Source organism: Camellia sinensis, chromosome 8 (genome assembly GCF_055761805.1).
Source record: "Camellia sinensis isolate YWXY chromosome 8, ASM5576180v1, whole genome shotgun sequence".
Taxonomy (NCBI): Eukaryota; Viridiplantae; Streptophyta; class Magnoliopsida; order Ericales; family Theaceae; genus Camellia; species Camellia sinensis.
The window spans coordinates 11,421,280-11,493,368 of record NC_138968.1 but is presented as its reverse complement, the minus strand read 5'-3'; the positions used below and the strand labels follow the sequence as shown (position 1 = coordinate 11,493,368).

Genomic DNA, 72,089 nt, shown 5'->3' with positions numbered 1-72,089 from the left:
TGATTTACTGTTTATTCTGGACTCTTTAAGAGATAAAGATAAACTCCCTAAGAGCTTTATCCTTATCTTGATTAAGTCCCCTTTTTGCCTTAGGACTCTTGTCCCTTATCTCGGATTCCGATATCTTCGGAGATGACCTCGGCTTCTCCGAGATTACCTCGGCTTAACTACCAGGGCACGTGGCACCTCGGCTGACACGTCGGCGTCACCATGCCACGTGTTGGTATTCAGAAAATACATCCCCACAACTGGCCCCTAGGTTCTATTACCTCGGCATTCTGAGGTGATGGAACCTATTCCGAAATTTTGTCACTTCTTTTCTGAGTAATGGCTTAAAAACTACTTTAGCCAAGATTATCTACTTTCAGCCGACGTGTTCTCTTCGGAGAACAAGGCTTCGGTCGTACTCTCCCACGCGCATGAGCTGTCATGCATATCTAACTGTTTCTTTTCACGTGCTTTGTTTTGATTGGAGCGTGTCTGTGACGCGCCTGAAGCTGTCTGTTCATTTCGTCTGCGCCGTCTGACGCGTGTGTTGCTCTAGGCGCAATAATTGCCCCTTTTTTTGCCGCCGTTTCAAATTTTTGACAAAACTTTTCTTTTGCCTCTATTTTTTCTTCACTTTTTCGTCTTCTTGCTCTTTCTCTCTCTGAAAGTTCATTCTTCTTTGAATCTGCCATCGCTTCAATTTCTCTTCTGGAACTGCGCTTAATCCCTCATTCTTGCAAAGCCTTCTTTGCTGTTGTAATCAATTTCTGGGTTCGGCGAGCACTGCCTCGGCTTCATTTGTCCTGGTAAGACCCTCTTCTTTAAGTCTTCCATTCTCTTTATGTGCTTTTGTCTGTCTGTTGCCATTACTGATCTTTGTTCGAGGTCTTGAATTTATTTGTATCTTGAATTTGTGGCTATGCCTTGAACTTCTATGTTTTTTCATCATTCTCTTTGCCGCTGTTCTTGATTTGTTTCTGTATCTCTATTGTTTCTGAGAACTATACCTCTGTTCTTGAATCTGAAACTTCGTCTTTGTTTTCTCTTTTTTGTATCTGCCCCAGATCTGTGCCCTCGATTTTTATCTTCATACTTCATAGATTTGGGATTTGTCTGTAGAACCCTTAATCTTTAGGGAAACCTGAAAAACGCCCATCTTCTGAAACATATTCCTCTTAGTTTAAGCCGACATAATGGGTATGTGGAGGCATAGGGTAAATACCCCAACAAAACTTGAATACTTTAGGCAAGAATTTTCTATCCCAGCCGACGTTCATCTTAAGCTGGCTGGGGATAATGATACCATCGTGCCCACAGACCATACAATGCCTTTTCCAATAGTTGCTTTTACCGAATGTGGACTTCGGCTTCCACTTGATCCCCTTTTTCGTCAAGTTCTCCATTTCTATAAGCTGAACCCTATGCAACTTACTATCAATTCCTATAGGGTAATTAACGGTATTATAGCCTTGGCTAGGCAAGAAAACCTTAGAATCACCCTAGCCGACCTTCAATACTGTTATACCATGTGCTCTTTTGATCTGAAGGATAGGGGTTTTGTCTATTACCTTAAGCCGAGATCCACTCAGTACAAAATTATAGCCGACCTCCCAGACTCCAACAAGGGGGCTGGAGATGATTTTCTCATTGCTTCTGGAAATTGGGAATTTGGCCGAGATGAAGATGTCCACCTCTACCCTCTTCCTCGAACAATCACAGAGGGCAAGAGTAAGAGCCCTGAGTCAACACTTAGTTGTTTTTATTTAAGACTTTAATACTTTTTGTTTCTGACGTCTGTTTCTTTGCAGATCTTCATCAGCCACCGAAAAATTTTCGTCAATCCTTCTTCCCAGGAACAGATCTGAAAACACTTCTTGGCCTTCCAATCCATAAACGAAAAGCCCCAGTATTACTAAACTTCATTCCTACATACAAATCCACCTTACCCGACGTCCCAAGAAAAAGGAAGAAGAGTCTCTCTCCACCTACAGCCACAACCTTAACTGCTTCTACATCCCGAACAGATCAAGAGTCCACATCTGACCCAGCCGATCTTCCATCAACTTCGGCCCCCTACTTAATACCAGTTTTTGAACGTAAACGCCGACGAAAGCTCATAAAGACTGCCGAAATGGTTCGTCCAAGGCCTGTCGTTCAAGACCTTCTTGCCGATCTTCCAACTGACGCCGAAGCCGCACCAACGCAATCAATGCTTCCACCCAAACCAAAGAGAGTAAAAAAGGCTCAGCCTAAGGCCAAGGCTACAGATGCCGAGGCTGAGGATGCTTTGCCGATTTCTAAACTAGCAGAAAGCAAAAAATCAGCCTCTACTTCAACCAAGAGATCTGCTGAAGGCCAACCCTCAGGGTCTACACAATCAAAGCGACCAAGATCATCGTCTGCGACGACCTCGGCTTCGAAGAAGCCCGACGTCCCCTGGGCCCCTGATCTATCCCTGGAGGATAGGCCCATCATGGCTAGTGAAAGTGCTGACGACATTAATGTTGCTGTCGCCCTTAGCACTGCTCTTCTTCTACCAAATGACTTGGAGCGAAATAGCAAGCTTAGTGAGTATGAAAATTATGCTCTTATGCTCCAACACTCCGCTCAAGTAAGTATTTCTGTTTGTACTTGTGATTTTTTCTTCTGTTCTTCACTGAGAGTACTGTCTCACATTTCTGTTTTTCTGCAGGCCATTCAGCATGCCCACTCATTTGCCATGCAATCCTTTGAAAATCGTCAAAGGTTGGTTGATATGAAAAAGGAAGCATCTTCTATGAAGAGAGAGATCAAGTCTCTTGAAGCAAAAATGAAAAAATTGGAGGATCAAGCCGAGGCTGCAACTAAAGTTTAAACTTTAGCTCTTGAGAAGGCCGAGGCTGCTGAAGCCGTTAAAAAAGTAGCTGAGGCCGAGAAAAGAGAGGCTGAGGCTAGGAAGGCCCAAGCGGAGAAAGAACTCCAGCAGGCACTGGCCACAAAAGAGGCCGAGGTCAAAGAGGCCGATGAAAAGGCCTATGCTCAAGGTATGGCCGACGTCGCAGAAGACTACAAGCTTCAAGTCAGGCAGGCATGCAACAGGGGATTTTCCCTTGGTTGGATGTCCTTGATAAAGAAGCTTGATCTTCCTGCTGACTCGCCATTGCGTCAGGCCGACGCTATTCCGTTACCATTTCCTCCACCTCCTCCTGAAGGTGAATCAGAGTCTGAGGCCGAGGCCGTGGATGAAGATGAAGAAAAAGATGATGGTGAGGCTTTGGTGAGAAAACCCAAGGGTGCTGCCGAAGCCAAGTCCCCTCCTCCTGCTGAGCAGGTTATGGACTTAACTCAAGATGAGGGGGGTGATGATGCTGAGGAAGTGCCCAGGGAGTCTGTTCAAGGGTATCTACCATCTGACCTCCTTCTGACTGAAAGAAGTCTTGACACAACATTGGCAGAGATAGATGCCGAAATACAAGCGGAGAAAGTGGCCGAGGAGATTCCGCCTGAATCGTCCGAGGTCCCCGTTCCTGCAGTGGCTGATACTGAAGAATCTTGAAAATGTTTTTTTTTTTTTTTTTTTTTTAATGTGTAACTGCAACAGTTCCTCCTCTGGATGTTTTAGTCTTGTGATATTCTGTTGACTGCTTCTGCATAGTCTTGTACTTAGAAAATTTTTGCATATTTCCTCATGTTGCCTCCTTTGTGCAATCTCCTCGGGGTTTCATACCTCGGGTATAACCATAAAAACTTTTATTTCGGCAAGATACTGTCCTGCAATCTTTTCATAAATTTCAACAAGTATAGAACATATATTTCGGAATGTAAACTTTTGCAAGCTTCTTCTTAAGTTTCAACAAGTATTAAATGGTAATCTTAGTCCTACCTACTTGTAAATTGCTACAAATTTCAACAAGTAGTGAAAAAAATATACTTAGCCTTTATTTTAACCTGTAACTTTCTGTATACCTCAGTGGGTGATCATATGTTGGCTTAACATAAACTTGTAAATTGCTGCAAAATGCAACAAGTGTTAAGCATCTTCCCTAGGGTTTAAACAACCCATATATTGCTATGAGAACTTAAGCAATAACCTCGGCCTATCTTCGACTTGTAAATTGCTACAAATTTCAACAAGTGAAGATAAGGAATCAGCTTAATTCCAACTTGTAAATTGCTACAAATTTCAACAAGTGAATTAAGGAATAACATCGGCTTAACTTCAACTTGTAAATTGCTACAAATTTCAACAAGTGAAGATAAGGAATCAGCTTAATTCCAACTTGTAAATTGCTACAAATTTCAACAAGTGAATTAAGGAATAACATCGGCTTAACTTCAACTTGTAAATTGCTACAAATTTCAACAAGTGAAGATAAGGAATCAGCTTAATTCCAACTTGTAAATTGCTACAAATTTCAACAAGTGGATTAAGGAATAGCATCGGCTTAGCTTTGCCTGAGTTTGATATGTCTTCAATAAACATCCATGCATAACTTTATCAATCGAACATGTTGAAAGGATTCTGAAAAGACTTTATTGATAATATCGGCCAAACAATGATGTTTATCTAATGATAGAAAAATTTCAAATTACAAGTATTCCAAGGTCTGGGCAATGCTTTGCCCTCATTGTCCTCAAGCCGATATGCTCCATTGCCTAATACTGAAGTGACTCTGTAGGGTCCTTCCCAGTTTGGGCCAAGCTTGCCCTCCCTGGGATCCTTCTTGTTCCCGACGACTTTTCTTAGGACTAGGTCGCCAACTTGAAAATCTCTTGGGTTAACCTTCTTGTTGTAAGCTCTGGCAAGCTGTTGCTGGTATGCTGCGAGCTGAATTGCAGCTTTCTCTCTTCGTTCCTCCAATAAATCCAGGTCTCGGGCTAAGAGTATGTCGTTGGTGCCATTCTCTACTCCCTGGGTTCTGATCCCTGGGATGCCGATCTCTAATGGGATGACTACTTCTGTGCCATAGGCCATGGCAAAGGGGGATTCTCCTGTTGATCTTCTCGGCGTAGTCCGATATGCCCAAAGTACGTTAGGCAACTCGTCCACCCACTTTCCTTTTGCTGCCTGCAGCCTCTTCTTTATTCCATCCAGGATTACTTTGTTGGATGCTTCTGTTTGCCCATTGCTTTGAGGAAAACTTGGTGTTGAGAAATAATTCTTGATCTTGAATTTTGCACAAAAGTTTTTGATGAGTTTGCTGTCGAACTGTGTCCCGTTGTCGGCAACAATTGCTCTTGGAATCCCAAATCTGGTGATTATGTTTCTCCAAATAAAATTCTTGACATCCACATCTCGGATTTTGGCAAGAGGTTCTGCCTCTATCCATTTTGTGAAGTAATCTGTTGCTACCAGCAAGTATTTTCTTTGCCCAGTTGCTTGGGGAAGTTGTCCAACCAGATCCATGCCCCATTGGGCAAACGACCAAGGGCTGGATACTAGGTTTAGGTCGGCAGCTGGTTGATGTATCAAAGGTGCAAACCTTTGACATTGTTCACACTTCTTTACATAGGCTTCGGCGTCCTTTTGCATGTAGGGCCACCAATACCCCTGGGTAATGGCCCTGTGGGCTAACGATCTGCCCCCTGCATGACTTCCACAAATTCCTTCATGAATCTCGTAAAGGAAATCTTCAACCTGCAAAGGATGTACGCACCTTAAAAGTGGTCCAGTGAAGGACCTCCTGTAGAGATGGCCTTCCGCTGTTAGACTGAATCTGGCCGATTTCAGTCTAATTTTATGTGCTTCTTTATGGTCTTCTGGCAGCTTCCCCTCTTTTAGGAATGCAATGATTGCATCCATCCAACTTGGTCCAAGGCCCACGCACATTGCTTCTTGTTCAATGCTCTGTTTATCTATGCTCGGGGCCGACATGTAGTCGATCATAATTGTCCTTGTTTTTCCAGTTTGAATTGAACTGGCCAGGTTGGCTAGCGCGTCGGCGTGGGTGTTGTCATCTCGGCTAACTTGGAGTAATCTGCAGTTCTGGAATAGGGCTGCCAGTCGGATGACTTCCTTTGCATATGCCGACATTCTTTCGTCTCTGGCTGCAAATTCTCCTGTTGACTGGTTAACAATCAGTTGTGAATCACAAAAAATAATTACCTCGTCTGCCTCTGCTGCTGCTGCTAGCTTTAGCCCTGCAATTAATGCTTCATATTCTGCTTCATTATTGGAGGCTTTGAACCCCAGACGGATGGACTGTTCTACGATTTCTCCATCTGGAGATATCAGCAGTACTCCTGCTCCTGCACCCTGGCGGTTTGAACTTCCATCGACGAATAGTCTGAATGAATCGCCGATGTAGATGCTGCATGGTCTGAGCTTTTCTTTCTCTTGCTTTTTTGTCTTTGACTGGGATTCTTTTTGCTTGTCGGGGCAATGTTCCTCTTGGCTCGACGGAGCCCGAGGTGTGATGGCTTCAGGTGTGAGTTCTGCGACGAAGTCGGCCAAAACTTGGCCCTTTATTGTTGTTCTTGGCCTAAATTCTAGGTCAAACTGGCCTAGTGTTACTGCCCATTTTGCTATTCTTCCTGTTAAGTCTCCTTGATGTAATAAGGACTTCAGTGGGTGCTCTGTTAGAACCACAATCTTGTGTGCCTGAAAGTAATGGCTCAATTTCTTTGAGGCCATTACCAAGGCTAGCATTAATTTTTCCAGTGGTAGGTACCTTGTTTCTGCGTTAGCCAGAGTCTTGCTTACATAATAGACAGCCTTCTGTTCCCCTTTTTCCTCTCGGATTAGTACTGCACTGACTGCGTGTTCAGAGACTGCTAAGTACAAAAACAATTCCTCCCCTGGGATTGGGTTAGAAAGGACCGGGGTTGTGGTCAAGTACTTTTTTAGGTCGGTTAAGGCAGCTTCACATTCTTCCGTCCACAGGAAGTCTGTGGCTTTTTTCACTGATGAATCGGTTTAGGGCTGCGGCCCTTCCAGTGAGCACTTGAACTTGCTTTGCCGATGTTGGACTCTGTAGTTCCAGGATGGCCTTGATTTGGTCTGGGCTGGCCTCAATGCCTTTTCTTGTTACCAGATATCCTAGAAATTTACCTGACCCAACTCCGAAGGCACACTTTGAGGCGTTGAGTCGGAGCCGATATCTTTTGAGTATGTCAAAGACCTCTTTTAGGTCGGCAAGATGACCCTCTGATTTCTTGGTCTTTACGACCATGTCATCGATGTAAACTTCTATCGTTTTACCAATTAGATGTTTAAACATCTTTGTCACTAACCTCTGATAGGTTGCTCCTGCGTTTTTCAGCCCAAAAGGCATTACCTTGTAACAGTACAGGCCTTTCGGGGTGATGAACGCGGTTTTCTCCTCATCTGGTGGGTACATAGCAATCTGGTGGTACCCTCTATATGCATCTAAAAAACTCATCCTTTCATGTCCCGAGGTGGCGTCTACCAGTTGGTCGATTTTGGGCAGAGGGAAGCTGTCTTTCGGGCAAGCTTTGTTGAGGCTGGTGAAGTCTACACAAACCCTCCACTTGCCATTCTTTTTTTTTACTACTACTGTGTTGGACAGCCACGTTGGGTACTGGACTTCTCGGATGGCCCTGGCTTCAAGGAGTCTGTCTACCTCTTCCTCGACTGCTTCGACGTGCACTAACGTCGGCCTTCTGGCTCGTTGAATCACAGGTTTTGCCGATCTGTCGACATTCAGACTGTGGCAAGTGACCTCGGGGTCAATGCCAGGCATTTCATAAGGTGTCCAAGCGAACGCCTCTATGTTTGCCCTTAAAAAATCTTCCAGTTCTTTTTCTTCTTCTTTAGCTAAGCCTGAGCCGAGAAGAAAAAATCGTTCTTCGTCGCCCTCCTGGACGAGGATTTTCTTTAGCGCCTCTTCGCTTTTCTCGGCTGGTTCTTTCCCGACGTCTTCTAGGACTTCCATGTCCTCATCTTCAACTTCTACTTTCTTTGGCTCCCGTATACTACAGGTGGACTTTATTGCTGCCATGGAGCAATTTTTGGCTTGTAGTTGATCCCCTCTGACTTCTTCAATCCCATGCTCTGTTGGGAACCGGAGTAGTTGATGCAACGTCGAGGGAACTGCCCCCATTGCATGCAACCACGGTCTTCCCAGGATGATGTTGTATGGTGAGGGTGTGTCAATTACCAGGAACTCCGTCCTGATCTTTTTAGTGCTGGCTTGTACCTCCAAGCTTGTTGTACCCAGTGGCCATGTCGGCGTTCCATTAAAGCCGACCATCGGGCCGCTGGATTGTTCTAGGTCATCGGGGTGAAGGCCTAGCTCTTTGTAACATCTGACGTACATGATGTCACAGGAGCTGCCTTGGTCTATTAGGATGCGTTTTACTTGGCACTCCCCAACCTGGAGGGATACTACCAAGGCATCATTATGCGGATGTTGGACCAGTTCTAGGTCGGTTTCAGTAAAGGCTATCATCGGCCCTTGGCATTCTTCTGGCCGATGTCTCTTTTCCCCGACTTGATAGATATGCTGTAAATGTCTTACCCTCTGGGTTTCTCCTCTGACTTCGTTTTCGTTGACCCTTGAGTGGATCACATTAACCACCCTTGTTTCTCCTGCTTGTGGTAGCTGTGCTGGGGGAGGTGGTGCCGCTGGTGCTTGAGGCAACCTTGCCTGTTCTTCCCTTGTTCTGGCCTCATCGACCAGGTCCCTCAGAAGGCCTTGTCTTACTAGGTCTTCCAAGTGTGCTTTTAAGGCTCTGCAACCTTGAGTTGGATGCCCTTCTTCATTGTGGTAGGCACAACGTCTACCAACGTTCCTTCCCATGAATTCCCCTGGTGCTCTTGCTGGAGCCCTGAAATAAGGTTGATTTCGAATCCGATCCAAGATTTTATGGATTGGGATCCGGAATACTATGGTTACCGCCTGTTTATTTCTTAATTCTATTTCTTGTTTGGTCGGCCCATTGTTGACTCGGCCTCGCTTTGGCGAGCCGTTTCCCTTTTCTTGTTTCACCTCTTTGTTTCCCGATGTATCTTCTTCGGCCCTGGCGTATTTCTCAATTCTTGCCATGAGTTCTTCCATGCTTTTTGGCAATGTTTTTGCCAAAGACTTCCGTAGAGGGCAGTCATCTTTCAGGCCGTTCTTAAAGGATACGACTGCTACTTCCTGGTTGCATTCGGGTATTCGGTTGAACACCTCGTAGTACCTCTTCGCATAGGCCCTGAGGCCTTCTTCCTTGGTGATTCGTAGAGCCATCAAAGCATCAACCCTCAGGGGTTGCAGCTTGTTGGTCACGAATCTGGCCACAAACATCTCGGCCAAGCCTTCTCATGTCTTTATGCTTCCTTTTGGTAACTTGTGGAACCAATCAGATGCAATTTCTCCAAAGGATGAGGGGAATACTTTGCAGAGCAACGGCTCGTTCCCGCTATATAACGCCATTGAATTCAGGTATAGCCCAACGTGAAAGTTTGGATCTGACTTACCATCATAGATTTGAAACCTCGGCATACTGAATCTTTTGGGCGGTTCGAATTTGTCCAGTTCCACCGAGAAGGCTGTCTTCGGTTTTACTGGGGAGTTTACCTCGGCTTCTGCATTCTGCTGCCTCCTCTTGAGGTAGTCCCTTAAGTCTTCTTTGCTCCTCCCTGGAGCTCGGCTGTCTTTGGATTTTAGTCTTTTTGGTACACTGCTTTCGGCCTCGTGGTGGGGTCGTTTGGATCTTTCTTCATGGGTTGTGTCAAAATGGAGTACTTGCCCCTGAACATGTCGATGTTCTTTGGGGTCTGGATTCTTCATGTGGTGTGTCCTTCGGGACTCTTCTTGCCTCGGCTTTTCTCGTCCGACTTCCCTGGAAGGTCGGTGAGAATGCCTTCCGCTTCTGGTATGCTGAGGGACTTCGGGGATTGTTTTTCTTCCGTCCTTCTGAGTGTTGTTCGCCGGCATCGGCGTATCTTGCAGCGGGTATGGTGGCTGCATAACATTATTCTGCATCATGAAGTTGACGACTGACTGGAGGTCCGCCAACTTGTTTGCTAGTTCTTTTACTTCCTCATCCCTCCGTAGGCACCTGTCCCTCCATACCTGGAAGTTATCTTCATTGTAGTATTTTCCTTGGTTTGCTTTTTTTGACGTGTCGCCTTCTGGGATGACGTCGTTCTCTCTGTGACCCTGGTCACGGGCTCCTGCATTGTGGTTATCTCCTTCGATGTCAAGGTCAATTGGTCTGCCACTCCCAGTGGGAGCGTCATCCCCAATATTTTCCTGCTGTCCGCTACTGGCCATCTATTCTTCCTTCGTTCCCACAGACGGCACCAAATTGTGTGGGTGAAAATCTGACCACACTGCCCGTTTAGTGATCAGCTGGAAAGCACAAGCAGAATAGATGGCTTAAGCAACCTGAAACAGAAAGAAAAAAGCTCCGGCGGTGGTTCTTCCACCCGGGGGCACTCCGACGATCAAGTCAGTATATCTCTCAAAGATAATCAAGTACTAAACTGAATACTCAAAGTATATATTACATACCTTAGACCCACGGGGGCGCCTCTCTTTTATAATATACTCAATCCAAGTCCCACTAGAAGTATGACTTCTATGAACTATGATTTACTGTTTATTCTGGACTCTTTAAGAGATAAAGATAAACTCCCTAAGAGCTTTATCCTTATCTTGATTAAGTCCCCTTTTTGCCTTAGGACTCTTGTCCCTTATCTCGGATTCCGATATCTTCGGAGATGACCTCGGCTTCTCCGAGATTACCTCGGCTTAACTACCAGGGCACGTGGCACCTCGGCTGACACGTCGGCGTCACCATGCCACGTGTTGGTATTCAGAAAATACATCCCCACATCCACACTTGACATTTTCAAGTGAGTCTCCTATCATTTTTAATTATTTAATAACCTTAAAATATTACGTGATATTTTTATCAAAGGATAATTACTTGTAGTGGAATAAGGAAAAAAACTGTTAAAACATGGAGAGTGCAAATTGTTCTGTGATAGGGTGCAATTCAAATCGTGTGAAGGTGAAAGTTGTTTTGAGTTGAACCTTCCATGTTTGTGTATATTTTGTTGCATCTGTCTTACTGTAAAGTAAATCCCTTTTTTATGAATTTGAACATATTTTAAATAGATGGAGAGAAACCCACAGATTTTTAATAAATAGGAAAAAAATTGAACAGATGCAACAAAATTTGAACAGATAGTTAAAAAATTTAATCAAATAGATATAAATTGGGACATTTATACACAAGTCTTAATTTATGAACTTATACTCTATTAAGTTCTAACTAAGATTTTTTAGACCTTTAAGTCCTATTAAATTTTAATAATCGAAATTGCCCTTCAAATAATGATTGATCATCATTTATGATTATCTATAAAGGAACATGATGATTTGACATTTATTTTGATTTTTAAAACTTTAAAACATTAACTTTCAAATTGAAAAAAAAAATTATGTGTACAAAAAAAATTGAATTATTTTTTTATGTAAAATTAAAAATTTTGTATCTATAAAGGAGCATGATGATAGAACATTGATGTGCAAAACTAGAAAGAAAGAAAGAAAAAAAAATACTTTAAAAATGAAAAACTGATAATATTCTCAGTTTTAAAACTGAAAAAAATTTATAATGTTTTCAATTTTATTGGATAGTTGAATCAAACCAATAAGTACAAAGGCAAAAACATTTAATCTCATGTTTTATTTTTTTTCACCAATTAGTGAAACAAGAAATGCAAAATTGTTAATATTCTTAGTTTTAAAAATTAAGAAAAATTGATAATATTCTCAGTTTTACTAAATATGATTTATTGATTTAAAAAATCTTAAATAGAACTTGAGTTACTATAACATTTGTAAATATAACTTTTAAGTAATTAACTCTTATAAATTTGAACAGATAATTTTTTTTTGAATAGATAGATATGTATTTGAACATATAGTCAATGAAAAGTCAACAGATAAATTAAGGAGAAATTAGAAACAAAATGTCTTTCAAAACGAACAAAATGATTTCTCACTAAATTATTTCATAAAAGGTGGACTTCTTACTAATAAAAAATATTTACTGAACCTAATACCTTATACTTTTCTTAGATTAGATTTATCACTAATTTTTTTTATAATAAATTCTCATTAACTAAAAATATAACATAACTAATATCACATAATATTTCGAGTGATTGATAAGTTTTTCCCTGTCAATTACTAGGTGGAAATGGAATTTTCATTTGGCGTGTTAAGCAGGAAAGTGAGTTAGGGACTTTTATATGTTGATGGCTTGCCTAGTTTGGTGTGTCCCTTTACTTTATAGTCATTGAGATTGTCCACACACTTAGGCCAAGCTTGGCATCTACTAAATAATATAAAAAATTAAAAAATTACTATCCTATTTAAGTCACATCATCTTATTTAAATCACATCACCTCTCTAACCCATCACATCAAACCCAACCCATATAAGCCAATAAGTCAAAAAGTACACTTTTTTAAAACATCTCAAACCAACCCTTACACTTTCAAGTGGGTCTCCTATCATTTTTAATTATTTGATAATCTCAAAATATTATGTGATATTTTCATCAAAGGGGTATTACTTGCGAGTGGACCAAGGAAAAAATTATTAAAACATGAAGAGTGCAAATTATTATGGGATGCAATTCGAATCGTGTGAGGGTGTAAGTTGTTTTGAGTTGAACCCTCCATATTAGTGTATATTTTTTTGTCCTCCTTTTATGAATAACTGATGTAACAGACAAATTTTATGAATAAGATAAATGTTGATAACCCACTAGTACTATTAGTGAGAATATTAATCATCTTTTGTTCACATGGAGTTTTTAAGTTTGATTTATTTATATAACAAATTGATCTTAAACAAGTAATTAATGAGTCAAACATGAATTGAGCTTGAGTAAATTTCTTTTATAGTTCTAAGTGCACGGGATTTTTGTTACTATTGGATTTAGAAAAATAAGATATATACAACCTTACCAACATGCAAAAGAGCTATATTTTGTATCTTCTCTACATCATAATGTATACATAGGCCAACGTTACATGCTTATTAATTAAAGGCATTAATTAGATATTAGAAATAAACTAAACAATGTCAAACCCCATGTTAATATTGACAAGTACCCATCTGTTTGTGTTTGTATTTTTGTTTTCTATTTTCGAAAAAACTTTTCATTATTTTGTTAAAAAAAAAAAAAAAAAAACCCGAAAACAGAAGCAAACACCCCTAAACTTTGTTTGTTATAATTAGAAAAGAAAAGAAAAAGCAATATAATAGAAGTACACACAGCATTTGAAATGCCATATTGAATTACCCCATATATGGCCTCTCTGTGCCCACAAGAGGGCTCTTACAATATTAGTATTCTAGAAACTAATACTAAACATATATATATATATATATATATAGATTGTCTCCTCTCCTCATACATGATCAAAATCTCTTAGTTGGGGCAGTGTTTATTATTTAGTTGGGGGCACAGAGGTAGGATAAGGAAAGGGAATCAAGGGTTCTTGCTGCCGCTGCTGCCCGGTTTCCCCTTCCTGGGATAATGCTTAGGATTGGGTCCTGTATAATCATAATCCAACACTGTATCCACCACCAAAAGCTTCCTTGGATTCATACCCTTTAACTTAAAAAAAAAAATAAAAAAAAAAATACTCTTATTAGCAAAACATGCAGCTTTTTCGTTCAATTTGGATATATATATATATATGAACAGAAAATTGCAAAAAAACAAAACTGTAAAAGAAATCATAGTTCATCTTGAATTTCTTTCTCTAGTTCATCATTGTGTGATGTTACTGTCACTTTTCTTCTAACACATGGTGCATTATCAAATTATGTGATGTTAATTTTAGCCATGTTGATTTGAATTTTTTGTAATTTTGTGTATGGTTAAAAAAATTAAAAAAATTGCAACTAAAAATTTGAAAAATTATTATTCTTACCTATTGTTTTAGTTTTTTTCTTCAATTTCCCCTCTAAGATTTTATTTTTGCCCTATCGGGAAATTTACTTCTCTCAATTATCAAACAGGAAAAAAAAAAAAAAAAAAAACTCGTATATGTTTCTAAATATGTTTCTAAACTCTTATATGATTCTATCCCTACCTACCTTGTGATGCAAGTACACGGGGTTGACATTGTCGTGGAGGCCTTCAGCTATGCCTAGAGCAAAATGAGAAAAAAGAAAAATAGTTATATTAACTTCATGATATAGTAAAACAATTGGAAATGAATCAAAGGTGAGATTGAGAGCTAGTTATAGCTCACCTGAAGACAAGCAAATGAGTAGGAAAAGCAAAACTGGAAGAGAGGTCTTGAACCTAAGAGCCATAGGTGACCAATTGGTACTCTTATTAGAATATCATTAGCTCTGGTTCAAGGTTGAAAGGGGTGGGAAGGGGAGAGAGGCTGCTTTTATGCATATTTTGAGTGGTAGATGAGTAAATATTCAATATAATAGTGATATTACGTGACAATATTAATAACTAGTGATGGTATCATTAACTGATGATGGGTTTCACATTGCGATAATGTAGGTTAGGGGAGACAAATAATGTTAACCTAATCCCATTTACGATATTTTATTGGCCGATAATATTACGTAAAATAATATTACTGTTACATTTAATATTTATTTGTAATGGAGAAAGTGAAGTGCCCATAAGAGTTGTTGTGATGGTGCACCCCACCCAATTGGTACACAATGATGATGAGGTGCATTACCTAAGAGCCACAACCTCTAGGTCAACTATACTATATATGTATGTGTTACATCAACATAAAAGTATTAGATGTATAGTTCAGCTCTCGTCTGAAAGCATTGTTTGTTAGTTTAATTCAATAGTTGGCCTTATTTATTTCATTAGACTTTGACTTAAAAAATACTTTAACAATAAACGTATCTTGTACTATCTTATAAGTCTATCATGAACGTTATCCGTAATCAATGTGAATAGCAATAACAAAGTAATAGTGTGCATGTGGACACCCTAATCAATTCCTTGCATGGCTCATATTGGGTTTTTGGTTACTCTCACCTTTTTATAAGTCAACCTACTTTTCTTCTCTCCCACTAATATAAACCATAAACCTGTGGGAGATATTCTTCGTTCATTATCAATCAATTTTCTAGTATTGTAATCTCCCTTCCCTTAATTTCAGTGGCAATTAATTAGTTTCTAAGATCATGTAAGACTATCAGTAGTGCTGTGTGGAAGTGCTACTATTGTGGAAGTAATTCATATTATGTGACATTTGAAGGGTAGATGCATCATGCCACAGTGAGACCAAGCGGTAGCGGTAATTGATGGATGAGACGTTGTTTTATTAGGTGTGATTTTTTAGATCAAGTCTAAATACAACGGGTTAGCTAATGAATGAAACGCTCTCTATCACTCAAAACATGATTCATGATTTCGAGTCTAATTGCATTGCATAGTAGTGAAACTAAGGGATTGGATGAGTCGCTTTTAGCTAATGTAACAAAGATACCAATTATTGTTCCATAAACTCTTCCTGCTTTATTTAGGATGAGTCGCTCTTATATCAGATATGATTTGAGTCTAGCTGCATTGCACAATAGGAATGAAGTGCTCTCTTATCAGACATAATTTCTAAATTCGAATCTAGCTGCATCACACAGTAGTAAGACTAATAAATAGACATAATAGATGAGTCATAGTATTAATCTTCTTGTATCCAACCATAAGGGGAATAAGAGTCCCTTCCATGGCACCATTTTGTAGACTAATTATTTCCTGTGGTCCCAAACAACTCCTTAATTGAGTGTGCCTTTGATCCTCATACTTTGGCTTTGTTCACTTACGCTGTGTTTGGTTGGGGGATTTGGGAAGGGAAATGGAAAGGGAAATGGAAATGAAAGGAAAAGGAGAAAGAATTAATAGAATTCCAAATCCCAACTATGTTTGGTTGTGTTGGTTATAAAATAGAATTGATGTCCTAAAAAGTATCCTATTTCTTTATTTATTTCTCACCCCCTTTCTTTTCCCATATATTTTTTATTATAACCAAACATAAATAGGATTACATTTCTCATTCCTTTTCCAAATCCCACCTCAAAAACTCCAACCAAACACAGCATTAATAAATAGGGTAGAGGGACACAAAAATTGGCAGTGTGGCCTACAAATAAATCAATGTGCATAAAAACTTCTGAGGGTTGAATTTATAATGGTGGGATTAGTGGGAGCACTAAGCAAAAAAGGAGACAATAGAACACTAATGAACTCCGAATCACTAATTTTGTTTTAATCATTTACTAAGACAGAAAAATTAAAATAAATTAAAGACTAATTAATCTACTAAACCTTTGTATTCCATAATGGTTCTAGGCTGTCGGGAAACAAAATAACAAGGGTGATAATTCTTTGTTATGATTTTCTCATAATGATATTCTTTCTTTTTTAAAAAACAACAAGATACGTAAATAAAATACATAATTTAACTGTTCAAGTTTAAAATTGAAGTATAATGGCATTAAAATATGGTATATTGTTTTTAAGCAAATACCTTAAAAAATGAGGTTGTTTTATTTTGCTTAGACCATTAAATTATTAATGTGCAATGAAGAAATAAAAGAGAAAAATACTTTAAGAAAACCTCAATACAATAATAAAAAATAAATAAATGAGTAAATTATACTGAGTTACTCTTAACAATTACTAATGTTTCTGAAATGACAATCACCTCACATATATTTTAGTTGCTGATTACAAATTTCTCTTCCAAGTTTTAAGAGACACAAATGCCATTGGTCATCAAATCAAAAAGAGAAAAAAAAAAAAAAAAAAAAATCCTTGTAATTTACATAAAACTCAGAAAATGTCAATATAACCAATAAAATAAAATAAAAACAAACAAACAAACACATGAAGGGACTTCCAATTTGCCATCTGATATGTGTGCATAGTTATTGGGCATGCATGTACTATTCTGCACATTTTTATCATTTATTATGTATTTGAATATAGAACAATTGACATTTTTAGATTTTGTTTGGATGAAAAATTTGAAAATAGATTTTGTGAAGAAAAAAAATGATAAAAAGTAAAATAAGTGACTTCTGTTTTAGTTTTTATTTTTTTTCTTTATTTTTTTTCTTTTTCATCATAATTAATCTTCTTTTTAAAATTCTTAATCAAAAGACTTTTTAGTGGAGGGGGAGTTGTGAATGCGTGGCATAAGATTATCACTATTTGGTGGGGTGGAGAATGTAGAGAAAAGAATAAGAAAATAAGTGCACTCTGGGATGGGTAGCAGTTCAAGTCACAATTATATATATATAGCAACCATTCAATGTGCTACTTTCTTTTCAATTCCTTTTGCTCATTATTATTATTATTTTTTCTCTCTCTCTCACACATGCATTGTATGTGAAATATTCTTGGGTGCAGATAGGATACATCTGGCATGATACCTTCAACCAATCATAAACACCATGGCCTCTTATGTTGTCTCTCATCATCCAACACATAAATGTAACCCCCACTCTCTCAACTAATGGAAAAAGAGAAAAGTACCACATAGCACATACCCTATCTGCACTCAAAAATTTCTCATTGTATGGTTATTCTTTGAATATTGATTAAAATACGATTTATCTCCAATAATTTTAGAAATTACATTCCATTTTTTAAAATTTTTAATTTCATAACAAAAAGTTTTTTTTTATTATCAAGTCAACTAATATTTTTTAATGATGTCGAAAATTTATTTCAATTAATAATTCAAATAATTTTATCATCGTATAGAAGAGTAAGTAAGAATTTTACTTTTTAAATTAATTTTGTTAAATAAAAAATTTAGACAACGGAGTTTTTTTAATTTTTCAAACTATAGAGAGCAATCCATATTTTAAACAAACTCTAAGGATGTATCTTTTTAAATTTTTTTTTAATAATTGGATTTTTAGCTTAATTTTTGCACATTTTGACTAATTTCAAGGCCTTGAAATAAACAACCAAGTAAAATTCTAGTGATTCTTAATATGACTCAAATTTAAAATGTTAAATTTTATTCCCTTCCATTTCTCACTCGGAAAAATTCTTAGGCGCAAAGAGGGTACAATGTGGCATGTCACATGGTGCCTTCAACCAATCACAAATATCATGGCCTCTTATGTTATTTTTCCGTCACTTAACACATAAATGAAACCTCTACTCTCTTAACTAATAAGAGAAGATAAAGGTACTACATAGCACCTATTCTATCTGCACTCAAAAATTTCTCACTCTAGAGACATTAGGCAGGTGGCCATCCTTCTTCCTACCTCTTCATTCTCTGTATGGAATACCACTCGCTCCAAATTTTAGATGCCTGCTGCCAAAATTCTTAGAAACACAAAAGTCTCGAGAGGTAGGCCTACCCTATCACACATTTTTTTTCGCCAATGATATATCCTCTTTGGAGAAGCTAGTGAGCAGAACTGCTATATCATCCACAACATCCTTCATGAGTTACGGTGGTATTACATACACTAATTAGTATATTAACTAGTGTACTAACATTAATTATGATATTATTATTGACCCCACTCATTAATCACATTACAAATATCAAAAAAAATTTAAATTATGCTACATCATCAAGTAATATATTAATTAGTGCATATAGTATTTCCACGAGTTATGTCTTCTGTCTAGTCAAAAAATCAGTTAGTACAAGTCCAAAGTCATTTTTTCCAACAATGTGCCCTTGTATTATCAAACCATTCTCTCCAATACTCTCCAAATCCCCAAAGCATCCTCGGGAAAATATCTTGGTTGCCCTATCTTCCATGATCGCCCCACTACAAGTTCCTTCAACTTCCTCCTTGAAAAACTTAACTCAAAACTTCCTCCAAGTTATTGTCTATCGCGAGTCGAACCACCCTCATCAAAGCAGTCAATAGAGCAATCCCTGCGTATGTCATGCAGTACAATTTCCTTCCCAAATCCATCACTAATGTCATGGACAAGCAAAATAGGAATTTTTTGCGGGGGTCAACTTAGGAAAAACAAAAAATTCATCCTGTTAGCTGGGATTCGGTTACAAAACCTAAAAGGCATGGTGGAACTTGGCATTCGCCAAGCTAGCCTTATCAATAGTGTAGCAATGGCCAAGCTAAATTAGAGACTTCCCACCAAGGAAAACTCCCGTTGGCCAAAGTTTTAATTGCCAAATTCTCTAACATACCCTCAACATCATGGAGAAGCATAGAGAAAGGGAAGGACATTTTTTAAAAGGCTCAAGAATTTCAGTTAGAAATGGAGAAAGCACCTCATTTTGGTTTTGACAATTGGACAGGCCTTGGACCACTTCGAAACCTGGTTATTGGACCCATACCATTGCATGAATACTCCTTTACGGTTAAAGATTGCTGGGCCCATAACTCATGGAACTTGGAGTGCCTTTCCACAACCCTCCCCCCTGATGTCTTGCCTACTCTCCAAGGGATCACTCTACAACGGTTCAACCCGATAAATGTTGTGTCATTTGGGACAAAACCAGTTATGGTAATTTTTCTAGGGGCTCTACTTATGCCCTCTCAAAATCGTTCCCCACCTGGATAATTGGAATTCGGTTTGGAAGGTGAACACGATCCCCTAGCATCAAATTCTTTCTTTGGTTAGCCCTCCAACACAAAATCAGTACCAAATCCTTTCTTTTCCATTGAAAAATTGGGGAGGATAACCTTTGTTCTTGGTGCAAGAACCTACCAGAATCCCCACTCCATGCCCTCAGAGGCTGCTCGAAAGCCCAAGTGTTTTGGAATGCAGTCAGCATCCCTGCTAATATGCTTCCTTTAATGGTAACCTCACAGACTGGTTAAAAGTCAACCGCCAAACGTTCCCCGTCCACCCTTCATCTGCCTTGTGGTCTATCATCTTCCCTATCTCATGTTGGCTCATCTGGAAAAATAGAAACTCTCGTGTTCAACCCTAACAACCCACATACTTTCAAACCTTCTACAGCCATCACCCATGCAATGGAATGGCAGCACCTATTTTTATTTTATTTTTTTTGGATCGGCAAATGTTAATTGTTAGTTGTTAGATTAGCACCTATGAAAGAAAATCTCCCCACCCTTGGCAAAGTACCTAAATGCTTGCACTCCTTTAATTCAATCCCCCTAAAGAGAATTGAACCCACGACCTCCTTAGAACTAAGTCCTAAGGAAGGCATGGTGGCCAACTAGGTTAGGCCTAGGGATCATCTTGGTCATTAGGTGGTGGGATTTTGCAGAAACATTGGTGTCTCTTCAAGTGCCGCTGCTAAAATCTGGGGGTTGAGGGATAGACTTAAGTTAGCTCTTGAACGAAACATTCTACACTTAGAGATTGCAACTGATACAATTTTACTTGAACAACTTTTGACAGGTACCACCATGGTCTCACATCAGCTTTACAATCTTATTGATGATTGTATGTACCTCCTGAACTGCCTTGGAGAAGCCAATAGGTGCTGACTTGCTTGCAAACTTAGGAGTTTAGTTGAAAATTTCAAACTTTTGTCAACCTTTCTTCAGTTTGTAATCAGTTATGTGATGATGCCCGGAGTATACGTTACCCTAGGCTTGTGTAATTTCTTCTTTATCTTAATGCACCAAGTGTACCAACAAACCAAAAAAAAAAAATATTCTTAAATTTTATTGTTTCGTTCCGTCATTCATTCGAAAAAATAAGTCTCAAAATTTTAGATGGACAGGGTTTCGAAAAAATAAGTCTCAAAATTTTAGATGGACAGGGTTTCAAAAGAAAAAAAACGAAAGGAAAAAAAATGAGAAGTAATTTACCACCCACTACTTTGTCAAAGTAGGGGTTGTTGCAGTATTATCAGAAAAGTCCACAGCAGCTTTTTAATGTAGCCATTTTTTTTTGTTTTTGTTTTTGTTTTTTTTCTTTTTTAACAAATGCTAACAAGTTAATGTTAAAATTTATATAAAAATAATGAAGAAATTAAAAGAAAGCTTCAATGGAAAGCGTTTTAAAACTGGCAAAACCATGTTCCTCATTTATTTTTTTGGGAAAACAACCGTTCAATGTTAGTTTGTAAAAACAAATTCAAATTAATGATAAAATTTATAAACTTTAATCATTAATGTTATAAACTTTTTCATAACAAAAATCACCTCTTGATGTAATGTTTTGGCCTTCTTTTTTTTTTTCACTGTCAGCTCATTAGAGCTGCTTTAGAACTCACGTTTAGATCTCTCTATTATTACTGTGTCCATAAATCGGTAATTATTTTTAAAGAATAACACCGATAAGTAATTTTTTTTTAATTTTTTTTTAATACCTCAAAAGCACAATGAAAAGAGTAAACAAAAAATAAGATCAATGTAATGAATTTTAAACGGAAGGGTTCACCAATGAAACAAACTAAAAGTTTAAAGTTACAAAGTAAGATAAAGTGATATAATAATCTACTGTAGGCTTTAAGCTGAATCACAGCCAAACATACATTCTGAATATAGCACACATCATAAACCAAACAAAGTCGGCCGAGCAATAGATTCTTGAAGATAAGATTCAAGATTTAGAGTTCGAGTCATTTCAAAAGGCCACCGACATTTGTTTGGTCGTGAACTTCAAGACCACCAGATTAGTTGGGGTGTGCACAAGCCGCTTGTGCTCAGACACACCCAATTATCAACCAAAAACACACACACATCACACTAAAATTTACCATACCCGAATTATAGTTTGTATGTCCTAATCAAATTAGAAGCTTCAACTATCAGAATCAATCTACTTGAAACAGTAATTTCAACAAGTATGGTTTCATCGTCTCAAAAGGTAAGGTGCAAATCTCACAAATGAAAACCCAAAAAGAAAAGCATAAACATTTATTTAGTGAGGTCAAAATGTGTACCGACCTACGGTGACTCCATCAACGTGAAATTGGGAAAGTTGTAATCCTTCGACTGCATACAGGGAGTGGGTGATTTCGGACTTCCACAAGGAGTTTGTCCACTAGGCTTCTTCCATTGAGATTGATCTTCATACCCAAGCTCAAACATCTCTTCCATTTCCAAGTACCTCAGGGGACTCTCAGGCTGAAACAACAAAAAACAAAAACAAGAACAAAAAAAATAGTATATAATTGTGTTGATCTTGAATACCCGAATCATGAAAACCCAAAAAGAAAAGCATAAACATTTATGAAGTGAGATCAAAATGTGTACTGACCTTCAATTTCCCCGACAGTGGAGAGCCTAACTGCATGAAGTAATCATCTATATATATTAAGGCAAATAAATGTTAGTAGGTTTCTCAAAAGAATAAAAGAGATCAAAGATTGGTGATACAAGTATCAAATTTTGAGTACCGTTATCTAGTCCAACTGCCTTCAGAAAATAATCCATGCCAATGGCATTCCCTTGTGCCTTGATGCATTCCTGATGATCATGCAGAAATCGTTCCTCTGAAACATTACGGGGAAGAATTTGTTCTTCTGCAACAACACTCAACTTCTTATCCTGACTCTTTTTCGATGCCTGATGCACATGTGGATGTTTCCCAGAGTTTGTGAGGTCACTGAGTGCTTTCCTGCCACCAGCTTGCGCTTTCTCTGGACCCTTCGAAACATTTCTTTTTCCTCCAAAGGAAGATGTCATTTTAGAGGGACCAATAGCTCCTCCAATAGAGATCACATTCTTCGAGTTGTGCTTCTTTGATGTCTGAAGTGTGGAAGGCCTCCCCGAGTTAGATATATCATTAAGTGCCTTCCTTCCACCAAGCCCTCCATTCTTTTGTGCCTTCGAGACATTGGACTTTAGCCCAAGAGGAGCCGCTGCAGTAGACATAAAAGTTGAACCACCATGAGATCCGATCGACAGATTGGATTATAGACAATCATGGAGAGAAAATGAACAAGTGCAGTACCATCAAAGTGAACATTTAGATTCTGGTCTCGAATTAGGCCTCTGGTTTGAGTTGCCATCGATGTATTTCACCTGCAAAAACCAGTTCAATGTTCAGCAATGGGTGCTGATACATATAAGCAATCTACAAGTCAACTAAAGAACAAACTACAAACAAAAGAACGAGAACGAGTTATTCTTGATGCAATATTAGTTAACTTGAAACAGTTTATAGCAGCTACGACTTCTGCATTCTATAATGAAGTCCCAAACATTAATGAATCAGAATTGTTGTGCTTTGACCAGGGGGAAGATGAAAAATCAAAATCGTTGTAGCAGAATAGGTTACAAGACCCCAAATTAATCTTCTTTTCATTAACTACTCAGGCATGATTGGTATGCAAAAAAGTCCTATCAACAGCATCAACAACAATACAATGTTTTGTATAATCCAAAAATTACCCAGGTCCAAAGAAACTTTGAAGTTAGTGACAAATATCAAGCAATTCTCAAATACTACTCAAAAATCGCATTCCTCAAAATCCCAAAAAATAGGCTAGATAAACATGCACAATTCATCTTATATTATAAATTCTTCAACAACCTGTTTGCCAATTGCATTACTCATATCCCAATGGAGTCTTAGGCTTGTCAATTATCACAGAACATATATATATATATATCACTATCAAGGTTTTAAAATGTGGCATATGTAACTATATATATTCTTCAATTATCGTAATTGTATTGTTTTTTTTCCAGGAGGAGGACATCCAGCCTATTCCCCGAAATGGAGGCGACAATGGTGGTCGTTTTTGTTATTTACATTTAATCTAGTTCCAACAATTCAACCATCACTTTAAACTCCTGTTTTTGTCATGATCAGTTAAGCTAAACAAAATGAAACCCCTTTCAAAAGTAGTATCCGGTGAATGAAAGTTTCTTATTTACTAATCCCAATATCTAGATTAGGCCATTCCACAATTACTTTTAACTTCATGACTCTGTCATTATGAGTTAACTACACTAAACTGAACTCCATTCCAAAATGGATTTAGCTTCAACACATATAGCCCCTCTTCAAGGTCTATTTCCCTTAAACAATGTTTCTAATCCTAAAATCCACCACAGCAATAAACCCCTTTAGAATTTAGATTGGCGCTTTTAGTGATACCGTAACAAGCATGTTACCTTCCCAAAAAACCCTTCATATTGTTTGCTAAACCTCCTGCTTCTACAAACACAATGGAAACCATAACACAAAATCATTTAACTATTTTTCATTACAAATTCCTAAAAACCAAATAGTTTCAACACAGTTTTGTGCTTACAGAAAAAATTCATCAACTCTTTACTTGATTATTTCAATTGTCTATTCCATGAAATACCAAAACCCCACATTGCATATACAACTTTTCCATTGATGTAGACAAATTATTATTATTAATTATTAAAAGAATAAAAATCGAAGGAATCCCCTCAGTTATTTGCGTTACCCAAAAAGAAGGAAAAAGAAATAGAATATCAAAGAAATCTAGGCTTTGAATGCTTGTCTTCTCTAAAATTGTAAGCTGTGTTTGGTTAGAAGATTTGGGGAGGGATGTGGAAAGGGACGAGAAAAGGTGTGTGAAATTATATGAAATTTAAGAATATTTTATTCTCATTTCACCTATATTTGTCATTTTCCTTTCCAAATCCTTCCTCAAATCTCCTAACCAAATATATTGGCCTAATGTACAGAGATCATGGGGTTTCACAAAACAAAAAAACAAGAAAAGAACAGAACAATTTATAATCAGTTGAGTCATATATTTTTTTTGCAGCCAAACATATGTCACTAGGGCTTAAGAGAGAGAGAACTCACGGGTGATAAATTGTATCAATTTGATCTTTCTTGCTTGCTCAATAGAATTTTGTCGTGCTCTCCAATCGATTTTCTTGCCCTTTTCCCTAGAAAATCTCTGTTTCCTTCTGCGATTTCTCTTTGGTTTCGTATAGTGCGTAGTTTTCAGTAGGTCTTCAAATTGGGCTGTCTTTGTATATATATGAAAGCGCATTGGAGTTGCAACGGTCACATTTATTTTGTTTAGGTAAATTACATTGATGTGTATACAGTTCTCTTCCTACCTTTTAAAAATTACAGATTTAAAAACCAATTTTGCAGATTATTGATTAAAATTTTATTACAGATTATTCCTTTCAATAATTTAATTTTTTTAAATATTAATTTTTTCTTTACTGGGTGAATTACATTGACACCCTTCACATTTTAAAAATTACAATTTAAAAATTGCAATTCCCTCCCTAAGATTTAAAATAGCATTACCAATTGTACCCTCGGTTAGTATTAGTTGAAAAAAAATTCATTAAAAAAAATTAATTGGAAAAAAAATTATTTGAAAAAAAAATTAATTGAAAATTTTTTTTGTTAGTCACATTTTTAAATTTCTGTTTAAAAACCAAAGTAAGATAAAGATTACACTGACACCCCCTTGAGGTTTATGTTTATTACACTCGAAAGATAAAAATTATATAAAAATGATAATTATTTTTTATTTTTTATTTCTTAACCAAATTAATTTTTAATTTTTAAAAAAAATTCTAAAAATCAAACTATACATAACTTAATAATCTTTTGAGAAGTCATTTTTTACGTTAGTAAATTGTTTAATTATTTGCTAATTTTACGATATTTTTACCATCTGAGGCATGTTTGGTAACCATTTCATTTTCAGTTTTCAATTTATATTTACAAAAATTTTAAAAACTGTCATAAAAACTTGTTTGATAATTTTTTTGCTTTATAAATAGTTGTCTCAGTTTGTAAATTTGAGAAAAAATCTAAATTAAAAAATTGAATTTTTTTCAATTAATTTAAAAAACAAAATTTTTTTCAATTAATTTTTTTTTTCAATGAATTTTTTTTTCAACTAATACTAACTGAGGGGGCAATTGGTAATGTTACTTTAAACCTTGGAGAGGGGATTGTAATTTCTAAAATATGAGGGGTGTCAATGTAATTTACCCAGTGAGAGCAAAATTGGTATTTAAAAAAATTAAATTGCTAGAGAGAACAATCTGTAATGAAACTTTATCTCAAAAAAAGAAATATAATTTTCAAAAAGTGAGGAAGAACTGTAATAAATATAAACTTTAGGGGGTATCAATGTAATTTACTCATTTTAGTTTTTTACGAAAATACTCTTTTATCCACTTTAAGAAAACAACAAAACCTTCGTACAATAATAATAATAAATAAATAAATGAGTAAATTATACGAGTTGCTCTTTATCAACGTTTAGGACTGTTTGGATGTAGGTTGATTTTTTAATGTTTTAATTTTTTTTTAGTTTGGGATTAAAATGTCATATTTGGGATAGATTTTTTTAATTTTTTTGATTTTTATAAGAAAAAAATAAAATAATTATAATTTAGATGTGACATTTTATTTTATTTAACTAAAATAATTTATTTTATCTTTTTATAATTATTTTAATAAAAAAAAAATTATTTTTAACTTATGTCAAACGAAAGCTAAAAGGACAATGACTTCTCTCCCTTTCTCACACAACATGCATTGTACGGGTTTCTCATACTTCTTTATTTTTTAACTTTTTTTAATAATTCGTTGTTCAACATAATTTTCGCATACTTTGATTAATTTGAAAGCCTTGATTTCAAGGGATGATTATTGAGTACTACGGAATATGAACATGTATTATTTTAAAAATATCTAATAATTTTTATGACCGAATAAATTTCTAGTGATCTCTTAAAATGACTCAAGTTTAAAATCTTAAACTTTATTTTCAAATTTTACTGTTTCGTTTGATTATTTTTTTTTAATTTTTATAACAAATGCTAACAAGTTAATATTAAAATTTATAAAAAAAATGTTCTGAAAATAATGCAGAAATTAAAAGAAAGTTTAAGTTCAATGAAAAGCTAAAAAGAAAGTTTCAAGTTCAATGAAAAACATTTTAAAACTGACTCATGTTCCTCATTTTTTTTTAGGATAAATTACACTTACACCTTCCTGAGATTTGAATTTAATACATATCACCTTCTAACATTTAAAAAATTACATTGATCTCCTATCATTATAATTATTTAGACAGAATTAACATTAGTATCAAAAAGTCATTAAATTCATACAATCTCTCTTTTCTTGCTTTACTTCTTTCTTTCTTTTTTTCCCTTCCTTTGCTTTATTTTTATTTTTTTTGAATTTAATTTCCTTTATTTTTCTATTAGGAGTTGTTACTTTTTATACAAGTGGAGGGTTTGTGAAATAAAATTATTAACTACAAGGATGAGAATATAATTTCTATTATATAATCGGATCAAATCTCAGAAGATGTTAGTGTAATTTACCTTTTTTTTATACCTCAAGACCTGTTTGATTAGTTAGAGTAATAGTGATAGAATTAATAATTCATGAAATGAACCATTAGATTGACTGTCCAACTCAATTAGTAAGATAAATATGTATGAAATTATTAATATTTACAATATATGGTATTGAATATCTCATGATTTTAGGAAATTAAAAATCATACATATTACTAAGTCAGTCATCATATGTGCCATTCAAACGCAAGAATATGCAAATTGCTGGATTAACAATCCAATCCTATAATACAGGGACCAAACAGACCCAAAAAGCACAATGGAGCAAAAGAAGAATAAGATCAATGCAGTGAATTTTAAACGGAAGGTGCACAAATGAAACAAACTAAAAGTTTAAAGTTACAAAGTGATATTGAATCTACCCAGGGATTCAAGTTGAACCACATTCAAACCAACATTCTGAATGTAACACACATCATAAACCCCAAGAAATTAGCGGAGCAAGATAGGATTCAAGATCTCAAATTTGAATCACACCAAAAAGTCATTGAGGTTTGCCCAGTCATTAATTTTAAAATCATCGGATCAGTCGAGATGTACACAAACTGTACCAGATACCCAGTCACAAAAAACACGCACACACATCATACTATATTTTACCATACCCGTCTACTCCACAATTCTAGATTGTATGTCTGATCAAATTAGCAGCTTCAACTGTCGGAATCAATCTACTTGAAACAGTAATTTCTTAACCCAAAAAAAATTTGTTTCAACGAGTATGGCTTCATCGTCTCAAAAGGTAAGGTGCAATCTCACAAATGAATATGCAAACAAGTAAATTACAATACACTATGTAACCTTGCTGACCCAAAAAAACAAAAACAAAAACAAAAACACAAACAAAAACATTACATCTCATGGAGAAGACGGCATCACCAAGGTGGTTATGGGGTATTTCTCTCAAGATGGCATCTCAACAATAACAACCACCAATGAAGAATAATGACCAAGCAGCTCAAGTTATCTCTATTCAGCATATCAAAACAACACCTGCCAAACAACCCCCCAATCCTCCAATACAGATACATGGTTTACTTCACGGTGGAGGACTCAAACCCATTTCCGAGGACCTGTCACCGCCCCACTTCCACCTCTCTGATAAATGGAAACCCGAACCCACGGTGCCGATGCAAAAGTTAGTGAACTCATGGTGCTGATGCAGAAGTTAGTGACAACTTGAAGATCAGTTACTTCTCTGTTGTCTGACAATGGCGATGATGACCTGTGATGACGCGGTGAACATGCAACTCATGGACCCTGACTCGACACAACCATATGCATATGCAGGGACTTGTAAAAAGGAAAAGTATATACCGACCAAGTCGCAGTAGCATCAAACTGAAATTGCACGGGTAATTGCCAACTTGGCCCATTCGGCAGATTCTTTAATCAAATGGTCCTCCGACGACAAGCATTCGTTTAAAAAGTCTTTGCTTGACAAAGATTGCTGAATCAAGGAACCAGCATTACTTCCCAAGGTATCTGCTAAATCTCCGAGGACCCCAATGGCAGTTTTCATCACCACATCATCCCTGAGAGTACAAGATAGATAAGACGGAAATTAGAATAAATAAATCTAAACAAGTATTATTGCAACTACAAGAATGAAACTAAGAACTCACATGTCTTTCTCCATGTAGATGCTATCCAGGAACTGAAGGATGTGAGGTGCATAAGGAATCAACAGCTGAGTTTTCGGAGAATTTTTGAAGCCTTGAAAAATACCAGAATATGCCTCCAAAATCCCATTTCTCAGAAGATTTGTGTACTCTGCCATTTCATCATCGGCACCTGATGTGTGGGCAGACAACTCTGCTGCACTCTGAAGCATTGGCATGGCGTACATCAAGTATTTCTCGAAATTTTCTCCTACAGCCAGGGCTATGTCACCAAAGCATGAAAAAATGGGAGGCTTCACAGATCGGTGCAACTGGTTGCTTGATAAGTCTTTAAGAAGCTGGGTCATAATTCCATCACAGTAAGGCAAAACCTTATCCTCCAATGCCCTGCATATATCACCCACCACACCAACGGTCACGGCACAGACTTGGTACTCCTCAAAATTCTGGAGACCCATTTCCAAATATTTGTAAAATTCCGGCATGTATTTCACGAAGTCTGGACCAGTTGCGTATGCAAGGGCTCCAATGGCAAGCATTGCTTCCTCATGCACAGTGGCACTTCTACAAGCAAAAACCCTAAGGAAAAGATTCATGATCTGATCAGCAAACTGCATGAACGTAAACTTAATTGGCTCTAATGACCCTAGCTTCTGAATAATAACTTGTAAGCACCCACAAAGAAGCCCTTGTAACTCATTCTGCTTCTCCCTCTCATCAGATGAAAGCTTTTGTGATTCGAGAGTCTGGTGAAGCTCCATCATGATGACGGGAACTAGTTGCAACACCATGGGCACTGTTTCATCAGTTGAACACCGCACCACTTCATTCAAGGTCTCATATGCAGCAGTTATTAATCGTGATTCCCCAGCGTCTTCCCTGTGAGTAACAGTGAGAAGAGACTGAACAATTTCCTGGAAATGAGGAGTTAGGGGAGAGTTAGAACCCACATCCTCATAACCTTGAGCGAGGAAATAGAGAGCACCGCAGGCCTTCTCAGCAACATTTGGGCCATCCTTCATGCTCTGAAGCAGAACAGTGACAATCTGTTGACAGTTCGCTTGAGTAATTATGGGCGTCTCCATAGTCGAACCATGTAGGAATTCAAATATTCTTCCAAGGGTCCAAGCCGTTGTGTCCTTGACATGGCTATTTGGATCATTTGTTAAAGCAGTGAGCATGAAATTTAGAGCAACATTAACAATAGGTACTAATTTGTCAGGTGACGGACCCTCCAAGATGGAACCAAATGCATAAGTGGCTGCCTCCCTTTGCCTCCAATCAGGTTTGGTTATGTTCTCCTCAATGAATGGAATTACAAGTGGGACAATATCATCTCCGACAGTTCTTGCCACCAAACCCAAGCACGTGCCACCAGCCATGGCAAGATTCCAAACCCCTTCATCCTGATCCTGATCCTCCTCCTGCTTAAGAAGTGTCTCCAACAGCATAGGAACAAGAGCAGGGAGCGCTTGCTTGATGAAATAAAAGCAGGGAATGTCAGAGTCCCCAGTGAAGTCACCCCCATATTCTTCTAATATATCTATCTCCTCATCACAGACTGAGCTCCAGAATTCAATAGCTTGAAGAGCCACAGGTTCCTCATCTTCCCTCACCGCCTTTGCTGTGATGTTAAAGATGTCCTGTATGTAATGAGCTAATTTCTCGTAATAAGTTGAAGAAATTGAGACCAAACACTCAAAAGCTGCCTGCCGAATCTTCACTTCTGGGGATAGTGTAGTCTCACATACAACTCGCATGATATAATCACGTTCCATATCATTGCTAAAATTTGCCTGGGCGAAGCTCAGAGCATTATATAATGCTTGGGTAGCAGCAAGCCTAACGTCATTGTTCCCTTCCGATGCACTCATACCCTGAACCACAGCTGTAAGTATTTTATTTACTTGATCTTGATCTACAATATCTGGAGAAACTTCTTCACACAAGTACCCCAGAGTTTCTAAAGTGGCTTGCTTGACATGAACCGGAAGCTGGTGGATGTTTGACAAGAGTGAACCTATTAGTTCAGGCCACTGCTTCTGTGGCAACTCAATGCCTGCTACCTTAGCAATGACTTGTGATGCAGTTGACCGAGCATCAGACACAGGAGAAGAAAGGGTCTGCAGAAGGCATGCCTTAATCTGGCTCCTTACAGCCACGTCTAATGACAACCATCTTTGAACAAGCTCTAACTTTCTATGTTGTTCCTTAGCATCTAAGGCATTCTTAAGGACCAAACCAGCTAATTTACGACTATCTACAGGCTTCTCGTTGTTAGCAAGCTCTCCCGAAAGAGATAACAGGAAACCTGGAAGATTTTGCTCCTGAAACTGTTTCAAACTTTCTTCTGCATGCTTCCGGACAGCTCCATCCACCGATTGTGCATTCAAAAGAACCTGGGTGACTTCCATTGCCATGCTGTATCTGAGAGTATCACATGTTTGTAAATTTATTAAACACATACAATGATACAAATCCAGAGGAAGTTGCCCACAACATACAATCCAATCCCAAATATATTTTACAGAAAGCTTATGAAATGGGGACACAAAATCATACAGGGGCATGCAACCTGAGTGGAACACAATGAGTTAGCAAAATAAAATGGAACAAACAATAACTAACTCACAATTGAGAACAGAAAGACTCAAACAACAACATCAATGGACCCAAGAAATCAAGCACTGTTCTTCCCCTTTAAACATGTTTATGTTTAGAAAGAGAAAAACAGTAAATTAATACATTAACAAAATCACAAGTCAGTGACACCAAATTGTTACAGATCTGAACAGATAGCAAATAGCAAACAAATCTAACATGTTTCCCCATTATTTGAGTAAAGCCACAAAACACTGCAAAGTGCACAGCGGTATCAACGGCAATGCACACAGAAGGGGGGGCTGGGGGTGGCCATGGCCCCTGCAAGATAACGAGGTTTATTCCAAAACAAGTTTCTGCAGACTTGAACTAGAATCGGAAATTGATTCCCACAATTTACACTATATTTATAAAATTCCAACAATAATGTTATAGTTTACCATGTTTTTTTTATTCTATTATGCTTAAAATTTTAATTGTTAAAACAATATTAGTGTAATGGGTCTCATCACTAATATATATCAAATGAATATTGACAACTAGATTGACGCAAATGTATATCTCTAAGGTAAATTGACAATTAAATTAACACATCAAATAGTAAAATAATAGTAAAGATTGATGGTAGTCTTTGTAGTATTACTCAAATTTCAATACCATTTCAGATACACGAAAAAAAAAATAATGCTAAAATAACTATTTTAATTTTTGAACCATAACCATAATTTGCTTATCAAAACTGTATTAGTTAAATGGGTCTCACCATTCATGCTTGATACCAATGTAGTGCTACCACATGAAATAGTAAACAAAACATAATAACAAAATGTGGTCATTGTAGCATTATTGGCCAAAAAAATACTAAGTGTCCATCACCAATAAAAAGGTGGCCTCATAATATATTTTTATATTAGTATCCAATCTCTAGGAGCGTACAAAGAACTGAATCACCTGACAAGTCTGACCTGACCTGCCCGATCTAAACACAGTGCGGGCGGTTTTGACTATCCCAGCGCTTGGCCACAGTTTGTTTTTGTGAATATTTTTGGGTTTCGGGCAGATATCGGATTTAATTTTTAAAAACCCATTCAAACCAAACCAACTGAATTATATATATATATATATATATTATATACAAAAGCGTGTACAAAACTGTTTCTTTGCTTCCCAAGACAACCCCATCTAATTTGTGGGTCATCTTACCGATTTTATTAAGTATAATATATATGCACAGGTTTGATTATTTTATCTTCCCAAGACAGCCTCCTCTATTTCCCATTTCATCTCCATGTCAGATTTTCAGTTTCTCATCATTAACTCTCTCTCTCTCTCCCTCAAAGGAAAAAAAATACCCTCTCTCTCTCTCTCACCCTTTTGTCTTCTCACTCTCACCTGTCCCTTCAATTCCCCATTTCATCTCTATGTCATATTTTCAATTTCCTAGTCATTTACTCTCTCTCTCTCTCTCAAAGAAAAAAAAATATTTCTCTCATCCTTCCGTCTTCTCCGTCTTACCTACTTCCCCCCCTCTCTCAACCTCTCTCTTTGAACCCCTTCATTTCATCTCTAAACATCCCTCAATCTCAAATCAGACATACTCATCAAAATCCAAATCCCTAATCTCATCAACGCAGTGATGACGATGATGATTGGCGAAGTTCAAAGCACAAGTTTCAAATCTCTCTCTCTCTCTCTCTCTCTCTCTCTCAATTTCATAAGCCAAGTTTCAACTCTCTTGGTTTCAGAAGCCCTAGTTTCAACTTACTCTCTTAGATCAAGTGTGCGAGAGTTGTGTTTGAATCAGTATATCTGTGAGTTGATTGTATATTTGATTTTGAGATTTATATCAATAGATGAGGGTTTGGAAATTAATGGAATGTTTATGCTATTGCTACAAAATGGTTCTCTTTCATTTTTTTCCCTCTCCACTTTCTTATATCTGTATCTGTATCTGTGTGTGTATAGATATATGTATATAGATGAAGGTTCGAAGAAAGGGAAAAGGTTAGTAGATGTTTCTGACCGAAACTTGACCAATTAAATCGGTTTCGAACTATAGAACAGTCGAAATCGGTCGGAAAAAGTACTAGCCCGTTTGAGTCGGGTCGGGTGATGGGTCAATGACAAATCCGATCCGATCCGATCCGATTTGATCCGTGAATAGCCAATCTCCATACAACTAATCTCACATAGCACAAAAAGGTTTATGATCATATTATTTATTTTATTTGGTTTATCATGTGATGTGTTGCACATCACAACATTTGTCTTTTATTTCTTTTTATTTTGTATAATGTCAAAAAGAAACTTATATAATTATCCTTTCATGCATTCTATTTTATATGTCTCTATCTTAATATTTATTTGAAATTTTATTTCCGAATTCAAATTGGTGTGTTTTTAACGGAGACTAAATTGGATTTTATTTCTCTTTTGGTTGCGGATTTAATGAAAGTGTGCATTTAAAAAAAATCATAATAAGTGAATCCCTTAATATAACTTATCTATGATATTTTCATTAATAATAAACCAATTAAAAAATTATTGTCAATTTTAAATGTATATAAGTTGGGCCCCTCTATTTATATTTTCTGCGTCCGCCACTGATCAACGGTGAGAAGTACATATAGTGAACAAATGGAAGATTAACACAGATTAACTTAACTATTACCACCAGAACAATGGGGGTTTTCAGTAGGAACTCAAAACGATTCAAAACCCTAATTTTACTACACCAAATCTCTGAATAACCAACCCATCAGAACTTAAACAGTTCAAATTTACACAAAATTACCAGTGCCAACTGCCGATCTAATGACATTTCACAGATCATTAAATAAAATTTATCAAAGTTATAGCTGTATCAACGGTAAAAGGTACATTAAGATAACAAATGAAAGCTTAACACACGTTAAATCAACTAATACAACAAGAACAATAGGACTTTTGAGTAACGATCCATTCAAAACCCTAATTTTACTAAACCAAACCAATCCATCAGAACTTGAACAGTTCAAATTTCCGCAAAAACAGCCGATCTAATAACATTTCACAGATTAACAAACAAACTATATCAAAGTGAAAGTATTTAAACACATTTCAATACCGATCATTGATGACCCAATATTTTTTTCTTCTGGGTAAAACAAAAGATACAAAATTTGAAGAACCTGAGACCAATTAAGGCGGCCCAGAGCAAATCGAATCGATGAAAAACAGATCGAACATAGAAATCAACATACGCGACCCTAATCAGATTCAAATTGAGGAAAATAGAGGAGGGTTTGGAAAGGTGATTACGAAATTACCTGAGTCTCGAATTCTATTAATGACGACTTTGGAGAGAGTTTACAGTCTCCGATTGAGAAGAGTAAGAGCGCCGCTCAGAAACCCTAGGAGAGAGAGAGAGAGAGAGAGAGAGGAACGAGAAGGGGGCGAATGGCTAAAAATCCAGAAAATATTTTTTTTCGTTTTTATAGAGTTGGTTTTGTGCATAAAAAGTATTAATGTAACACATTAAACTATTAGTACCGTACATTTTTTAAAATAGAGGAAGTTTTGAAAGTTTTACACCCTCCAAAAAAAACAAAAAGTAGTACGCAGGAGTTGGGTATTATAACTTTGGATCGTGTTAGGAAGGTCGAATCTGAGCTCTTCCGAATGTCTTGAATTTTATTTATTTTTATTTTTTTTCAGCAGAAGGAAGAAGAAGACGGAGGGGTTTTTTTTTTTCAGCAGAAGGAAGAAGAAGACGGAGAGAGGAGGAGAAGGAGGAGGAGGAGGGGGAGGGGGACTGTAGGGGGCCTAAAAAATGGGCGGGGGACGTGGCGATCGGAGATGGCAGAGGCGACGAGCAGAGGCATGGCGATCGGCGACGGATCGGAGACGACGGCGACCTCTTTCTCTCCCTCTCCCTCTCCCTCTCCCTCTCCTCCTCCTTCCCTGCAATCAAACAAAAATGGCAAAAGAAAGAAAAAAAAAAAAAAAAGCCTAATGCCCAAAACGACGTCGTTTTGGGCATTAGGAGGATTAGGGAGGCTCATTTTCGAGCTCTCAAGTATTATTCTATAACTTTTTTTTTATGGAAAATGCCTCGTCCAGTGGGGGTGATCCCACCACCCTATTGTTTTTTGATTGGTTTAAATTTTTTATTTTTATTTTTTTTCAATCTTATTCTTACAGCTCCCACGTGAAGGTGGAGGTGGGGTGCTGGGAGTCCTCCCATTGGGAGTCCACAGCACTGTTATTTTTTTAATATAATTCATTTTATTTTTAGTTAATTTTTTTAAAATATCTCAAATTTTAAATTTTTTTGAAATTCCTAATTGATAATTTGACTTCAAATTTAAATGAAAGTTATTAAAGATTTTTATTATTAGGGAAAACTACACTAAGAGCATCACCATAAGTAACCTTATATTTTACTTCAAAATACTATTAAAAAATTCATTTCTTATTTTCGAAATCACTTTTTTATTTACATCTCCGAACAAACTTTCTATTCTTTTCCTATTCTTTCCTTAAAATATTATTAAAATATTCTTTCACTAAACATCTTCTTAACTGGGGTTGGTGTTCATTACTCGGCTTGAATCAGCCTTTCAATGCAGGAAATCTTCATTGTAGCTAACATCAATGGGGTCTAAACCAATCACAAAGGAAAGTAAACAGTGTAGACACATCATTGCAATGAAAAGTATATAATGTAAAAACATATATGATGTATACATAGCTTATTCATGGGGTTCTCTGCAACTCAGTCGAGGAGAAAAAATGGGTGGTCCACCGACCGGATGTCTGGGAGGTTGATCTGCCGGACATCCGGATGGACGACCAGCGAAGCAAGTTTTGCCCAAATTACTCATCTGGGACATCCAGGTGGACGACTACTGTCAGATATGAGGGAGTTACAGTGACTCCCTACAAATAGAGAGTCACTGTAACAAATATTAGTTTAGGGTGACTTATAAGGGAGCTAATAGGGTGGTATCAGGGATCTCCAACCCCTTAAAATATGTAAGGGAATGATTTAAGGGAACTGACAGGGATACTCTAACACCCCTTAAGTTTCTATTTAATACAAAACTCTTTCTCATATTTGAAAATTACGACTTCGTTTGGTAAGCTTCTCAAATTATAGTTTCACCCATTGATTTGAGTGTGTTGTTTGTTTTAAGCTTTTAAATCATAATTCTATACCTGTTTATCAAAACTCAATTCAAAACATAATCATTACTTTTCAAAACTCATAACCAAACACATAATTCAAAATCCTTTTCAAAACTCAATTCAAATCAATATTTTAATTTTTTAAATATTTATATATTTTAAAAACATTTTAATTTTGTTAAGATTTTAAATATTTTAGGGCAAATTACAAACACCCCCCTCGAGGTTTGGTGAAAATACAGATTCTCTCCTGAGGTTTGAGAAATTACAAATTGTCTCATGAGGGTCAAATTTTCATAACAAATTAGGAGAAATTAGGGAAGAATTTGTATGAAAATAAAAACCTCAGGGGGTAATTTGTTATGGAAATATAAACCTCAGGGGGCAGGATGTAATTTCTCAAACCTCAGGGGAATCTATATTTTCACCAAACTTCGAGGAGGGTGTTTGTAATTTGCCCAATATTTTAATATTTAAATATGTTACGATTTTTTTAATTTTTTTAATATTTTTAAATATTTTAATTTCAAAATATTACGATTTAATTTTAAAATATTTTATAAAAAAAAATTCAAACTCTATTTTATAAAAATATTTTTAAATATTTTAATTTTTTTTTATGTATTTGGTTACGATTTGAGTGTAGAGTTGTGAAAGTAGTATGGAGTTTTAAGTTATGTGTTTGGTTATGAGTTTTAAAAATAATTTCTTAATTGAGTTTTGTTTTATGTGTTTGGTTACGGTTTGAATGTAGAGTTGTTTTTAAATTTAAAATATTAACATTTTAAATTATTTAAATTTTTTGAATATTTAAATTATTTAAATTTTTACGATCTAAATTTTTTGAATATTTATTTTAATTTTTTACTTATTAAATATTTTAGATTATTTAAATTATTTAAATTTTTTGAATATTTATTTTGGAAAAAAATTATTTCATTTGTAGTATTTTCAATTAAAAAATTGATTAATATTATTTTTTGTTAATAATAATTTTTTTTAATTGAATTTTAAAAAGAGTTTGGTTATGAGTGTTGATCAGAATTTTCAATAGTGTGAAAGTAGTGTGTTTTGTTATGAGTTATAACAATTTGAATTAAGTTTTGAAAATTCTCTCCAAAACGCATAACCAAACAAATTTTCTTACTTCACATGTCAAATCAAACTTTCAAAACTTAATTCCACACTCAATTCAACACTCTATTCAAAAACTATAACTAAACAAATTTTCTACATTCAAATTATAATTCCACAACTCACAAACTCAAAATACAACTCATACTTTCAAATCATATTTACAAAACTCTACCAAACACAACCTACATTTTCCTTTCAGAGGTTTGTAATCTCATTACAAGTTGTCTCCTAAATCCCCGTTTGTTTTCAGAGGTAGAATTGAAGGAATTCATAGTAAGGGGATTAATACTGAGGGTATTGTTAGTGAGAGAATTGATAGTGAGGAGATTAAGTAAAATTGTGTTTATTTTTATAATAGTTGTTAGTGTAGAAATTGTTAAATTATTTTTATATAAAAAAATACAAAAAATAAACATTAATGTTAAAAAAAATGCCCTACATGTAAAAAATAAAAAATAAAAAATTTAATCCCCCTCACTATTTTTCTAATACCACCTCCACTTTTTCCATCTCAATCCCCCTTCCAACGTCCATTTTAATCCCTTCCTCTATCCTAATCCTTTTCCTAGCTCTACAAACAAACACAACACTAAATGGGTCCCACCTCGATCATAATCCCATCCCACCCTCTACACCCCAAAACAAACGAGGCCCTAGGTTGCTGATGTCATACCCTACATTTTTTTAAATCACCATCTTGCCCTTTTCCCTACTATTTGTTCTTCCTATCATCATAACTATACGTTACAACTTTCCATTATTAAATTTTACTTGAACATATTTTTATTGAATGATGATTTATAAATATAAATTTTATATAGAATTTTAAGATCAAATTCGGAGAGAAAAAGCAACCAACGGGTTAGCCTACCCGTAAGCGTTGGTTTCTCAAAGAGATATTTGATGGGATCTAATCTCAAAACCAGGATTACAGAGTGAGCTAACAAGTAATGCCTCAACTTCTAGGTAACCCACACCAAGGCTAGATAAGATTTCTCGAACGGACTGTAACAGGTCTCGTAATCCAGTATTTTCTTTCTCAAGTAATAAATGGCCTTCTTCACCTTGGCCTCTGACTCCTGAGCTAACATACAACCCATGGTTGAGTTTGTCACTGACAGGTACAAAATCAACGATTTTCCCAATTCTGGCGGTGATAACACAGGCGGATTGTCACGACCCAAACCCGGCCCTATGGGTTTAGCACCGTAACCGGCCAGTAATCCGAGATTACCGAAGGCCTGCTTAACAGTAATACAGTAAAACAGAGTACAGGGCCTGGCGGAAGCCAATACAGTAATTAAACAATGTCCAATGAGCTGTGACAGTCTGTATGCCAAAAAGGTTTTTCATGCATTCATACATACACAAACAGTACAGTCTATACAGAATTTACAGTCACACAGTACAGGGACCTAATCCCTTGATAACAGTACAGTAAACATTCAGTCTATACAGAACAGTTAGACAGTATGAAGACAGGCGGGGGAAAAACAAACAAAACCCCCCCAAGCCATAGCATGGCAACTCGGAACCTCGCAGTGAGGCACATAGGCTGGCTTGACAAAACTGGAGTCTAACTCGCGCTCCTAGCTCCGGTCTGGTGCCTGTACACCTACATATATATGAGCAGTGAGCTAAAGCCCAGTGAATAACACAATGCGTAAAGGGGTTTAGAATGAATGTCCTTACGGTAATGAAAACAGTTCAATTCAATCAGTATTTCAGTTGTTCAGTACAGTAAACAGTCATATGTGGTACATCCATTAGCATAACAGTAACAGTAGGTCTTAAAAGACCGAACAGTAATGATGGCCATCAGTCAGTAAACAGTAGTGGTTCCACGAGGGAACCGACAGAGATCTCTGTAACAGTAACAGTAACAGTAAACAGTAGGTACTAAGGATGCCACAGTACAGTTCAAAAATAAAGGACATACATTCATTCAGTAATACCAGTTCAGTAAACAGTTCAGTTCAGTATTCAAAAGATATCAGTTGAACATATCTTTACACAATTGTTACTCACAGAGTTCTGGGCTACAGTATGCTAGAGCGTGTCTCCCCAGTTGCCAACCCTACACAGTTAACAGGTTGAACACACTAAGCTACACAGTTGGGAAATCTCATAACTTAATCCCTAATTTGCCTTGGTGTGTTCTACAACGATATCCTCATCTAAATGTCTTAAACTAGGCCTAAGAATGCCTAGGATGGGATGAGGATGCAAAAATACACTTAGAAAACATTTCGCAAACTTTGCTGAAAATAGGAGCCTCGCTCGAGCGAGACTTTCTCCGCTCGAGCGTAAGTCCAAAATCAAAGGCTTCGCTCGAGCGAGTAATCCTTCGCTCGAGCGGTCTGCCGAAACAGTAAAAATACTGGATGCTGTGATTTTACGCGCGATGGTCGCTCGATGGTCGCTTGAGCGGAGCCCTGGACAAAGGTGCTCGCTCGAGCGGGGAATCCTTCGCTCGAGCGAGGAAGCCAAATCTGGAATTTCCAGATCTGCCTCCCAAGCTCAAACCAAGCATTCTACCACTCCAAACTCGACCTCTTGGGCCCAAATTCTGGAAAACATAACTAAATTCAATGTATAACAAGTTTCAAAGCTCAATTTATGAATTCAAGCCCTAAAGGTGAGTAAATTAAAACCACATTCAAACCCATTTTCAAAAATATGAAAAACATGCAAACATGCATGGATTCAAACCAAATTCAACCTTCAAAGCTTGTTCAAATGGACTCATTTCCTCAAGAACATGATGAATTCATGGAGTATGACCAAAAGATGGACATGCATGTGAGGAAACATGGACTTACAACCTCAAAACTTCAATATATGTACATGCATGCAACAATTAAGCTTCAATTCAACATCTAAACCATGTTTGGCTCTACACTCCTTCAATATGACATAAATCATGCAAGAATCAACTCAAACATGAACAAGAAGACAATGGAGCTACCTTTAGTCTTGTAGTTCAAGAAGGGAGCTCAAATATGCAATCACTTCAACAATTTCTTCAATTTCCAAGCAAAACCAAGCCAAAAGAGGTGAAATCTAACTCTCTCCCTTAACTCTCTCCCTCTAGTCGGCAAAAGCAAGAAATGAGCTGAGCAAAATGTTTGATTCAAGCATACCAAGGCTCTAACATGTTATAATAAGGGCCCACTAACAATGGCAAAAGTGTAATTACGTCAAACTCTTTAATTAGCTTATTTAATCTAATTTAATCATACCTAATCAATTTTCAGATAATTGTACTATAAAATCACATCAATTATGAGGGTCATAGAACACTAATCGGTTTCGGATTCGGCCGCCGATAAGGCCTTCAATTAGCAGTTTAAACATATAAGCATGAACAGATAATCATACAGTCAAACAGATAGAATGCAATTTAACTAACATATACTCAATCAATTCGGTTTCCAATTTCAGTCAGTCAGTTCAGTACTTTTAATCAGTTCAATTATCAGTCAGTTATCAGTCATTATCCGTTTCGTTTAACAGTAATCGGTGATTATCGGTAATCAAGCAGTCATTAATCAGTAAACAGTATGGGGGTTGTTACACGGATTCTGCAGGTACTGCTTGACTTGTTCAAAAGCGAACTGACAGCGATCGTCCCATTGAAATTTCTTTCCTTTCTTTAGGAGACTAAATAGTAGTTCACAAGTTAAGGTTAGTTTTGAAATAAACCGCCTTATGAATTGCACTTTACCCAGAAAGCCGCGCACCTTCTTTTCAGTCATTAATGATGGCATTTATAAGATGGCCTTGATTTTGAAAGGATCTACCTCAATTCCTTTCTGTGTGATCAATAATCCCAATATTTTTCCTATTGTTACATCGAAAGTGCATTTTTGTAGGTTCAACCTCAATTTTTATTCTCTAATCCGCTGAAAGAATTTCTCCAAGGTGTAGTGGTCCTCTCGATATTTGGACTTGACAATCATATCATCCACATATAGCTTAATGGTGACCTTTCACTTTAAAACAAAATACACATACACATAAACATTATTTATATTTATAACAATATCACTATCACAATATTTTTATGATATTTTATATAAAATTTTCATTTTTATTTTCACCATTATATTACAAAATATTATATTTTTTGAGCATATAGATTATGTGTATCTAAAAAATAGAAATAAAAAATTACTTAAAATATTAAAAAATTAATAATAAAAAAACTTAAAAAAACTTAATATTTTGTGAGAGTTAAATCAAAGAAGATGATTATTATTTTTTTTGAAACGACATAAACAAAATATTTATATTATTTTATTATTTTATATGTATAAAAGTTAAGGAACAAATATATCATTTTAATCTGATAAGAAGATAAATGTAATTTTTCAAATATCAAAAAGGGACTTTTATTAAATAAACATCTCAAAAAATGTCAGTATAATTTATCCTCCTTCTTCTTCTTCTTATCATTTAATAAATTAGTATCTCAAAGTTGTTTAAAAATTTAAGTGAACATTATTAACCTCACCTTTTGAGTATTACGATATTTATGATTTGTTGACTACAACATCATTACGATCACTATGGGATTGTTTTGCATTTAATATCACATATTTTGAAATAAAAATTATCAAATATATTAGAGATTTAAAATATTTTACCAAAAGTTCTATCAAATATTTCATATAAATATGAGATCCACATTGTGTAGGACCTACACTCATATAAAATATTTGATAGAATTTTTAGAGTCTCTAATATTACTCAAAAATTATTTCAAAATTTTAAAAGAGTAATGTTAGAGGGCCTAAAAATTCTATTAAAATTTTTACCAAATGTCTCACATGGTGTAGGACTCACCCCATATCAGTCCCACATCCATGTAAAACATTTAATAAAAAAATTAGTAAAATTTTTAAAATCTCTAACAATTTTTATTTTAAAAACTTAAAAAGGCGTTTTTTTTGTCGAGATCAAAATAATTTTTAATTTCTTCATTTTTCAACCACCATCAGAAGTCACCAACCACCACCATTGGCCACAACCAAGGATAACCCTCTAACCATCCTCCTAGCGCTAGGTATCAACTCCTCGTCATCATCCACTATCAATTATCACATTTAACAACTCATCAAATATATTTTATTATCTTTATATATATACTAGGGATAACCCGTGCCTGAAGGCACGGTCAATAATTTTTCCGGTACCACACGTGCTACGAAATTCAATTAATAAATCAATTTAAAATGATATATCACTCTAGTTTAATACTTCACAAATAAGAAGTTGAAATTGCTTCTACACAGTAAATTGGCAAAAACATTTAGCGCAATCATCATATCTAACTAAAAAATAATAATTAATCATCCAGCGTTTCTAATACGGATCAGCGACCTGCAACAAAAGCCCTCGCTTAAATTTGCTTTAAAAACCCAATAGCTATGAGGAATCAACAAAATGAGAAATCAACAAAATAATTCTTCAAAAGCAACTCTAATTTGACAACAAAATGAACTCAAATGATTTTTCAAAATAATAAAAATGATTAAGAACAATAAAAAAATGCATGAATAGCTTAATATAATATTATTGAATCAAATGATTTCATGGTTTCAATTTGAACAATACCAAAAAAATGCAGCAAAACCATGTTTAAGAGTGATAATTGCATGTTTCACAATTTTTTGCAATGGGACTAAAGGCTTGGTTTGATTTGGTTTGGCTTGGTTTGGACATTGTCATAGCAACAAATACTCTTCTTTCAATTTGTTTTGTAATTAATCCCCTTCTTTCAGCACAAAATTCATGTACTTCTCTAATAGCTCTGAATATACCAGTGATAAGCATAATTCTGACCCTATCATTGGCTGAAACACATATGAAGAATAGTATTGAGCAAAGATTCTAAACATGAATGTAAGAGAGAAGTTTACATAGGTTTTACATAGTGAAACCTAACAATAAAATGATAACTCTTGTATAGAAGTCTTCCTAGTTTAACCAGGGAGCAAATTTCAATAGCAGCTAAATTATGAATTAGGCAAACCTCTCCAAACACTTTGATCTACATAATGAATTACTACAGTGAAGCAAACATAGAACACGCATTGATAAACTCGCCATTTTTCCAATTATCTAAGCTTTGTAAATAGATCAAATAATAAAAAATAAATTAAAAAGCCCTAAAAAAACACAAACTATTCATTGCAAAATTCACGAAAAAATCAAAAATTTGTGTCATCACTACTACTATATAATTCCAAAACACAAAATCTTTAATCTTTGAAAGACATGATGAGGCCACAATTTTATATTCCCAACAATGCATGAAGCAACACATGACAAATAAATTGAGGAAAACAAAAAGAAAAAAAAAAAACAGAGATGATATGAGACACATAGCTTGTATTGGCCATAACAAACACTAAAACTAATTTGGGAGGAAAAAATGAATCTGAACAATAATCCCGCAAGCAAAAATCAGTTTTTTACTTTGATATAAAGGACCAATCATCACTTCACAAATAAAATCAAATGTTGCACATAGAAACAAAATGAAGATTCGATCTAAGTTTGAATGAGACATGAGAAATTGCATTTTTACTCATAAAGACTTGAAAACAATATTTAAGTGATAGCTATCATAAAAAAGAATCTCATGGATGACTAAATTAGTGCATCAAATCTTTAGTTATTGTATGGATATTACTCAGTACAACTGTATCAAATCATTCTCCCATTTTTTCAAATTTATTGTATTTTGTCTTCTACAAACGAATTGCCTCCCTAAACATTAGAGTTTTCAAGTGCTTTATGTGGTTCAGGCCATCCCCAAACCCATCCAGAGAATAAAAAAATTACCAAGATAAAATGTGGGAAAGTGAACGACAACATAGCTAAAACCAGTTAATAAAGATATTCAATCTTCTGACTGTACACCTAAATTGAGACTTGAAGCAGCAAAGGAGCTATACATAACCATAAAGAAAAGGACAATTAAAATACAACTAAATTATGTACAAAGCACAATCCCAAAGACAGAAACCCTCAACGAAATTCACAAAAAATTTCCATTATCGTCACTTGCAAAGAGGTTGTGAGTGTGTGTGTGTGTGTGTGTGTATGTGTGAGAGAGAGAGAGAGAGAGAGAGAGAGAGAGAGAGAGAGAGAGAGATAGTAAACTAAGTAGAGCTCTTTCCGTTCTTCAAATTATGTTGTAAAGAAACTAACTTTTAAGGTAATCCCACTTATATCAAAACCAATAGAGCTCTTCTTCTCGTTCAAGTCTAGGAATTCAAACTAACTTTTTAATAGGGAGAGAGATGTTTGTGATAGACAGAGGTACTGGTAGGCGAGAACCAGAGGTCTAGCATCAACACACATTTTGTTCAACTTATACTTTTAACTGTCAGATGTTGATTAGGATTGATCTCAACCATTAAAAACAACTGTAAGACATTTTCAAAAACCTTTGTGGTTTATTATATAAATAAGTGGATTTTCATTTTTGTTTTGTGGCCTGTTGAAATATTTAATCCACTTTGAAATCAACCATCAAAAGTATTCCTATGCAATAACAACTTTATTGCATCAACAAAGAAGCCATCCTAAAGGGCTTTGGATCAAGAGCTGGCGGGGAGGGGAAGAGTATGCAAATGTGAGAGAGTGAAAGAGGTTTGTATATGTATGTACATACAACTATTTATAACAATTGCAAAAACTAAAGTCATCAAACACAAATAAAAAGTTCAATTTCAGGTTCTCATCACATTAAATCTTAACTCTTAAACATGATTTTAGAAGTTCAACCTTTAGCCTCTAAACACTTAATAGAGCATTTAGAAAAATTGATTCAACAAATATAATTAATTTCCAGCCAATACAAAAATTTATGAACATAAAATTTAGCATGTAACCTAAATATTAACAATCCAGTTCATACTGATATTTTTGCCAACGTACATTTGTAATCATTTTAACTTATATCTCATCTTTTAAACTAAATCAAATCCATTAATTCAATTGCAAACCATTTCCCACTACGTATCCTCCATATCTTTCCCTCACTGTTCTAGTAACTTGTTTGCACTTTTTTTCTCCCTATACTTCCATTTCCCGTCATCCCACAACCTCATTGCGCAACCACACACCCTCTTTTCACTTTTTTCTTAAGTTCTCTCTTACCCATGACATACCAATGCCATGAAAATGCATTTTCAAAAGTAGACCAACTAATATACTTTAAACAAAAGTAGCTCTTTGAATTGACGCTTAAGGTGTTTACATTTGGATTGAAGTTTTTTCATAGTCATGCTCAATCTGATTTTAAGATGTTTATATTATCCAAAATAACTTGCGCAAGATAAAAGCTCAATGTAGTTTCGTTATCATGAAAGAGCAAAATATGAACAATTTATCAAATAAAGTAGTACTCAAGATGTAAAAAATGTATTTATGTGATAAAACATAACAATTGCTCCAATTATAGACTGAGTATCAAACAGAGAAGCTGCATTTTGAAAGAAAAAAATAACATGAAGATGAGGTTTCTTCGTGCCTTATGCTAGTGACCATAGAAATTGAATGTCAACCGCAAACTAAATTGATCTAGACGTAAATCGTATTGCACAACCACCTCCCTCACTGTATTCCCCTCTGAGAATATCATTTTAAATTTAGATAGGAATTTAAAAAGGAAAAAGAAAAGATGAGGGAAATATAAAGTTATTATGATTGAAACACAACCTTACATACATAAGCAAAAATTATTTTTGTTGACGAAATGATACCAATACATGTTTTATAAAGGGGCCAATTTGAGAGAGAGAATAGACAAATGCATGCTCTTTACAACTATCGATTAGTAAGCAAATTGATACGTATACAGTTCCCCTAATAAACCAATTAATTGAGAGAGAGAATAGACAAATGCATGCTCTTTAATTATAATTCATAACTACACAACTGAGTGTGTAATAGGCCTGTGAAACTGGGCAAAACTTTGTCAAGCCAAAATATTATTTCTGCTACTATACCTATTGGCAATATAAACTTAGGCTTTTGCTTAATGTTACCCCCAAGCCAAAAATATTATTTCTGCCATTATTCCCATTGGCAATATAAACTTAGGTTTTTGCTTAATGTTGCCCCCAAGCCAAAATATTGGTTTTGCCACTAAACCCATTGGCAATCTAATTTAATTATGAGGCTAGGATTAATTGTTCTAATGCTATGCCCTGAAACCATAATGTTGAAACAATAATAGAAATATAAAATTAAAAAATATTGTTCTAATGCTATGTCCTGTAAAGACTAATATATTGAAAGCATAATAGAGATATAAAATTAGAATAAACAGCACCAAGAACAAAGAGACTATCATTATGTTTAGGGACCAAGTTTAAAACATTAACCAGCTTTTAGGAAGAGTTGTCTCAGTTTACGGGTGATGCTACATTCCCTTCCTAGCAAAGGAATAATAAGGAGGATGTGCTCCTAGTAGTGCTTGATCTACCCACTTGGCATCTATTAGGTTACTAAGTGGAGTAAATGATCCTTGACAAAATCATTGAATCCAAAAATCAACTCAATAGAAAGGATAACAAACTGAGTGAATATTAAATTAAACTGAGTGAATATTATATTGTGTTGTGTCCTATACATGGCATGTTATGTTGTATGGTAGGATAACAAACTGAGTAAATATTTATGTACAAATTAAACAACATAGAAATTAAAGCTCTATTTCTTTCTATAAAAAAAAAAAAGGTCTCGTCAAATGGTTCAAGTTCAACAATTTTCATCAATTTTCGCCAAATGGTTTAGCAATTAGAAACTAACCTCTCCGTATCTCATAATGGTTCATCAATTTTCATCTCTCTCTAATGTATATTTGTCAAATTGATTGTCTCTCACAATAAAATCTACAAATTTAGTAAATAATAGTTTGAATCTGAATACATAAAAATATCCAATTAAACTAATCAATTATCCAGTTAAACTAATTTGAATCTGAATAAATATACATAAAAACATCAAATTTATCAAATGCCCCATCAACACCCTTGTTTTGTTATATAGATTTATTGAATTAGCAAAGACTTCAATGGAGATCTAATCAATTAACTTGGGCAATAAACATAAAATTACTAAACCATGTGGACAAAGGAGAACTACTCATCTTAAATTGATAACAGATTGTGAAACTTTCACGCAAGCAATAACCAATGCATCTATCTTTCATTGAAGACTCGGAACACTTTTCCTTTTTGAATCAAACACAAAAGTATCTGAAAAATATAGAATAAAAAATCAATTTGAACCCTATGAAACCCAAGAAAATTGCCCCTTTTTTCAAAGAGTAGTGAAATTTATTTGGATTTATGCATATAGCATTTGCCATAATCATTATTTTTTGCACTCATTACCTAATTATAAAGCACACAATAATTACACATCATCCAAAACCTAATAAAAAAAGAAAGGAACATTAATTTTTTACAAAAATTCAATAGTACTCATTTTGGAGGAAGAGAAGCATGACAATCAACACCCTTGATTTGTGCCCTGTTATGCAGAAGAAAAAATCAAATTTGCATGTGTTATGTTTCTACCCTGTTATGCCATTTTGCGGCTTTTTTTCTTTTTAATGATTCTTGAGCATGTGTTTGACACCAAACGCCCCCAACACAGATTTATAATTAAAAATCATATTTAACACCATCAATAGATACAATAGCTCTGGAAAAAGAAAAAAAAAAAAAAACTCAAATAGCATTAACAATATACTTCATAACAAAAAATTAAAATCCCTTCACTGAACAATAACCAAAAAACTCAAAATTAGTCATCAAAATAAAATAGAAAAAAATGAATTATACCAGCAACAATGAATCTATGACAGATTGAAAGAAACTGGCCATATTTATAGTGATGCATCTAAAAGTAACAAATAATAGACACACAATACAACAAAAAATAAAAGCTAATCGAGAAAGTAGATATAGAGACATACCTTGACACATATAGCGGAGATATAAATGGAGAGAGAAGACAATTGAGATGGTTTCTTTCCTTACAATGGTTACTCTTTTTCTTAGGCAATAATTAAAATAAACACAACAGAAAACACAATAACCAAGCCAGTTATCAACAATACAAAAAATAATTATTATAAACTCAAGGACACATCAGCAGCTCTACAACAATCTCCAAAATCCCAAAGTTAGTTTCACAATAGATCTAAAACAATATATCTACACAATGCTGATAATAAATGTAAAAATAAATAAATTAGAAATGCACAGGGCAAACACATTATGTGGAACCACAACTCATAACCAAAACACAAAATTTCAATTAAATGGAACTCAATAAATTAGATCGTTACCTCTATAGCGCAGTGGGTTCTACAGTAGGTTGAGTCCAAAAGAGGAATAGTTGACCCTCATATCTAACTAAGGGGAGAAAGGGAGTGTTTTTCTGCCTGAAGATATGATCATACCCGTAAGGAGAGAACGCATATAACAATAATAATCTATATATAAAAAAAGAGCAGGTAGTTGCTAGAAATAATTCCAAAGAACTATTTACCTGTTTCCCTGACCTCCGATATATATCTAAAGCCTTAAGAGCATCATGTCGTTCCATTTCAAAGAACTGTCACATTGCATGTTATCAAATATCCATGATTTGCTGAAAACAAAACTACTCATTCAAAAATCCAAAGCCACATTCTACCTTGTCGACCAAATTTACGACACCATCACTGATAGCATTGTAGATTTTAATGCTTTCAGAAGCAACCTGTTGAAAAAAGTAAGGACAGTCAGGTCAAAAGAATTCTATTTGAAAAGTTACTTCAATAACACTCCGTTGGGATCGTGGGTGAGAAAGACAGGAAATGATTGTGTTTTCTTACTATCATACTCAGATGGGTATGAAGGCAATGCATGTGAGATGGATATGAAAGACTTATTTTTCTTCCTTGGAATTTTAATGGGCAATCTCACTATTATAAATTTTTTATAACTAATCAGCTTGTTTCTCACCAATCTCACTCACCACTTTTGATGAGAAATGAAATAGGCAAAATAAGAGAGTTCTCACTCTCATCATTTCTTATCATTTCTCACCAAATCACCCCATCCAAACAGAGTGCAAATCCATGGACAAAGCAGGGGGAAAATTTATAAACTCCACTCACCATAGAGAGTGCTAATTGAATCACAAAATTATGAACCGTTGCTCCTGTGGCTGCCCAAAAGTTTCATTAAGAGGCCATATTTGAAAGCTAGACAGCATTATGTTTGATTCAGTTGAGTGAAGCAAAAAAAAGTTACCTGGCAACCAAGAACACGAAATAGAAGCTGCTGTAATGCTGGCAACTGCTCAAGCAATTCCGAAGTGTCCAAACCTTTAGTTCTCTGCACCACAATTTACATAATAATATTCTAAGTGACCAAATCTTTATTTCAGTTAGATCAAAAAAATATTTGAAAAATAAAATCAATCAAAATTTGAGTGTTCACATAACACTTTTCTGGCTGCAACAGAAACAGAACCCCTCAAAAAAGATTGAAGTTCCAAATGCAATTTCAAAGGTGCCATATTTAAATGAAATTATAAAACCAAATTTATGTTGTCAAAGCAAAATTTTGAAAAATTGAAATGGCAAAAGGATGGCCAGCAAAAAGTACAATTTCTTACAGGGCGCTCACTCTCAACATCATATTTCAATACACTGAAGGAAGAAAATCTGACCTGTTGAAACCTGAAATTTAAGAAAATCTGAAATTGACTGTTGTAATAGGTTGAAATCTGAAAATGAAGAAAATCTGAAAATCTGAAATTGAAGAAAATCTGAAAATCCTCTACACTGCTCCTCACACAATCCCCGCTCAACACCTTCGCCGGAGGACCAAAAAACACCATTGTCGCAGCATTAAAAAGGCTGAAAAAGCACACGAAACACCCATCTCCGCCGCAAGTCCCGACAGCCAGTGAGAGGCGTAATCAGAGATAATCCAATCTGGGTTCGGGCTAATTTTCTCGAGAAAATCCGAGAGTGGTTGTTTAAGAAAATCGAAGGCGATTTTGAGGAGCTGAGCTTGGTGGTGTGGTGCGTCCATGGAGGATTCGGCGTTGGGTGGTAAGTTGAGGATGGCGGGGAAGGGGAGGGGGATGAAGGTGATGAGAGGGGAGAGGCGGAGAGGGATTTGGGGGAGGCGGCGGAGGTTTCCGTCGGTGGAGATGAAGGAGATGCGGTGGCCCTTGGTGGCTAAGGTGGTGGAGAGGTGGAGGAATGGGATGAGGTGACCCATGGCTAACCACGGGAACATGACTATGTGAAGAACTTCTTCTTCATCATTAATGTCAACTCTGTTTTCCATTTGAGGATAGGGAAAATGGAGGACTTAAGAAGATGTTGGGTTTTCCCTTATGAGATTTTGATGAGAAGTGAAAACCCAATAAGTATATTGAGCATTAGAGAGAGAAATGGACCTGATTCGAGGAGATCTTCAGTGTAATCGTTGCCCTAATTCATTCGATCGATGCTTTGTCTGTGGCTTTCCACTGTAGAGAGAGAGAGAGAGAGAGATGGGTTTGAAGAGAGAAACAGTGAAATAGGTTTGAAGAGAGAGATGGTGAAATGGCTGAAATGTGTTTGAAATGGGTTTCAAAATTGAAGGGTATATCCAACGGTGAAGAGAAACACTGAAATGGGTTTGAAGAGAGAGACGACGAAAAGGCTGAAATGTGTTTGAAATGGGTTTCAAAGTTGAAGTATATATCCAACGGTAAAGGTAAAAGGATACAACCTTTAACTTAATCTCAGCCTTTCAATCTCATTTCCACCTAATATAGATGTCCCATCTGGTTTGAAAAACAGAGCTTTCTCAACCATTGATATATATTTGGGATTGATCTTAGCCATTGGATCAAAATGTATCTCACATACATTTTGATATATTTTTCAAAAAGCTTTGTGCCTTATTATATAGATATATATTTTTTCAAAACATTTGTATACACTAACCAAGATTTTTGTCTATATTTTTTTGTTCATAAAGAAACAAAACAAAAATATTTATTATTTTTTTTACACAAAAAATTTTAAAAATGACAACGTTAGAAATCACCTACTTAATAAAACATCTTAAGTTGAAAAACAATAAAAGCATATCAAGGCTTTAAACATGTCAATTTTATATTCTGAATTGATTCACGGTTTAATTAAATCAAAATTAATTCATTACATACAGTTTAATCAAATTTGGAATCAAATCAACCAATACAAATTTTAAAATCAATCTACAAAAATTTTAGAACCAATATGAACCAAATTACTAAACCACGGTTCGGTACGATTTGTTTTGATTTGAATCTGTGAATTTTAAAATTATTATCATTTTTTACAATATGATTACAAAATACAGTGATGGAACTACAGCAAGACTATGAGAGGCCATGCCTCCACTCATGATAAACAATTGGGTGTGTGGTACCTGAAAGTTGATAATATGCTTGCCATTATTTGATAGATGTACGGGAAAGAAATACGCCTTCTCGTATAATCCTGTTGACCAAGTTCACGCTTCTCCGTACGACGTCGCTTTATCACCTGAAAACACAAACGTGAGCTAGCCGGCGGGTGTGTGCCGAAAACCTCTCCGATGCCTAAGTCAGTAGGCTTGACAAATAGACAAAGCTCTATGTTCTCAGAAAGCAAAATTGTGTTGTGTTCTGTTACCTCTTCCAAGGTGATGTTTGTGAGCTTTTTATAAGTTTCGTGTGGCACAATCCTAGTATGACTTTTATTCCTCCATGCAGAGTCCTCCTAGGATTCATACTCCTAAGGATAATGCTTATCCTTCTACACCCCCCACTGTTTAAACCAAGTGGGATGGTTTTCATCATGGCCAAACTGTCATTTGACCGAGATAAGCCTAATCATGTTGAGCCGCTGAGTAGGCCGAACTACTCTTAGTTCGGTTCTCTTTTTACTCATCTTGATTCTCCTCTGCTCAACCCATAGCACGGCTGAACCAATCTTAACAAATTGCGACCGGTATAACTCCTAGGTCGGTCTAACTCAAAGACACTGCTAGACCGACCTATTCAAGATATATCTCGACCGGACTAACTCCGAGACTAGCCTAGCTCAAACCCGCCCGGACTAAAGTAGCTTTACTATTCTTGAACCGAAGTAACTTCATAATTCATGGGCCGGAGTAACTATTTCTATTGGGCCGGAGTAATCATTACGGCCTTTTTACTCAGTCCTTCGCACTTTGGACCACAAAGCTCAACTCACAGCTCGGCCCATTTTTTCCCAAAAATTACCCTCTCAATTGCCCCTTAATTCCATCTGCACAGCATGATTGGGATTATTAGTCTATCAGCCGATCTGGAGTTCTTTAAGCCTTTCCAGCCGAGCTAAAAAAACAGTTTAGCCTCTCCAGCCGAGCTAAAAACTCTTGAGCCTTCCAGCCGAGCTACTTTCACTCCGGGCTCTATTTGTCCGGTCAAAACGTCTCTTCAATCACAGCGACTGTAACGAATCCCTTTCCAATGACACGTGGCAGATTCTGATAGGCTGAGGACGGTTGTCACGCCGTCTTTCGTACTTCGCAAATTTTGAACAATCCCGCCCAAATTTTGGGCTTTCTAACAAAAACAATCCACGTGGCTAGGTCCCTTCACTTTTGCCATTCACTTTCTTCCTTTTCTTCGAGTTCTTCATTTTTCTTGCAACTGTGAAGTATACTTCGTGTGTGCCTCCTTTACTGTTGCCGCTTCCATTTAGATCTTCTTCAATCTGGTAAGCATGCCCATCCTTCTTGCTCTGTTTTGCTGTCGTATCTGTTCTATGTATTTTATTTACCGTATTTTTGCAAAACATTTTCTTCCATTGTTGCTTTGCTTTTGTACTTTCATGAAAAATCAATAGAACTTATACGTGTATGAACTGTGTTGTAGAAAATTAGTCTCTGATCCAAAATCTTGTCCCAACCGAACTAGGATACTGTTTTTGTGCTATATCGGTAGATCACCTTAGACAATTAACCGAACTAAAACTTGTAGAGATGACAGCAGCTTCGAAAAATAAACTTCTGATTCAACTTAGCCGAAATAAGATCACCGAACGAAGTTTGAATGCAATAAACTAGGAACCTCAGTCTTTAACCGAGCTAAGCCTTTGGGGCTAAGCCAGCTTTCTCAGTTTCTATATCAAACTCCGAAAGCTGCCCCTAGAGGCTCAACCGAAGTAACAAAACACATAGCTTAACCGATTTAGGCCTTGGGGCTATGCCAGCTTTTTTAGTTTTTAGACCGAACTAAGAAAGCTGTCCCTAGACGATGACCCGGTCTGATACGCAACCCGCTTAAACCGAGCTACCAAACCTTTTGATGAACCAAGGTAGAACCAGTCCACAAGGCTGAAGTAGGGCTCTTATACCTTGCTTTTAATTTGTAGCACGGTCCAATGGTCTGTGCTTAACCTGTGTTTTCTACTTTGCAGACTTAGGTTGCCCAGGCACTCCTGCGTGCGCTCAACCGAGCTACTGAGCATAATATTTGCACCGAAATAACTTATTCTTAAATTATACGGTAGATGGGGAAGTATAGATACCTAGTAAATACTCCGGGTGGCCTAGCCGAATTCAGGAAAGACTACCAAATACCTAACGACGTCCAGCTGATTCTGGCCGAAAAAGACGTCATTCCCTGGGACAACGAAGGCTTCGTCCCCTTCACCCTTTTATCCATTATAGAAACCGGGCTACGGTTTCCGGTTCAACCGTTGATCTGTGAATTTCTTAGGCAGACCAGATTATGTCCTACCCAACTGTCCACCAATACGTATCGCATCATCATGGGAATAGCCGAACTAAACCGCCAAGCCGGACTAAATCTTGGCCTGGCCGAAATATTCCATTAATACTCCATCGGCTCAAAAGAAGATGGGTGGGTTTATTACCTTAGGATACGCCGCCGCCGAGAGAAGATAATTAAACACACACCGGACAAAGATGTAAATGACGACGACTTTTTATGGGTCTCTGGGAACTTTGAGGATTTTCAAGCCCAAATTCCTGGCCGACCTATAAATTGGAAAAAAGGGGAGCCCGGTAATTTAACTTCGGTCTTGTTCCTTGCAATTTTTTATTTCAGTTTTGCTAGTCCATCAACCGAACTAACAGTTGTCTCTATTTTTGCAGATTCTGCTCACCTTCATTCCTTGTACAGTTATCCAAATCTTGCAGTGTTGCGAGCCGCACTACGGTATCCTGAACGTAGTTGGGCCAAGTTGTTGCAATTCGAGCCGACCTACCGATATAGCGGTCGCCGAAAAGCCTGAGTGACCAACTTCCTTCTTGAAGACGCACCTGAATCGGACCCTACCTTGCCCAAAATACGACTTGTCCCACTAATCGCTGAAGAAGAGATGGCAAAGAAAAGCAGAGTTAGGGCCCTTCTGACCGCAACAACCAGGGCCGAAGTACCACCAACAATCCAAACGCAGCCTGCCGTTGTGACCCTCCCTTCTCAACAGCCTTCTTCATCTCGCCCTTCAAAACGCGCCCGATCTATATCGACCGAACAGCAACTTGTCGATGAGGTTGAATCCATCCCCCAAAGTCCTCAACCTACCCTTCAACCGGAGCAAACTGACCGAGCGGAATCTTCCAAATGGGCTCCGCAACTAACCTTCAACGATCGAGATATCAAAGACTCTGATTCGGTTGTTGCTGAAAAAGATCATCAATTGGCCTTCAACCTAGCCAAGAGTGTGTGCCTCCCCAAAGACATGGAGCACCACCTAAAGCAACTAAACACCGAATTGAAGTCCATCCAGTCTTTATCGAAGTCCATGATTTTGGTAAGTAGTTCTGTCCGTTTTTTTTGGCTAATTTTTCCAACATTTACTTCGGCTTAAGGGAAATCTTCGTTTTGCCAGGCCTTACAGAAAAACAACATAACTTACAAGAAAGTCCAAGAGCTTAGAAAAACCACAAGGCAAGCAATGGCGGAAGCAGAGGCAAAAACGGCCGAGCTGGAGGATGCCAGAAAGGAAATGGCCGAGCTACGCGGGGAGGTCGGCAGACTGACCGGACTAGTTAGTTCGGTCGAAGCCGAAAAGCAAAAGACTGCCATTGCTCTGAAGGACAAGTACCTGCGTGAGCTGGTAAAACTTGAAAAGAAAAAAGACGCCGAAATAACCCAGGCGAAGGAGGACGCCAAGGAGGCCCAGAATAAGGGTTTCAAGAAGGCAGAGGATGTATACGTCAAGCAATGTGAGGCTGCCAAGGAGCTGTTTTTTAAGTGCGGTTGGAGGGGAGCCGTTGAGAAGCTCGGTCATGATCCACAGACCGAGGTTTTCAACCCTCCAGCCTTCTTCATACCGAACTCCCTCCTGGATTATGCAAATGCTATGCAACAGGAGTTTCTTGAAGGCTCAGATTCTGATGAAGATTCTGCCTCCGAGGATACTCCGGTTGTCAGCGTGGATCAGGCGGTTCGGCCGAAGCCGATAGTGGAAGATCTAACTATTGAACAACCGAGTAAAACTATGGTTCCGGCCGAAACCATTCTTGCGACCGAAAACGTCCTTCCGCTTGAAACCGGTCTTCCTGTTGACGCAGATGCTGCCTTTGACGCCGAAATTGAAGATCTTTTTTCCTGATTTTTTCTTCTTTTTTTGTTACCTTTTCTTTGTAACCGGGCTATGTCCTTCTTGTACTTGCTTTTCAATGAATGAAAATTTTGTTGGACTCTTATTCTGGTTCTGATATGTATGTCTGTACTTCGTAATGCCTTCTAATACTCCAACTTCTATTTCGGTTTTTACTTGTTAAACTATGCTTACCAGCCAACCACTCCTTAGCCGACATAATTACTGCGGCTGAGGAGTACCCAGAGTTTGGTTAATCCAGCCAACCACTTCTTCAGCCATACCCTTACTTCGGCTGAAGAGTAATAAGTGTTGGTTTATTCCAGCCAACCACTCCTCAGCCATACCCTTACTTCGGCTGAAAAGTAATAAGTGTTGGTTTATTCCAGCCAACCACTCTTCAGCCATACCCTTACTTCGGCTGAAGAGTAATAAGTGTTGGTTTATTCCAGCCAACCATTCTTCAGCCGTACCCTTACTTCGGCTGAAGAGTAACAAGTGTTGGTTTATTCCAGCCAACCATTCTTCAGCCGTACCCTTACTTCGGCTGAAGAGTAACAAGTGTTGGTTTATTCCAGCCAACCCTTCTAAGTTAGTTTTTTCAGCTATCTTAGAATAATGTTTGGTTATTCCGTCCAAACGTCCTGCAGCCTGGATCCTTATCCTGGGCTTAGGAAAGGTGTTGGTTTATTCCAGCCAACCTTTAAGTTAGTTTTTCCAGCTAACTTAGAATAAAGTGCTTGCAATGTACCTAATTTTCACTAAAGCTAACTTTTACAATGAACAACTCGTACTGGAAAGAATTGCTTGTTTTATTGAAGAAAGAAAAAAATTACATGTTTGAAAAAGAAAAGCTAGAAGTAAAATAACTTGAGATTGGCCGTGTTCCATGGCCTAGGGATCGCTTTGCCATCCTTGTCTTCTAGGTGGTATGCCCCTTTGCCTGCTAACCCAACCACCTTGTAAGGACCTTCCCAGTTTGGCCCTAACTTGCCATCTCCTGGAACCAAGGTGTTTCCCATTACTTTGCGCAGTACCCAATCGCCGATCTTGAATTGTCTTGGATGCACCTTTTTGTTGTATTTTCTGATTAACTCTCGTTGGTATGCGGCGATGTGAACCAGTGCTCTTTCTCTTCTTTCTTCTGCAAGGTCGAGTTCTAAAGCTATGGCTTCTCCATTTAAGTCTGGATCAAAATTTTCGCTTCGAATTGTGGGGAGGCCAACTTCTAGTGGGATTACTGCTTCCATTCCGTAAGCTAAGGAGAATGGTGTTTCTCCTGTCGATCGCCGAGGTGTGGTGCGGTATGCCCATAAAACATGAGGAAGTTCGTCTGCCCACTTGCCTTTTGCCTTCTCTAGCCTTTTCTTTAGTCCATCCAAGACGACTTTATTTGATGCTTTTGCTTGGCCATTCGCTTGAGGATATGCTGGTGTAGAATTGTAGAACTCTATCTTGTATTCTTCACAAAAGCTTCTGAAGATTCTGCCGTCAAATTGAGTGCCATTGTCTGAGATTAGGGCCTTTGGTATGCCAAATCGAGTGATGATGTTTTGCCAGACGAACTTCTTCACATCTTTTTCCTTGATTGATGCCAATGCTTCTGCTTCAACCCATTTTGTGAAGTAGTCTGTTGCCGCGAGAAAGAACTTCCTGCCGCCGGGTGCTGTTGGAAGTGGTCCTACGATGTCCAAGCCCCACATTGCGAAAGGCCATGGGCTAGTCAATGGTAGGAGTTCTCTGGCTGGTTGATGTATTTGATGTGCGAATTTCTGGCATTTTTCACACTTCTTTACATATTTCTCTGAGTCTGCCTGCATATATGGCCACCAATAACCTTGTGAAATGACCCTGTAAGCTAGCGACCTTCCCCCTTGATAGCTTCCGCACACTCCTTCGTGTATTTCAAACAAGAATGCTTCTACTTTGCTGGGATGAACGCACTTTAGGTAAGGCCCTGAGAATGACTTCTTGTATAATGCCAAAGATGGAGATAGCCAAAATCGCTGCGACTTCGCCTTTATTCTGTTGGCTTCTTTTTTCTCTTCTGGTAGGATGCCGTCTTTTAGGAACAGGATGATGGGATCCATCCAAGAGGGGCCTAGTTCTGCGCAACATACTTCTTCTGCTTCGGGGTCTTCTATGCTTGGTCTTGGTAAGTAGTCGATGAGTAATGGATGAGGGGTAGATGCATCTATCATTGAGGCAAAGCCTGCTAGTTCGTCTGCTCTGCTGTTTTCCTCCCTGCCAATTTGTTCTATCCTTACTACATCGAACTTTTTGATCTCTGTTCTGACCAGCTCTTGGTACTTGGCCATTCTGTCATCCTTTGCTTCGTAGTCGCCAGAAATTTGGTTTACCACCAGTTGTGAGTCGCTGTAAACCATTAGTTCGGTGGCCTTCATGTAGTGTGCTGACTTGAGTCCTGCGAGAAGCGCCTCATACTCCGCTTCATTGTTGGATGCTGGGAAGCCAAGGTTGATTGCTTGCTCTACAACCAAGCCGTCTGGAGAGATGAGGACTATGCCAAGTCCTGCACCATGCCGATTGGATGCTCCATCCACAAAGAGCTTCCACATCTCTCCAACGAATAACTTCCAGCAAGTGGAGGGGTCAGATGATGTCGTGGGGTCAAGGATGGTGTTTTCTTCAAGGTCCATGTTTGTTGTCTGCCCTTCGTCATCTGATTGTACTGTTGGTGAATCTTTGTTTGTTTCTTCCTTGTTGTCCTTGGTCTGGTCTGCCTTGGAGTCTGACTGAGTGCTAACTGCTAAGGGCTGCGCTATTCCGGCGCCAACTTCCATCCCTAGTTCGGTCGTGTCAGTTAGGTCGACTGGGCAGATATGATGATTACCAGGAGTGAATTCTGCGACGAAGTCTGCTAAAGACTGGGCCTTTATTGCGGTTCTGGGTTGGAACTTGATGTCGAATTGTCCCAACTCTACTGCCCACTTTGAGATTCGCCCAGAAAAGTTTGCCCTCTCAAACAAAGCTTTTAGTGGAAAAGCTGTGAGGACGACTATGGTGTGGGCATGAAAGTAGTGTGCCAATTTTCTGGATGCCATCATTAATGCTAATGCTAGTTTCTCTAGTGGCAAATACCTCGTTTCGGCTCCCAGCAATGTCTTGTTGACATAATAGATGGGCAGGTGTTGGATTCCTTTTGAACACACCAACACTGCGCTAACTGCGTGCTGAGAGACTGCCAGGTACAAGAACAGTTCTTCGCCAAGAACTGGGGTGACAAGTAGTGGTGGGGAAGACATATATTCCTTCAAGCTTTTCAGAGCTTGGTCACATTCTTCATCCCACTCAAACTTGGCCTTTAGAGCTTGAAAGAATGGTCGCAGTCTGTCTGACGACTTGCTTATGAACCGGTTGAGTGCAGCCGCCATGCCGGTGAGATGCTGCACTTCTTTGACTGAGTTTGGTCTCTCTAACTCCTGGATTGCTTTGATCTGGGAGGGATCTGCTTCTATGCCCCGGTTGGTCACAAGGAAGCCTAAGAATTTGCCAGATCCTACGCCGAAGGCGCACTTGGACGCATTGAGGCGCAACTTGTGCTTCTTCAAGACTTCAAACATTTCTCCCAAGTCCTTGAGATGGTCATTCTCATCCTTGCTTTTGACCACCATGTCGTCGATGTAAGCTTCCATTGTTCTGCCTAACAATGGTTCAAACATCTTGGTGACCATCCGTTGGAATGTCGCCCCTGCGTTCTTTAGGCCAAAGGGCATGACCTTGTAGCAGTATAATCCTCTTGGTGTTGTGAAGGATGTGACCTCCTGGTCCGGTTTATGCATGGCGATTTGGTGGTAGCCTCTGTATGCATCCAGAAAGCTAAGTCGATTGTGCCCCGCCGTTAAGTCTACCAGTTGATCTATCCTTGGTAGAGGGAAGCTATCTTTTGGGCACGCCTTGTTGACTGTTTTGTAGTCGACGCAGACACGCCATTTACCATTCTTTTTTGGCACTACGATTGTGTTGGAGATCCATCTTGGGTAGTGCACTTCTCTTATTGCTCCTGCCTCCAGCAGGTTGCCTACCTCTTCTGTCACTATTTCAGCGTGGTGGAGTGCCGATCTGCATGTGCGTTGAATGACTGGTCTGGCGGATGGGTGGACATTGAGTTGGTGACTAATGAAGTTTGGATCAATACCTGGCATGTCGTAGGGCGTCCGGGCAAACACTTCGATGTTAGAGGTCAAGAATTCTAAGACCTCTAATCTCTCAGCGCTGGACAACGATGAGCCAAGCAAGAAGAACTTATCCGGGTTCTTCTCATCTATTTTTACCTCCACCAAGTCCTCCACCGCTTTCTGATCAGCCTCTTTACCGACGTCCGCGAATAGTTCATTACTTTCTGGTTCTTCCACCGAATGAACATATCCTTTGGCAGCGCGGCTGCCATTCACCGTGGCGAAACATTGCTTTGACATGATCTGATCTCCATAGACTTCTTCAATTATATCGGTGTCGTTGGGGAACCGCATTACCAGATGGTATGATGACGCTACCGAACGCATGGCATGCAGCCATGTTCTGCCCAAGATGATGTTGTAAGTGGAGGGGACCTTCAATACCCAGAACTCCACTTGTTTTGTTACGCTTCCTGCTCTGACCGGAAGAATTATTTTGCCGACGGGCCATTCTGGCATGGAGTTGAATCCAATTAGGGGAGAAACTGCAGGCGCCAAGTCTTTGTCTTGCAGCTTCAACTGTTTGAATGTTTCGTAGTACATGATCTCACATGAACTACCCTGGTCAATCAGAATCCGCTTGACGTCAAAATCTTTGACTCGGAGAGTGACAACCAGAGCATCATTGTGAGGACAGTATATTCGATCCAGGTCTTTATCCGAAAAAGACATGACGTTTGTTGCCTCTGTCTTCCCTTTCTTGGTGGCAGGTTGGGCACCTAGCACTTCTCTAAAGTGCTCAGCCTTTTTGATTGATCCTCTGAGCTCGCATACGCGCTCAGGTTCAAAAACTCCATGTATGACATTGATAATACCTTGAGGCGGTGCGTCGATTGGCATTCCGTTGGGATGGTTATTATGATCTTGGGGGGCTGGTTGCGTCCCTCCTTCAATATATTTGTCCAAGTGGCCTGCTGCCACCAACTCTTCCAAGTGTTGTCTCAATGGCGTGCAATTCTCAGTGCGGTGCCCTTTTTCTTTGTGGAAGGTGCACCGTGATCTTTCGTCATAATCCTTCTGGGCTTCTCCTAGCTTGGCTGGCAACTTGACGAAAGGCTTATCTCTTATTTCGCTAAGAATCCGATATATCGGTTTCTTGAACACAGTGGTTATGGCAGTACGGATTCTCAACCATCTTTTATCAGGGTCTTCTCCGTTATCTCGTCTGCCACGTCCGTTTTTGTTCTGACGATCTACTGTATTGACCTTTGCTGAGGTCTTCTTTTCTGGTACTGCGGTTGCACTAGATTTTGCTTTGGCTCGTGCGCCATCCTCTTCTACCCTGATGTGCTGATGCACTCTTTCCATCAGGGCTTCCATAGTGAGGGGTGGCGTCATGGTGATCGAGTCCCTCAGTCTGTTCCCAACTGGAAGGCCTCTTTTATACTGTGCGATGGCGAGATTGGTGGGACAGTCCCCAATCTGATTGAATGTCTCCCAGTAGCGACTGTTGTAAGATCTGAGGGTCTCTTTTTTACCCATGTCGATGAAGAGTAACTGGTCTATCTCCACCGGCGTTTTAGTGTTTGTTCGAAACCTTGTTACGAATGCTTCCGCCAGTTGAGCCCAGGAGGCTATGCTGCCTTCTGGGAGTTTCTCGAACCAAGTCAAGCCCAAGTCGCCAAGGCTTGATGGGAAGAGTATACACATTAAGGCCTCGTTTCGCCTGTACACAGCCATGACTTGGCGAAAGTGGCTCAAGTGTGAATACGGGTCCGTCTTCCCTTCATATGTAGTGAATTTCGGCTGAAGGAAGCCTGATGGTAGGGGCGCGTTTTCAATTGCTGGAACAAACGGCGAAGTCTGTAGTCTTGCTAAGGCTTTGTCCGTTGGTTCGTAGGCAGGGCGCGGTATTGGCATTCCAACCTCAACGCTTCCATGCGTCCGAGGAGCCAACCGCTGTAAGGCAGAAACTCGGTGTGGATCCCTTGCCCTGGCATCCTCCTTGCATCGTGCTTTTTCTTCGAGCACGGTTCGTAAGTCGAATGACCTGGGCAGCTCTGTCTGTCTAGATCTGGTTTGGTGTGAATGTGAAGGCCAATACGTGCTTCCTTCAGTGTATGATCTCTCAGATCTCATCCTCTCAAACCTAGAGCGACGAGTTCTGGAAGACAAGGATTGAGTGTCGCCTGTCCTGAGGCTTCTGCTTTCTCCTTGTGAGGGTGTAGTATTCCTACTACGATTTTCTAAGTGGCGAGGGGGCGTCTTGTTTTTGCGCCCCTCTCCTGTCGCCACTTCTTTTTTCTTCATCTGGCGTTTCAAGGCCTCCATGTCCGCCGCCATCTTTCTTATTAATTCATCTTGTTCTTTTACGCGGTCTTCCAGAGCTTGAGGGTCAATCCTCCGTCTTTGCCTGTCTGGACTTTGTGAACGAGAGCGATGGGGGCTGTTATTCCGCCTTCCCCTAGCATCCCTCCTGGAGGTATGTCGTTGGGGCTCCAAGTCCGCCATGGGAGGGACAGAAGGTAACCCTTCACGCCTTGCGCCCCCTTCTGGAGTTAGTCCGTCGACGGCGGACTGCGGCAATTCTTCAATGTGTGCCATTGAATGAGAAAAGGAGAAGCTTAGTCAAGAGGTTTCGTTCTGTCTGTTCTTCCCATAGACGGCGCCAATTGTACGGGAAAAAAATACGCCTTCTCGTATAATCCTGTTGACCAAGTCCACGCTCCTCCGTACGACGTCGCTTTATCACCTAAAAACACAAACGTGAGCTAGCCGGCGGGTGTGTGCCGGAAACCTCTCCGATGCCTAAGTCAGTAGGCTTGACAAATAGACAAAGCTCTATGTTCTCAGAAAGCAAAATTGTGTTGTGTTCTGTTACCTCCTCCAAGGTGATGTTTGTGAGCTTTTTAAGTTTCGTGTGGCACAATCCTAGTATGACTTTTATTCCTCCATGCAGAGTCCTCCTAGGATTCATACTCCTAAAGATAATGCTTATCCTTCTACACCCCCCCACTGCTTAAACCAAGTGGGATGGTTTTCATCATGGCCGAACTGTCATTTGACCGAGATAAGCCTAATCATGTTGAGCCGCTGAGTAGGCCGAACTACTCTTAGTTCGGTTCTCTTTTTACTCATCTCGATTCTCCTCTGCTCAACCCATAGCACGGCTGAACCAATCTTAACAAATTGCGACCGGTATAACTCCTAGGTCGGTCTAACTCAAAGATACTACTAGACCGACCTATTCAAGATATATCTCGACCGGACTAACTCCGAGACCAGCCTAGCTCAAACCCGCCCGGACTAAAGTAGCTTTACTATTCTTGAACCGAAGTAACTTCATAATTCATGGGCCGGAGTAACTATTTCTATTGGGCCGGAGTAATCATTACGGCCTTTTTACTCAGTCCTTCGCACTTTGGACCACAAAGCCCAACTCACAGCTCGGCCTATTTTTTCCCAAAAATTACCCTCTCAATAGATATTTTGGCTCCCAAGCTACTTCACTATTGTTATATCTTGACATTTTGCAAACATTTTGTTTATAATTGGGTAGTTTTTTGATTTAATGAAACGAATGTATAATGGAATGATTATTAGAATGTTGATTTGTGGATTTGATTTATTAAAAATAATAGTAAAAGATACATTATAAATAAATTGTCATTTTAAATGGAGGTTAATGAACAAGTAATCTCATTTCATTTCACTCCAATTCTAATGAACTAAATGTAACATTAGGACTAATTTAATTATATTAAAATGTTAAGGGTTTTTCTCTTGCCACAAGTAAACTTTTTATTTTCTTCACACTGTAGTCTCCAATGTACACAAAACAATAATAATAATAAAAATAAAAAATTGATTTTATTGAGTTAACCAAATAATATAAAGGAAAAAAAAATTCTGAATGTAGAATTTATATAGAATTTTATACCTGTTTAATGTGACAAGAGTTTTTTTTTTTTAAATTAATCATGCCACATCTCGGCCCCTATACATAAGATCTTAGTTTTGTTCCTAACAAAATATTATTCATAACTTAAGAATTGTTTACATGATTGTTTAAAATTAATTCTATCACTGTATAAAAATATGCTTATAATAATAGAGAGTTATAATTTATATGTACTAATAAAATATTTTGTTATTTACATTCAATAACAAATTATATATATAATCTAAATGATCCGGTTCAGTTCCAACTGCATTCTTAGCTATAAAATGAATATGAACTATTGATCTAAATTTTTAAAATTTTTATATCTGTATCCATAACATTATTGATGAGAAAATAGAAAGAGATTGTGAAGAGCATAATAGCCCCGTGCCAATATTATCATGGAAGATAATGGAAAATGCTAGAGAGGTTATGTATATAGTCCTTATATTTTGGAGTTCGTGTCATTTTAATTTTTGATTTTTTAATTATAACATATTTGATCTTAAATTTTGAATCTTGTTTCAAATAAGAACAATTAAAGATACCATTACTTAATTTCAAGGGAAAAATCATTAATTTGATAAAATATAAACTAATTTGACAAAAATAAATGTAAAAAATTATTTTTGAATTTTTTAAAATTATTTCTGTCCACTAAAGATAAAATTATGTAAAATTGATAAATTTTTTACTCATTCATTTATTTATTTATTTTACCAAATTAATTTTTATTATGTGTTTGGATAATAATCATGTAATAGGTGGTTGTTAGGCTTTTAATGTGTAATCGATACATTTAATATATTAAATGTTTTTAGTTTTAGATTTTTTATTTAATAGATTGGTTTAATAATGATATCAAAGTTGTTGCCATATTTAATTTTTGAAAAAATAGAAATGAATTTAATAAAAATAAAAATAACTGCTCATTACATAATCATCAGCCAAACACATAACAAAAATTAATTTGGTAAAAAAATTAAATAAATGTGTAAAAGATTTATCAATTTTATTTAATTTTATCTTTGGTGAATAGAAATAATTTTTAAAAATTTTAAAATATTTTTTTGATATTTATTTTTTTCAAATTAGTATATATTTGATCAAATTGACTACTTTGCTCTTGAAATTGAGCAATGATATCTTTAATTGTCCTTATTTAGAATCAGATTTAAAATTTATAATTAAATATATCACAATTAAAAAATTAAAAATCAAAATGACACAAATATCAAACTATAGAAGTTATTAGGGTAATTCGTCCTCTATGTGTAATGTACAGAAACAACAAACTAACCCATACATAGTCTTATAGCCGCGAATTGGAAAACAGAATCAAATACTAGTCTAAAGTCAGGCTACTGGATGTTGCCAGTTGCAACTGAGGCCAATAGAACACTTTTGGACTCCCAAGCACTAATTTTGTTCTAATCATTAACTAAGACAGAAAGATTAAAATTAATTAAAGACTAATTAACCCACTAAACCTCTTTATTCCACAATGGTTTTAGGCTGTCAGGAAACAATGTTAGAATATTTTTATAATACAACAGGATGGTTTTTAAATTTGTCCTATACACATTTGTTCTATTAGAATATTTGGCCGGCTTATACCTATTCAAATTATAAAATAATGACTGAGATATATTTTTCAAAAAATATCCTAAATCTACATTTTCTATTTTTCCGCTTTTCTCTCTTACTTTTTTCTTTTCTCACCTATCCTTCTATGATTCCACCTTCCTCTCTCTTTTCTTTTTATTTTCTCCCATTTTTATTTTTCTCTCTATTTGTTTTTTTTATTTTTTATTTTTTCCTTTTTGTTCACTTATTTTTTCCGTTTTGTTCACTTATTTTTATTCATGTTATATGGAAAAGTCTAAGATCCTAGAATTAGAAGTCATATTTTACTTTGTATAGTGGAGATTAAATTAATGAATTTTATAGTTTACAAATTAAATGAATTTGAACAATTAATTATTGTACGGGGAGCAAATATTCCGGCAAGCCCGTACTCCTTTCTTCCGAGCTCCGTCGATGTCCGATCACCTGCGAGCAAGTAACGGTGAGCTACCCGGCGGTGTATGGCCGGAAAAATCCTCCGACGATCAAGTTAGCACACACCTTAGGATGGATAGAGAGAAGGGAGAGAGTGTTTGAGTGTAAGAATTCCTTACAGAGATGTTCGTGTGTCCCGTATGGGGGGCGCAGACATGCTTATATACCTTCTGAGCCCCATATCCACTCCCAGTCGTCTCCTGACACGTGGCTCTGCTATCCTATCTGTCAGCGTAAACCTTGCCGATCATCACCTAATCTCAACTGCCTGACTTCACAGCTGGAGCTCGGCAGCCGAGCTGCTCTACCACGGCCATGCCATGCTTCATACCCAACCGCCTAACCGGATAAACGCATGGAGGATCGGGCTAGGCGGCATCCCGGCAGTGCCTAGCCCGGTTGCCTCCTTTGGTCTGCCTTCCTGCCGGTCAAACAGTCTCCTCGGTTGACCACACCTTTCCGGGCGCCGGTCACTCAGCTTGTCTGGCTTCAGCCATCCCCTGATCAGGCAGCTCAGTCTAACCAAGCGCTATCTAGCCGAGCTCCTTCTTGGGCCGGGGCGGCACACACTCGGTACAAGTTCTGCCCGGCTCAAGTTCTGGCAGCCCACTTCTTGGCGGATGGTCAATCGTCTCGGCCCCATGCACCATTGGGCACTCAATCTGCTCGGCCGTTACTTCGGCCCAACTCCTGATCATAAATCACCCTCTCAATTGCCCCTTAATTCCGTCCGTGAAAGCGTGATTGGGATTACTCACATCGACCGAGATAGCATTTCCCCGACCTCTAAAATTCCAAAGGGGAACCGAGCTAGTTAACATAACTGTCCACAAACCTGCCCGGTTATACTTCTCGGCTGACATCTGTTCCTTCGAAAGTACCTCGGTTGGCTCTTCGACTCTTCAACCCGTCGCTTCAGTCCTGACGTCGCCATAAATGGGGACACGTGGCGGGCTGCCATTGGTCATCGGGCTGCCAACCCGCCGTTTTTGCCAGATTTTTGAATTTGGGCGGCCTTTCGTACTTACATATACATGACCCCCCTCAAGCCATTTCTTCCTACTGCTATTCCGTCTCACAACTCCAGAGCTCTAGCATTCTTGCCATTGACTCGTCTGCCATTCTTTGTGCTCGAGGGACTCGACCATGCCCTTCACTGGTGAGTCCTCTTTCCTCCATTTGGTTGCTATTTTCTTTCATATTATACACATTAGGGCACAAAAACGTAGTTCTTAGGGCATAGGCCATAGAATCCGTCCCAAACCTCCCACTGTTCTTGGTGTTCTTCTTCTTCCTGAAGAACACTAAAGAACTGGAGCGAACCGGGCTCCTGGTCTTCTTTTGATCCAAAAAACCAATCTGACCGAGCAAAAAACAAGTTTGTCTCAACCCCAGCAAAAACCGAGATACTCAAAAGGACCTGGTCGCTCAACCGGGCTAACATCTGGTCTGCTTGGGCGACCGGGCTCCTTAGATAGAATAGACAACCGAGGTGGTTTGGCACTCTTAAGGACCGAGCTAAAATCCAGCTCCTTTTGCGCGACCGCGCTCACGCTTAACACTTGCCATTCTTTTCCTGCAGAGTCCAAGGGGACCGTGCCAAACCCCTCAGCCGGGATACACTAAGCCGGCCACAAATGGGGAAATTCCGCTTCCTAGTGGATACTCCGGCCGCGCTAGCTGCTTTCAGAGAGGAGTACGGCATCCCGGCCGACGTCCATCTCGAGCTGGCAGAAGAGGAGACAACGCCTTGGGGTAGGGAGGAATGCCCCTTCACCGTGCTATCCATTGTTGAAGGGGGCCTTCGTTTCCCACTTAATCCACTGATAACCGAGTTCTTACGCCAAACCGGGCTAGCACCAACCCAAGTGTCCACCAACACTTACCGGATAATAAACGGCGTTCACGAATTGAACAATCGGCTAGACACCAACTTAGGTCTAGCCGAGATACTGAGGCAATACACAATGGGCCACACCGGGGACGGCCTAGCTTATTACTTGAAGATTAGATCGGGCAAGGAAAAAATTGTAACCGGCACCCCGGATAAAGATCTGCACGATGACGATTTTTTTTGGGTGTCGGGCAATTACGAAACAGCCGAGGTCCCGGGCTGGTTTATAAACAAGGGCTTCGGTTCTTCATGTAAGCCACTCAAACTTGCTCGGTTAGCTTAACGTTTTACCTTGTAACTAACCGGTTCTTGTTTCTTTTTTGTAGTTTTGCTTCCAACTCTTTTGATGTAACCGGGCTCTGTCCCCACCTTTTGTAATGATTTTCTTTTCAATGAGAAACTCAAATTTTTCTAAGTGTTTACATGGTAGTAATCAATTCCATCTTCAGCAAAATATCTCGGTATAACTCGTCGCTTGAACACTTTGTCGACCAGAATCCATAACACGGTCGAAGCACTTCAGCATAACAAAACAAATTCATGAACCGAAATAACCATCTCGGTTGTAACAAAGTTAAACAAATCAACACTTCCAACCGGATTAGATCATCTCGGTTGGGAATCCAAAGTTGGCCAAAACACTAACGCTTCCGACCGGAGTACATCATCTCGGTTGGAAATCCTAAGTTGGATACAACACCAACTCTTCCAACTGGAGTACATCATCTCGGTTGGGAATGCGAAGTTGGACAAGACACCAACTCTTCCAACCGGAGTACATCATCTTGGTTGGGAATGCGAAGTTGGACAAGACACCAACTCTTCCAACCGGAGTATATCATCTCGGTCCGTAACATTAAAACAACAGTCCAAGTGCTAAAGCAAAATTACTTCTATAAATTGACAAAAAGAATTACATGCTGTGGTGCAAGCCAAAAAATTTCTTTGCACAAGAAAAGAAAGCAGAAGCTTAAAAATAATACAGTTTCAAGTTGGCCGCATTCCATGGCCGGGTTATTGCTCTTCCCTCTAAATCCTCCAAGTGGTAAGCCCCCTTGCCCGCCAGACCAGTGATCTTGTAGGGTCCTTCCCAATTTGCCCCTAGTTTGCCTTCTCTTGGCACCAGGGTGTTGCCCATAATCTTCCTCAAAACCCAATCACCAACTTTGAACGGTCTGGGGTGCACCGTCTTGTTATACTTCTTTGAGAGCTCCTGTTGGTAGGCGGCCACATGGATGAGGGCCTTCTCCCGACGCTCGTCCACTAGGTCCAGCTCCAAGGCAATAGCCTCGGTGTTTAGCTCGGGCTCAAAACTCTCGCTTCTGAGGGTGGGCATTTCAACTTCCAAGGGTATGACCGCCTCCATGCCGTAAGCCAAAGCAAATGGAGTTTCCCTGGTAGAACGTCGCGGGGTTGTTCGGTATGCCCAAAGGACGCTAGGTAATTCCTCAGCCCATTTGCCCTTGGCCTTTTCCAGCCGTTTCTTCAACCCATCCAGTATAGTCTTGTTCGATGCTTCGGCTTGACCATTGGACTGCGGGTAAGCCGGGGTGGAGTTGTAGAATTCTGTCTTCAAATCTTCACAAAATCCTCTGAATAGGCGACCGTCAAACTGGGTGCCGTTATCAGAGATCAAAATCTTGGGGACGCCAAACCGCGTGACCACGTTCTGCCAGACAAATCGCTTCACGTCTTTCTCTTTGATGGTTGCCAAGGGCCCAGCTTCAACCCACTTTGTGAAGTAATCTGTGGCCGCGATGAAGAATTTTCGGTTGCCCGGTGCTGTTGGCAGTGGTCCCACTATATCTAGCCCCCACATGGCGAAGGGCCAAGAACTGGTGAGGGGAAGAAGTTCCCTGGCAGGCTGGTGGATCTGATGGGCGAATTTCTGTCATTTTTCGCACTTGCGGACATATTTTTGTGCGTCGGCCTGCATGCACGACCACCAGTATCCCTGTGAAATAGCACGGTAGGCCAAGGACATGCCTCCGATGTGGCTGCCACAAATGCCTTCATGAATTTCGTACAAGAAGGCCTCCACACTATTCGGGTGCACGCACTTTAAATAAGGACCAGTGAAGGACTTCTTATATAACGCGCCGGATGAAGAGAGCCAAAACCGCTCTGACTTCACCCGGATTTTGTGTGCTTCTTTCTTGTCAGTTGGAAGAGTCCGGTCTCTGAGGAACAAGATCAAGGGGTCCATCCAAGAGGGACCGAGCGCGGCGCAGAGTACATCTGTCTGCCCGGCGTGTTCAATGCTTGGCCGCGGAAGAAAGTCAATCAAAAGAGGGTTTGGAAAAGTATTATCCACCATAGACGCGAGACCGGCCAGTTCATCAGCTCGGCTGTTTTCTTCCCGGCCAATCTGTTGGACTCTAATTGCCTCAAACTGCTTGATATGTGCCCTGACCAGAGCCTGGTACTTCGCCATCCTTTCGTCCTTTGCTTCATAAATTCCAGAAACTTGGTTAACCACAAGCTGGGAATCACTGTACACCAGGAGCTCGGCAGCCTTCATTTGAATTGCGCTCTTGAGCCCGGCGAGAAGTGCCTCGTACTCAGCCTCGTTGTTAGATGCCGGGAAGCCAAGCGTGATAGAATGTTCAATGGTTAGGCCATCCGGGGATATAAGAACAATACCTAGGCCGACACCATGGCGGTTGGACGCTCCATCAACAAAAAGCTTCCACATGTCCTCCACAAAAAGCTTCCAGCAGTCGAATGGGTCCTGAGAGTTGCGAAGGGCAATGGGATCACAACTGCTCGGCTGTGCGGTGTCAAGTTCGGTGTTGACCGGTTCAAATTCAGTGCTCCTTGGTGATTCGACACCGGACTCAGCAAGTTGTTCTGTAATGCTCAAGTCCATGGACGAATCATCAGGTTGCGGTGTGAAGCCGGCCGCAGGTTCTGAGCTGTGTGGATTCATTCCTTCCCCCCTTGATGAGTCGGCACCGGACTTATCAAGTTGGTTCGGAATGCCCAAGTCCGTAGGCGAATCATCAGGTTCTGAGCGGTGTGGTTCAATTTCTTCCCCCCTTGGTGATGCGGGACCGGACAGAGTGGATGGGTTGGTGATACACAACTCCGTCATCGCATCACCGGGTGGTATGACCGTGCAAACTGAGGGAACTTCGATGGTGCGCGCTAACTCCACGGCGCTACCTCCTTCAACTGGTTGTACCTCGGTTGGCATTGCGTGCATCTCATCATCTGCCTCGGTAATGTCGACCAGGCATACCGGATGAATACCAGGTGAGAACTCGGCGACAAAATCTGCCAAGGTCTGGGCTTTTATAGCAGTGTGCGGCTGGAACTTGACATCAAACTGTCCCAACTCGACCGCCCACTTAAGAATTCGGCCTGAAAAGTCGGCCCGTTCAAACAAGGCCTTGAGGGGAAACTCAGTTAGTACGACAATGGTATGGGCGTGGAAATAGTGCGCCAATTTTCTTGAAGCCATCATCAAGGCTAAAACAAGCTTCTCCAACGGCAAGTATCTCGACTCTGCCGGTAACAAAGTTTTGCTGACATAAAAAATTGGGAGGTGCTTGATTCCTTCAGCCCGGACTAGCACCGCACTGACTGCGTGCTGGGAGACGGCAAGGTAAAGGTAGAGTTCCTCACCCGGCTCTGGTGTAACC

The 72,089-nt window shown here is 38.2% G+C and overlaps 3 protein-coding genes, 1 long non-coding RNA gene and 1 pseudogene across 6 annotated transcripts; all 5 read right to left on the bottom strand.

Moving 5' to 3' along the window:
• Positions 1 to 13,219: 13,219 nt before the first annotated feature.
• On the bottom strand, positions 13,220 to 14,358 carry LOC114299060 (uncharacterized). Of its 2 annotated transcripts, none has more exons than XM_028243728.2 (3): positions 14,204 to 14,358; positions 14,046 to 14,098; positions 13,220 to 13,554 (listed from the first exon to the last, which is right to left on the bottom strand). In XM_028243728.2, exons 1-3 carry the CDS (start codon positions 14,265 to 14,267, stop codon positions 13,432 to 13,434), a joined length of 240 nt encoding a protein of 79 aa, XP_028099529.2. In that variant the 5' UTR covers positions 14,268 to 14,358; the 3' UTR covers positions 13,220 to 13,431. The 2 variants fall into 2 exon arrangements, with proteins under 2 accessions (XP_028099529.2, XP_028099528.2); XM_028243727.2 differs by having other exon boundaries at positions 13,220 to 13,560; positions 14,204 to 14,357.
• A 7,248-nt stretch (positions 14,359 to 21,606) lies between these two features.
• LOC114299058 (uncharacterized) lies at positions 21,607 to 24,919 on the bottom strand. Its single transcript, XM_028243726.2, has 5 exons — positions 24,664 to 24,919; positions 22,822 to 22,892; positions 22,265 to 22,729; positions 22,126 to 22,172; positions 21,607 to 21,992 (listed from the first exon to the last, which is right to left on the bottom strand). Exons 2-5 carry the CDS (start codon positions 22,877 to 22,879, stop codon positions 21,813 to 21,815), a joined length of 750 nt encoding a protein of 249 aa, XP_028099527.2. The 5' UTR covers positions 22,880 to 22,892; positions 24,664 to 24,919; the 3' UTR covers positions 21,607 to 21,812.
• A 2,962-nt stretch (positions 24,920 to 27,881) lies between these two features.
• Positions 27,882 to 35,024, bottom strand: LOC114299057 (importin subunit beta-1). Of its 2 annotated transcripts, none has more exons than XM_028243725.2 (3): positions 34,741 to 35,024; positions 28,835 to 31,258; positions 27,882 to 28,744 (listed from the first exon to the last, which is right to left on the bottom strand). In XM_028243725.2, the coding sequence occupies exons 2-3, from the start codon at positions 31,249 to 31,251 to the stop codon at positions 28,546 to 28,548; spliced, it is 2,616 nt and encodes an 871-aa protein (XP_028099526.1). In that variant the 5' UTR covers positions 31,252 to 31,258; positions 34,741 to 35,024; the 3' UTR covers positions 27,882 to 28,545. The 2 variants fall into 2 exon arrangements, with proteins under 2 accessions (XP_028099526.1, XP_082738190.1); XM_082882064.1 differs by having other exon boundaries at positions 28,835 to 31,406; positions 34,741 to 34,921.
• Positions 35,025 to 49,382: 14,358 nt separating this feature from the next.
• LOC114268183 (uncharacterized) lies at positions 49,383 to 50,556 on the bottom strand. The gene is made up of 4 exons (XR_014337354.1): positions 50,492 to 50,556; positions 50,071 to 50,154; positions 49,935 to 49,984; positions 49,383 to 49,534 (listed from the first exon to the last, which is right to left on the bottom strand). It is a non-coding gene; the product is annotated as an uncharacterized LOC114268183 (long non-coding RNA).
• Positions 50,557 to 50,628: 72 nt separating this feature from the next.
• On the bottom strand, positions 50,629 to 51,120 carry LOC145797552 (UDP-glycosyltransferase 91C1 pseudogene; annotated as a pseudogene).
• Positions 51,121 to 72,089: the final 20,969 nt, after the last annotated feature.

What these genes read in the sequence shown, in the direction of transcription:
- LOC114299060 (XM_028243727.2), bottom strand. Translation starts at nt 14,267, where the DNA reads ATGGCTCTTAGGTTCAAGACCTCTCTTCCAGTTTTGCTTTTCCTACTC. An exon ending in ACTCATTTGCTTGTCTTCAG is followed by an intron (nt 14,099 to 14,203) that starts GTGAGCTATAAC and finishes ATTTTGCTCTAG; the next exon opens with GCATAGCTGAAGGCCTCCAC. An exon ending in CCGTGTACTTGCATCACAAG is followed by an intron (nt 13,561 to 14,045) that starts GTAGGTAGGGAT and finishes TTTTTTTTTAAG; the next exon opens with TTAAAGGGTATGAATCCAAG.
- LOC114299058 (XM_028243726.2), bottom strand. Translation starts at nt 22,879, where the DNA reads ATGGCAACTCAAACCAGAGGCCTAATTCGAGACCAGAATCTAAATGTT. An exon ending in TCTAAATGTTCACTTTGATG is followed by an intron (nt 22,730 to 22,821) that starts GTACTGCACTTG and finishes TGTCTACTGCAG; the next exon opens with CGGCTCCTCTTGGGCTAAAG. An exon ending in GGCAGTTGGACTAGATAACG is followed by an intron (nt 22,173 to 22,264) that starts GTACTCAAAATT and finishes TAATATATATAG; the next exon opens with ATGATTACTTCATGCAGTTA.
- LOC114299057 (XM_082882064.1), bottom strand. Translation starts at nt 31,401, where the DNA reads ATGCCCCTGTATGATTTTGTGTCCCCATTTCATAAGCTTTCTGTAAAA. An exon ending in ATCTACATGGAGAAAGACAT is followed by an intron (nt 28,745 to 28,834) that starts GTGAGTTCTTAG and finishes TTGTACTCTCAG; the next exon opens with GGATGATGTGGTGATGAAAA.